Here is a 72,089-nt window from a genome sequence, read left to right as displayed (position 1 = left end):
AGAATTTATGTTTTTTAAAACAGATTTTAAAACCAGATAACAATTCTGAAACATATAAAGCTCTGGACTTCGTTCTGGCCTTATTTGAATTTAACGGAATGGAAAATCAGGAGTTCGAAATGTGAAAATTGCGAACAAAGATACATCTCTTCATTTTAATGCAGGTTGAGATTAAAGGGGGTGAGGAGGATCTTGAGCCACCCTAACCAGGAATAATCACCTCCCACCCACTGGATATAGAAACCACATTATTGAATATACCATACTTATAGAGTTACACTTCAGTTCAGTTCATTCTAATTTTATATTCCCATAGCTGCGCATAATTATCTTTAAACAATTTATGGCAGATGTGTAGACTACCATATCCAATGTCTTTTAGAAGCCATGAATTTGGTATTTACTCAGACATCTGTAGGGCGTTGTATTAAAAAAAGAAGAAAAAAAACTGAGTTGAGATGGTTCCCGATCAACTCGTAAGAAGTCTAACTTTGAAATATTTGTGAAACATTTGACAAAGCATTTATTTGTTATATAATTAGCTGTACCTAATGACACTCTTCAAGCACTGAAAGTACTCTCATTAGTCATTTACATATACAAAACCGAAATCATTCAGATGTCAGAGGAAGCAAGGAAAGACATACGCTCGTTCGTTTCAATCTTTGGTGGACAATATGAAGAACCGCCCAAGGTTTCTTTTGGTATGTAGTAGTATTAAATGCAGATACATGGTGTGTTTTAGGGTGATATGTCAATTTTTCGTTTATGTGAAAAGGTAAACTTTAATGTAAGCAAAAGCATGTGTGCGTCACAGTTAAAGATTTTCGCATCTACAAAGAAAATCCAAAACACATTCCCACCTCGCTGGCCTCCGTGGCGGAGAGGTTAGCGTAGCGCTTTGACCAGTGCTCGATCTACAAGCCGCAAAACCCCGCAGTGGGGGGTGGGTGGGGCGGAGACAAGTAAGCATTTAGGGGGCATTAGCCATTGACATAGTATAGGGTTCGTATATGCGTATGTAAAAAGTATGTAAAAAATAAACTCAGTTACTCAGGGGTACAGAAATGAATACAATATATACAGGTAAAGGTAAAGTTCCCTGTGCTGTGCATCTCCGTAGCACCGTGACATGAAGGCACGGGGTAGGGCTCCACATATTTTCGTCGTCGGCCATCTTGGAGGTGATGTGATCAGCACCACGCTGCAGCCGCGTTTATCCCCCGGGTACCATTTGATTTAAGGCTGGGTGGGCCCTAGAGCCGCTTTATGCTGGGACAGAGCCGGAAAAATTCCGATCTTAAGACACCCACCCGGGTTTCCCGTGTGGCAGTCAGACAGAATCAAATGAGGCTAGAATTTCACTAGCAATGCAGAGGTGAAGGTTTCTTCAAACTATCTTGAATCAGGAACAACTTACGACTGCATGATTGTAACAAATGTATCATTTTCCAGGTCTGAGAAAACAGTGTAAAATACTCGTATATACCACATCACCTCCATTTCCATTTTTTTAAAAAATGAGTTGAATGCAATATGGTGAGCGTCTACTTGGAACACACCAATGTGGTTCCCCCCAAGCCAGTGGTTCTCAACCTTTTTCTGTCTGGGACCCACCTTCAAGGATATTACACTTCATGGGGCCCATAAGCATGGCCTCCGGCAGAATTACTTGAAGGGTTGTGTACCCAGCAGGGGCGGCCGGTCATAAGGACGATACGGACGCCGCACTACCGTGTGTAACCACAAGTGAACAAACATTACATTAACATTTATATATTAGCTTTTACATTGTCTGAATTGCAAATATTCCATTGCTTATAGATCGTTGGTTAGTCGGTTCTGTATTCATTCTTCCGCGACAATTGCGAAGTTTGCACGCCACCGTTCGGGGAAATATGCAACTTCGAGAGAAAGTGGCGGATCGCCGTCCTCCCACTTTACGAGACGCAGAGCATTCTCAGGCGCGGTCGCGAGGGGTAAAAGGCGAGGGAACTGAGGGAATAAGACGCGCGGGATCTGTGGCTGGGAGGACGGAGGGTTTGTCGTCCGAAACTCACCCCGTAGGCGAAACTGACCCTCTCTCCGGAGAACGGTAAACAATGAAGAGTTGCCAGAAGCAATGAAGTTAACACAAGAAAGAAAATTACCAACCGTTGAAAAGAAATCATTCTGTATTCCATAGTCTTATTCACTTATGACATAAGAGTAGAGCAATAAATAACGAAAATTTCCAATGAGGAAAGAAAATATCGGTAACTGAAAATGTACAGACTCTTGCTTGATTTTTGTTATTTACCGCCGCTTTCTGCTACTTTTCGGTAATCACGACGATGAGGATGAGTGATGATATAATGAAATTGATGGAAGAGCACTCACAAAGAACACACATACCCGTGCCGGGATTCGAACCCAGGAGCCCTGGCTTTGTAATGCGGTATGCTAGCTAGCCACGGAAGTCGGCTATAGATTCTTGTTACACGCAAAATTATCATATATATGCGTTGTATTTTTCTCAGTTTAGTGAAAACAATAACCCTATTACGCTACAGTCCAATATTGGGCCAAGGCTTACCTACCGACTGCTGGTGCTGGCCCCCCCTCACACGCGGGCCACTGGGGGTGGGGGCGTGGAGATCTGCAACCAGACTAGGGGACGGGTGGTCGGCCCGACCGACCCCCAGCCGTTGTACGTAGGACTTCGCGACCGGATTACGCTCACTCGAGTTTAGTGAAAAGTACATTTGGATTACAATGTTGTGGAGTTCATCATGTAGATTTAATTACATGTTTTGATTAGCACGTTCGAAAAAATTCCTGATAATGTGACAAGACGGATGTTAAATAAATTAGAAACTCGTCATCTAAACTCACCAAGAGCTGCTACACGAACCTGTGAACTAAAAATTTCTTAAAATTTGGCAAAATTGTCTGGCAACCTCGAAGCAATAAAACGACCGGATGTGAAGACGATAGTATTGACACTTGTTGTTTCTTAGTTTTCCATGGAAAAGTGAAGCTTTTTCGGTATTTGTGTGCTGTGCTGTAGTTGTGCGTTTGTCTCCGTCGCGATGAACAGTGTGGAGAAATTGTTGGTGCGAAGTTTTTCTAGTCTGGATGAAAAAATAAACATAAAAAACCTAGAGTCGCAAATTTCGCGTTGAAGGACAAAAGCATTAATTACAAGCATGTCTGAAGAAGATTTGTGGTAAGTTTGAAGCTTTTACTGTAGAGCTTCTGGTAACGCAGATATCACATATCCAGTGAGATATTTATTTTGGTGCCCTATTTCACATATCAATTCGTCATGTTGGACAGGAAACTTTTTCTGTGTAACTTTTTTACTAGAAATTTTTACGATCAATGCACGTGAATTTTCGTCATTGTGCTTATCAAGTTGTGTAAAAATTAATATACTTTCTTCTGAATTTTTTCCTCTATTAAACGACTAAATCTGTTATAATTCTATTTCTTCTTCCATCTTCTTCGCATTACTGTTAAATAATTATTAATTTATTATAATATGTGCAAACGTGTAAAACATGATATTCGGTAAACACGAACGTATCAATTTCTTATCACGTTGGCTGTTATACGAAATTCATCATTTAAACTCACATTACTAGTAGAGCAAATTTGTGCCGGCCCCCGTGGCGGAGTGGTTAGCACATCGCGCTACGACGCAAGCGGTCCGGGTTCGAATCCCGACCTGGGCATGGATGTTTGTGAGTGTCCATTCATCAATTTCATCATATCACTCATCCCCATCTTCGCAAATTAACCAAAAGGCGAAGCAAAATAAAGCAAATCAATAAAGCAAATTTGTGAGCTATCGCCCCTCCACTTTGGTTCACCACGAGCCGCCACTGGTACCCAGTATATAATCATATTGTTTCCTAACATCGAGTACTTTAAGAAGTCCTCTTTTACGCTTGCTTATACAAATTACATATACTACATTCTAGAAAAGTAAATATGTAATTTAAAAGACTAACTGTGAAAAAATTCCAGTGAATTCTTAAAACCGCCGCAATCCATTTGTTCATAGGCGATTAGCTTTGTAATCTAAGCAATCTCGATAGCACGATAGGGATGTGAAATGACTATAGGTGACACCTCTCGGCAATCGCATATACACCCACACCCACACACACACACATACATACGCTATGTGTGTGTGTGTGTGTATGTGTGTAAAGGTAGGTAGGTAGAGGGGGCTCAAAGACCTTGTGAATCCAATCCAAAATCTACCAATATAACCTGCAGTGAGTTTCATTTATCTCGTGCATTTATCTGACTAATGTAATTTTCTTACAGATTTACTTTAGGGTTTAACTTAAAATGGCGTTGTTTGTGTTGCATTAGATATCAAAATTAGATTTTAAGCAATTAATGTCCAATTATAAGTATACATAATACATAGGTAAAAATAATTCCCCCTCCTCTGATAATATCGCAAATTGCACCGTGTTTAAATGTCTAGGAAAAATTTCATTACACCTAGGAATAATATCGCGATGCGATGAGTCGAGAATTGCCACAGCCTCATCTCGTCTCCGGTGTGGCGAGGTCAGTCTCGTTCTTGTTTGTGTTAATTTTTGTTTCGGTTTCCACTCGGAAGTCATTAAAACTTATTCTAGATTCACTTCATGCTCAGATAGGCTCGTGACTCTATTTTCAAAATCTCTTAATATATAAGTTTAAGTATGGTTTTCCGAACACCCACTTACAAAGTTATGAAAAATATGGGTGAGGTACAGCAGTACAACCCCCAACCAAGTTGGTCTGTAGTGTCTCGTCTCGTTCGTGTAAGTATTTCGTTTTGGAAAATACCATTTTAAATATTCAAAAGGAAATGGGATCAGTCATATACTCTTCTAATGAAGATTTGTATCTTATCTTCGAATCAACGCGACCATTTCTTTAGAAAAGTGTACCCCCACCCCCCTTACGCAAAGGAGCATTCGTCTGCAACGTGATTGTCTGAGAGCAAATCTGATTCCATCCTTCCACACACATTTTAAACAATTTTCATCTCCTTAAAGAGGGTTCCAAGAACTTAGGTCAATGAACTAACTAGTAGCAACCACAATGTAGTAGAAAAAGTTTAGAATGGTTTGAGTTTCACTTTTCTATTCGGCGAACTGAAAATAGGTTCTTTTAACAGTTGCACCTTGCGTTTGCTGTCAAATTACCCCTGTACACCCCCGTTCCTGCGCCACTGCTCCCAATACATGTTTGTGTACAACAAGCAAGAAACAGGGAACTAAAAAATAAATGCCTTGCTTGGGTTCGTGCTACTGAATTTGAAGAAGTGTTTCAAACTGCAAGCAAAATTTACTGAAGAATTATTTTGCAATATTTGTCATCAAAGTAAAATTTCCAGCAAATACAGAACAGTTTCCCCGGGCCACGTCGTCGTTTGCCGGGGCCAGTGACCCCGCGTGCCCCCCTAACGACGTCGCTGTAAAAAAATCCCGGTTCTCCCGCACTGGGATCGAACCCGCGTGTCTCGCATGGTAGTCTAAATTCCGTACCAGCTAACTGTAGACCAGGCGAACGAGAACATGTCGCTGCGCAAGTAGTGACGTGAGACGGCTCCACCAATGAACAGTGAGAGAAACGGGATTGTGTAATGGCCGACGGGAATTTTCCCGATTTCCCCCTTCGCTAAGCAGCGTTGCAAACTTTTGAAAAGGATAATACCGAACGCACAAGGCAAACGGACCGTATTTTTGTCTCCAGGTCCGTACGCTTGCTTTAAGAATTTCTTAGGGAAATATTTGCAACAGCAAATTTTGACAAGCCGTGCATTTAGCGTAAGGACTAAGGTCTGGACCGTGCGTCCGTACATGTACGGGCAGGTGACCGTACGGTTGGCAACTTAGCGCTTTCACCACTCGATTTTCCTACTCCTCCTCTGTAGATGTGCGCGGCCCTGCTCTACATTTAGCTGGGACAGGGTATAGTCAGGCCTCCTAACGACTGAGCTACCGCGGCTCATGGGTGCAGGATTGTGAGAAGCGAAAAGTTGAGTGCATAGTGTGTAGTGCGAGAAGGCACTCGGGAAGTGAATTTCTAGGAGTAGGTGATCACTTTTTATGTTACCATTTATGTAGAACTGTGTGATCCACCAGTTTGTCTGTTGTGGGTGTTGAACATTTTCAGAAGGATGGGCTTTTGCAGGTGTCTAGCAGATGGAATGTGGTTTAGATACATTTGAGGGACACGCCATGGACCAGATCGGAGAACAGTATTAAGTTTTTAGGTGAAACAAAATACTCTATCCAGTTTCGAAATAAAAATGGTCCACTGTACATGTAGAATGTGCTGAGATCCAAGAGATTCTTTATTTCAGTAAAACGGTAGAGCAGACTCATCATAAGCATCGGAAATCGTAGTGACTGTGGAGAATGCTCAGAAATGAGTTTTCCATATACGTGGGTGACACTAAAAGTTTTTAGATGCGGCAACACTGATTGCAGCAATACATTGTCTCTAGGTACAGCGCCTTGAATAACGTAGTCTGGAAAACGACCCAAGAAACTGGTTCCCCGAGACGATGACAAGTAGATGGCAGTGCGATCGACCCAGGTGCTGATTTTGTTATGAAAGTAATGCGGCTTAGTTAGTTTTTGGAATATATTGTGTAGATTTGTTTCTCTAGAAAGGCGGTAAGTGAATTGATGGAAACAGTTATATTTGTGGAGTGATTTGCAGTCACGAAATGGCATTAATTTACACAGAAAAGTAACATAAATACGTTTTATGTGCAACGCAACACGAGCATCAACATATCGCATGTGAGGCTGGACGTCAAACGTTGGATTGTGTACACAAGTTTATTTTTGTTTTTATTTTTCCTCCCCCTTGGCAACCTTACCTCCTTACCATTTATTACGTGAACATAATCTCTGATAATGTATTGTTCATGGAAATGCAATTCACAAACACCAGCTGCGTCATAGAGTTCCTTGTCAGCTCTGGGAATTGCACGATTCCACTCGGCTAATTTATCTTTTTGTTTGGGAACACTAAATATACAAATACCCTTTTCTTTACTTGAACGATATCCACTAGAACAACCAGATACAAAACAGTGGCGACAGTTTCCAGACATGGTGAAAATATAACTCAACCAACGCGTTGTTTACATTTTTCCAGTAAGCGGGAAACGAAAAGTGTCATATTTCAGGCTTGCGAGTTTTTGGGCGGTAAGTTGGACAACACGCGAGTGGATGTAAAACAATCTTTGAAAAATAAACGAGTATTGTCTGTGTGAATTTCCATAAAAATAATATTTGTGACAATGACAATATTAATGAACCTTTCAGGATAATGCATACACAATACTAATTCTCGCAGCAATTGTCATGTTACGTGTTCCAATCCATACCTATGTTTTCTTCCGTATTGTTAATAAAAAACTGAAGGACAGGTCATGATCGACGGTTCATAATATTCTTTAATATTTTCGCGACTACTGTACCAAATATCATGACAATTTTCTGATACAAAGAAATGTCACAAGGAAAAGAATCAGACGTTGCAGCAAAAACCCCATTTACTTCCATTATAAGCAGTCGTACACCAAGCACCGGGGTCAACACCAGCGCCTGTAGCGGATCATTTTCGAGTGGAACCAGCCAGAGAGCGCAGAACCATGCCGTTTTCCACACTACGTTATTCTAGGCGCTGTACTCTAGGATATGTTGAAGTTAGTAGTCTGTGAAGTGTGGTAATGCTGCAGAATTTATAGTTGTTAATTGTTGTGTGCCAGAAATTAGTCAATTATTGTCGTGTGTGTACAGTAAAATGGATTTAACACGGAGGCACTTCAGAGCAATGATTTGTTACGATTTTCGAGCAGGTTTAAAGCAGCAGCAATGTTATGAAAGGCTCCGAAATGCATTTCAGGAGGAAGCCCCATGCCGTGCGACTGTGTTTAATTGGTTTTTAGAGTTTCGACGTGGACGTCAGAAACTCAGTGATGAATTACGTGATGGTCGTCCTGTGACAGCAACTTCTCAAGAAAACGTCGACAGAGTGCGTCGCATGATAGAGGAGGATAACCGGGTGACATATGCAGTTATTAGTGCAACACTGAGTATTGGTATGAGTCAGGTTCAAACGATCCTGCATGACCGCCTTGGTGTCAGGAAGCTCTGTGCCAGATGGATCCCACACCATCTTACTCAGGAGCAAAAGCAGGCACTGGTCACATGGTGCATGCGAATGCTGGACAAATTTAACCAAGGACAATCAAATGCAGTGTATGACATCGTAACAGGTGACGAAACTTGGGTGTACTGTTATGAACCCGAGAGCAAACGACAGTCGACGCAGTGGATCTTCCCGGATGAAGACCCACCAACAAAAGTCAGGAAGGGACGAAGTGTTGGCAAACAAATGGTTGCCACTTTCTTCAGTCGGACGGGCCATATTGCAACAGTGCCGCTACAGGGACGTCGGACCGTTAATGCTGAATGGTACACTACGGTTTGTTTACCGGAGATCGTACGGAAAGTTCGTGAAAAACGCCCACGAAGTCGCATTATTGTGCATCAAGACAATGCGCGCAGCCATACAGCAGTACGAACAATTGAATTCTTCAAAGCCTCCAACATCGAAGAAATGACTCATCCTCCTTTCAGTCCCGACCTTGCCCCTTGTGATTTCTTCCTGTTCCCTAAAATCAAGGATACATTACGAGGTTCTTCATTTCCTACTCCCGAGGAGGCAGTCACCGACTTCGTTCAGTGCATTCAAGAGGTGCCTGCAGATGTGTGGTCCCAGTGCTTTCACACTTGGTTTGAGCGGATGAACAAGTGTATCAACTGTCATGGAGAATACTTTGAAAAATTATAGCATTCATACTTTTGGTCTCCAGTGTTTTACTTGCGCGTGTCTAAAAACTTTTAGTGTGACCTATGTACGTAACGCTCAGATCCTTCTGTGCAGCAACTCTTTGAATAGGCTGCTTGTTGATTAATGATTATGAGGTTTGTTAATTTCCGCTGAACTTACACGAAGATAAGAATTGATTGGGACGAATCGGTTTTATACTGTCTACGAAAATTGATGAATAATAATACATTTCATCGGCTGGAAATAACAAGCCCTTGTGTATCTTTAAAATCTTGCATTTTGCAGTTTAATTTGAGTGTTTTTCTCGTAGAAAAGCTTTTAAAAAACATTTTCAAGGTTTTAACCGAAAATGTGGTGAACACTGTATGCTGTTACACGAAATATCGTGCAAGGGCATCTCCCTAAATATATTTCTGGATACGTTCTTTCCTTGAACCAATATTTACTTCTTTAGTGCTGGAGGAAAAACACATTACCTTGGCTAATGGGGTTTCAGCGTGCTAATGATTTTGTGACTCTTTTAGCCTCGCCATTTCTTCCATAACAAAATCACATTTCCACAATAAGAATCGATTTTCATTTGTCTGACAAATATATCACTATATCTGAGTTACGAAAAATCGAATATACGGGATAATTGCATGTGTTTATGTGTGTGCATTAAAGCAACACATAGTAAAGTACAAGATACATGAGGAATAATGTCTCAACTGCTGTTATTGTCTGTATGCAAAGCAATATAACGGAGCACGAACTAACAGTAGTATAGCGCACTCATATCAGGGGCACGCCCCCGTGGCGGAGTGAGTTAGCACATTCTGCTACGACGCCAGGGGTCCCGGGTTCGAATGTTCGTGAGTGAGTGAGTGTCCATTCATCAATTTCATCATGTCATCACTCATCCCCATCTTCGCAAATTAGCCAAAAGTGGCACAAAAGCGAAGCAAAATAAAATAAAATAGAGCAAATCAATCAATCAATCAATCATATCAGGGGCACTAACAGAAACTAAAGCCACGCACACATTTGACATGCACATCAACCACACAGCTGACACTCCATCTTCTCCTCAATATAGGATGTATATATGGGGCGTGTGATTGTCTTTGACAACAATGCAGACCCTACCCTCTGTAACATGTTGCGTATTGTCCCACACAATTCCTGTTGGAATGCGTAGCTCCTGGACAGTGGTTAGTGAATGGTGATGTAAGGCAAGTCGTCTCCCTAGAGCATCTCAACCATGCTAGATTCGATTTAAATTCGGAGAGCACGCAGGCCAATTTATGCTTGTAATTCCCTCATTTTGCACAAAGTCATGAATCACTTGTGCCCTGTGAGGCCCAGCATTGTCATTCTCGAGGAGGAATCTCGAAACAAACGAAGATAGGGGGTCAAGATCTCGTCCCTGTATCTAACGGCACTTCTTGTCCATTTTCCTAAACAGTTTCGTGGTGAAGTGTTTCCCGGTTAGCATCATGTCTTGTGAAACCAATATACCGACTCCTCCTCCACAGTGGTATCTTTCCAGAATGTTTGAGGGCTAAAAGCATATTTCGTGTATGCTCCAGATGTGAATCCATCCGAAGTCATTGTGGAGACTGAATTGCGACTCGTACGTACATGAACAAAACACTGACCCATTGTTCGCCATTCCACCCGACATGTTGACTGCACCACTCCAGGCGACCCCTTTATGAGCTCGTGTTATTTGTACACATTCTGAAGGTCTTCTGGCATGCACACCTCTTCACCTTATCCTCCGCTACACTGTCGTTCTGGATACCAATACTCCTGTAGATGCCGCCTCCTTCCATAATCCTGACATTCAGCTTCTCTATCTATCTGTCTCTCTCTCTAGAGAAAGTAAGGAAAATAAATCTTTCTCTTTTCTCTCTTTTTCTTCCGAATGAAGGAGGCGAGACGGAGAGAGAGAGAGAGAGAGAGAGAGAGAGAAAGAAGAGAAAGAAAATAATCCCTTTTCCCTCTTCTTTCTCTCTCTCTCTCTATTTTTATTTCTCTATTTTCTCCTCTCTCTCTCTCTCTCTCTCTCTCTCTCTCGTTCTCTAATCTCTCCTCTCTCTCTCGCTTCTCTCCCTGTTCCTTCCTCTATATTTTTCCTTACCTCTCCAACTACTCTCTCTCGGAGAGAGACGGCAATTGTGTGCTATTTTCCAAGCACGAGAGACGAATGTATGTTTGTTGCTTTAGAATTGTGCACTTTACTATTTTGTCTCGGGAATCTGTAGAGCAAACTCGCGCATAACTGTAGAAGAAGGGAAGAAAGTGAGTGGGCGGAGCAAAGCAGTTTGCACTGCTGGTAGCTGCAGCCGCGTTTCCCCTCCATGCATCCACTTCTCTTCTCACGTGTTCATTGGTCGAGCATTTTCCAGTCACTCACTACTTGCGCAGAGGCTTGTTTTCGTTTGCTGGTAAAGGGTCCCGGGTTCGATACCCGGGGGAGGCACATAGTGTTTCGGATTCCACTTTAAACTGTAGGTCCAGTCCCGTTTATTAAATTCAATAGTTCGTTTGCTCGCCCATGAGATTCCCGGGATAGTGTGTATGTGTTGCTTTAATTGTGTGCACCAGTGTACAATATATATAATATTGCAATGGTCAAGAAACAATGTGCATAAACTAACTGCATTTACCAGTTAAACACAAATTAAATCACATCACCCATTGGATCATGTGAATTTGAAAACATCTTGTTGTAGCAACAAGAACATTTCCACTTTTCATCCGAATTTTCTTTTCGTCTATAAGAATTAAAATTGAAATCTCATGAACCTCACCAATTATTATTATTATTATTACTACTATTATTATTGTTATTATTATTAAGTAGTAGTAGTAGTTGAAGAAGAATTATTTCCATTGATTAACAGAAAAACTAATTGACAAAAATATTAGGTTTGATTGAATTGATGAAAATAAGGAAAATAATAACATAATGAAAAGTTAAATTTAAAATTTAAATATTCCGTACAGTAATTATTCTTGGAAGAAGAAGTAAATTAAGCTAATAAGGAAAGTAAAATGTGTTTCACACTCTAATGAGCTGTAATTTAATATGTGGATCTAAATATCTTCGAACTTCATACAATTTTGATATTTTTCATGAATTTTTCACTTAAAATTCTGACCCAATTTCCCTGCGGTGAGGGGAATTTTCCCCTGATCCCCAACAGCACAGGAAAATTACTTTCATAAGGGCCACAATATGTAAAAATGAAATAAATATTTGAAATATGGTAAAAGTGTCAAGAAATAAGCTAACATACATCGACCTAAAAGTTATAACTGAAATTGTATATGTCTTAGTCCCGGGCTTCTTCGTTTATGAATCCTGGCCTGGTTTTGAAACGGTATTAGGGAGCTTCCAGACCGAAGCGACACGTGTAACTTGAAAGCAAAAGCAAACTTTCAGAAATATATGCAACCTTTTGTACTGAAGCGACACGATCAGGTTCACTTGTCACTCGCAATGTGCCATTTTCTCGTGCCGCCTCGTTATCTGTCTGTTGTTCTCACATGCACATCTTATAAGGTTTGGTTTTTAAAAACCTGATTGGTTTGTTTCAAATTGATATGTCAGTAGCTGTTTATTACATTTTAATAACTGGAATGAAGATAGTTGATAATTCAATTGGTGTCCTCGAAGCACTCAAATACAAAGGTGTGTAACATTCATTGAACATTTTGGAAACAATGTACTTCAAACAATCAAATACTTTCCACTGGAAATGTACTTACTAATAACTTACCAGAAAAATTGGAGTAAAATGTAAGACGATTTGTTGTCCATGCCGCATGTGAGTGTACAGTGGAATGTCTGCAAAGACTGGGTGCTAATGGAGTCCAACTGACGTCATTGTACTTCTTTTGGTAATTGCTAATTGAATCCATCTATTTTGAGTGCCACCAAATCCTTTTAATGCTGTTCACTTGGTGTTACAATCAATACCATTAATGTTCGTGCTTGCATAATGGTTGCATTTGCGTGTTTTGTTATGACACGAAGAATATGGGCTTTACGTTTCTTACACGAATTTTCCATCAGAAGAACATTGATACTCGCGACTGACATTTATTGCGGGCAGTTTTTGTTTACGTTGCTTTCTAGCGTAATTGATGTTCATTTAATGTGACTTGACTTACTTGACTTTTCCAGGAACGGAGCGACGAGTGGGAGCGGGTGGACAAGCGCCCACCCAAAAATTCCTTTGCCCATCTGATTACCCAGCCAACCTGTGCTTTGGACTCCGACTGCGGGATGGCATGGGTTCAAGTCCACCTGGGTTCAGTCTGGGTTCTCGGCCTGTGTATAGGGCCGGTAGCAACCCATCACTGTGAGGAAATTGGGGAGCTAAGAGTGCGTAGCGTAAACCGGTCATAAAAAATCTCCTATAACGGCTGGGGGTTTGTCGTGCTGACCCTACGTCACCCCATTACCGGTTGAAGATCTCCACACCTCTAGGTAGGATTGTCGGAGGGAGACTGGCAGTCGGGAGATAGGCCAAGGCCCTTTAAGGGCTGTCGAGCCACGGGTTTATTATAAACCCCATTGCATGAAGGTAAGGTGTGAACAGGAGAAGAATTGCCACATAGCTACAATGATCAAATTATTATTTTTTACCTAACTTTCTAAAAAAAGTGTTTGTTTTCTCAATCTCTAGGTATATTTCTGTTGAACCACATCGAGAATCTCTTTTTCCTCTATCAGTCAGGTCACAATTTACTCCAGCAAGTGACGACATCGATTTTCCGATGTTCATTATTCCTTTATATTTACAATTTTTAGTTTTATTTTGTGTGAAAAGTCACGTTTCTATGCGAGGAAAGTTTAATGCAGAATGGAAAAAAAGTACTTTAAAACTTTTCTAACAGCCACTAATTAAATACAAAGATTAATACAGGGAGCTACACGTATCAATTTGGAACATCCCTGTGAGCCAAGCAAAAGGATCATTCATTAAGCCTGAACGAAGAAGCAGTGCTCTCTTCAGTTAAAAAAATAATTATTAAAATTGTTCAAAATCATTAATTTGAATTATGGACAAATACCAAAAAGTATTTCTTCACTATTGTAGGGGTTTATCATACTTTCTGTCATCATCCTTCAATGTTTAATGTATGGGGCATACAACATTGTATAGCAAAAGAAAATAAGTTATTTAACTTTGGAAAGTACTTCAGTAGTAGCAAATATGGGCGGACGGTTGAAACGTGTACAACTGTGAATGTCGAATTTTGGCATAACTCGCTTTCCGAATCTAAAACGCTAAAATTACATTTCAAATAGATTTGCTGCTAGGTTGCTTCACTCCATGAAGCATTAGGCCTTGTTCCTCTCCAAGTGACGGCGCTAGTCTCGCACGTACAGATACTTCTTGTAGTTTTCGGTGCCTCTTGCGTATGTAAAGAATTTGTTCCATGTTTCTTCATAATTGTCGCATGAATAAAGCAATATACTCATATGCCACTACTCTTTCCCGGCTATCTCTAAAACAAACGAACGAAAACAAGTCCCTGCGCAAGTAGTAACGTGAGACGGCTCGACCAATGAACACGTGAGAAGGAATGGGATTGCGTGGAGGGGGAAGCGACTGCAGTTACCAGCCTTCACAGCAGCGTGCACTGCTTTGCTCTGCCCAATCGACCTCTCCTATTCTCTGCCGTTATTCGCGGCCTTTCTCCAGAAATAGCTGGGATAGAGTATAAATATCGTCCTCCTCCGTAGCCGAGCGGGTTAAGGCGTTCACTCGTCTTGAGATCGTTCGCTGCGGGACGGCGTAGGTTCGAATCCGGCTCTGGTCGGAATTTATTCGGCCTACGTATAGGGCCGGTGGCAACCCACCATCGTGAGGAAATTGGGGAGCTCCGAATGAGTGAGCGGTAACCCGGTCGAGAAGACCTACAACGGCTGGGGGTTCGACGCGCTGACCACCCGTCACCCCAATACTGGTCTAAGATCTCCACGCTATAACAGGTGACGGAGGAACAGTGTGGGAGGGAGACCAGCAGTCGGTAGGTAAGCCAAGGCTCTCACGGGCTGTAGCGCTATGGGTTATTATTATTATTATTATTATAGAGTATAAATATCAATCTTTCTTCCACGTTACACTCTGGACTGTATTTTGCAGACTATAATAAGAGACTGGCGTCTGTACTCACATCCAGTATAATGTTCTGTGGACCTTGTTTTGTGATCTGCCCATGTGTGTTTGTGTCTGTCCTTTCATCTATTTAATCTTATCACAATTCTTCTTCATCTTCGCGATTAGCCAAATGTGGAAGAAAACCGAAGTCAAATAAAACAAATCAATCAAATCAATTAATCTAATATGCTTAGTTCAGCTAATTAAGTAGGAGTCAATGTTAAATACCTTCTTAACTTAAAGGGATAAGAGAAAATATCCACTTATAGAACGAAGTGCACAGTGAACAGTTGAAAGTCATTAGCAGGAAGTCACAATGAAGGGAGGGGACACTTAAATAAGAGAAATAAGGAAGGTTATATTACAATTCAAACAGGGAAGATAGGAATGATAGCCAAGCGGCATTACAACAGGTGACGACATGGAGTCACTTCCTACTCTTTCCTAGATTGGAGAGAATAGAGGGAAATTTAATCAGAAGTTTTGGCTAATGGATTTTCCGTACGCGAGCATGCATATATGTGAAAGCGAGGATTGGGGGTGGGGGGTAATACAAGCAGAGGAAAATGGTAGAGCAATATAAATATGACATACAACAGAAAATAGAAGGCGAAATAAATAAAAGGGAATGGACGACAGAATACGTGTTTGTGAAAATCATAAGTTTTATATCTGCCCACCCAAATTTATCAATATTTGGCTCCTGCCCACCCGGTCAAAATTTTCTGGCGCCGCCCCTGCTTTTCCCCCCATTAATCGCATGGGGTGACGTACGGCCGTGTTCATGTAATATGGCTCTTGGTTACCATCAGCGTACACAAGAAATCTTGTATGTGCAGATTTTATCTCCAATCAATTCAAACACTTGCTGTTTTCATTACTCTCCACAAGTCACAACCTACTTCCACAATCGTACAATGCCCTCACCAACCTCAAAACGAGGATAATATACAGAGGCCCAGAGCCGGCGCTAGGGAGGGGCAATCCGGGCTCTAGCACGAACTCCGTTCTTCAGGGGTCCCTGAACCAAATAAGAATAATTGTTTGCGTGCGCTTTCAATTAAGCAGCTAATCTAATTTCTCCTGACTTCATGCGTTGTTTTGACATATTTTATAATATTCAAAATTACTAAAATCATCAAGTACAAGGTTCGCCCATAAAAAAAAACATAACTTTTTTTTTAGGAAAGAAAACAAGTAATCACCTTCAAAATAATCACCAGAGGAGGCAATACACTTTGACCAGCGTTTGTACAGGTCTTGGAAACACTGTTGATAGTCATTGACAGTAAGTGTTCGCAAAATACGCGTAATGTCCGCCACGTCGTCAAATCTTTGCCCTTTCATAGCCATCTTAAGCTTGGGAAAAAGGAAAAGATCAGCAGGCGATAAGTCCGGAGAATATGGAGGGTGACTGATCACAGTCACTGAATGCTTAGCAAGGTATTGTTGTACAGACAATGCGGTATGAGGCCGAGCATTATCGTGTAACAGAAACCATTGACCAGAATCACAGAGGTCCTTCCTAACCCACTTCATCCTGTTTCTGAGTCGACCAAACACTTCCCTGTAATACTACTGATTGATTGTTTGGTTTTCAGGGACAAATTCATGGTGGATCAGTCCTTGAGAATCAAAAAAATGCGATCAGCAGCACCTTTGTCTTCGATTTCGACATCCGTGCTTTTTTTTACGGGCGAGAACTGTCCTTTCCACTGCGCACTCTGTCTTTTTGTTTCGGGGTCATATTGTAAACACCAGGTTTCATCTCACCATACACTGCCCGTATCATCTGTAACGTTTCGGTAAACGATTTACCCAATTTGTAACAAAACTTTATGCTGTAACGTTGTTCCATCTTGGTGCGCGTATTTTGTACGCCGCCTGCACACGACCTGCAGCTGACGCACGCTAGCCCCGATACCGACTGCCTGTAACAGTTTGAAACATGCATTGACGGGAAATTTAGATATACCTCTTTGCAGTGTTGCCAGAATACGGTACCTTTATATTTGGTTTGGTTTTTTTCTTTTTTTGACAGTTCTGTTTCTTTATGGGCGGACCTTGTATACTACATAAAAATAATGTTCAATTATTCAGTCAAAATAGTTAATATGCACTATTCGTTTAATTAGAGTGAAACCATGAAGTGAAAATATTATTTCGTATGAAACCATGAAAATTCACTACAGCGTCAAAATTCAATGAAAAGTAACCAAAATAGTGTATTTTAGTGTAGCAAATTAATTTCTCCCTTTCACTTTTAAATAAACACATTCGATTGTTGATGGAACATACAGACACAGCCTATAGAGAAGACCCACAGGAAATGAGCCAATATTTTGAGCAGCAGCACGCAAATATTAGGCTCTGCCATTTTTTATACTTGTTACAAATGTGCAGAATTTGTTCATTTGTTGCATTAATAAAGGGATATTACACTCTTAAATGTTTTACGTGTTTCCATTGGAGGAGACTGCGTTGAAGAACACATTGGTCCAAACGATCATATTCCTCCTGACAAGCTTTCCAAAGACCCTCAATTGTGCGGGGCCGTCTGCTTCCCAAGGCTCGTTTCAACAACGGAAACCCGCAAAAATCCATGGAAGAGGCATCGGGGGATTACACAGGGATGTCTGTAAAGGGGATTGCATGAATGCCCGTTTCACGTGCCATCCGATCCATGTATGCCTGCGTGGACTTTGCCGTATGACTGGAAGCCTTGTCCTGGTGGAAGACAACACGAAATGTGTCGCTGCCATAGAGAGAAGGAATATTATGTCTGTAAAGTGGCTCCAAAATATTCGTCTGGTAATAGGCTGCATTTATTTTAGCCTTTTTTTCCACTCTGCGCAGTGGAAGTTTGCCGTTATGGCAGTAACCACCAACAACCATGAACCCGCGTGGAAACTTTCAGCACATTTACGTACTCACTCAGATCGACTTCTTGCATCACGTGGACGATAGTAGATGGCCCTTTTCACATCCCGACAGATACACCCATGCTTCATCCAGGGACACCACATACTTCCAGCTATCCACTGCCAGATGGCGTTCGTAGAGCTTCCGACTGTTGGTCTTCCTCTCCTGGACATGTGAGGCACGCAACTTATGAACTTGAGCCTTGTGCTTCCGCACAAGTTGTAAATCTTGGGCTATGATGCGATTTACAGTTGCAGGGAAACATTGCACTGGCTGTGCAATCACTCTTTGCGTTGCAGGGTTTTCACATCGCACCAAGGATCTCACTTTCCGCACAACATCGGAGGAACGCTTGGGCTTCCGATATGTCCGAGGCCCACTTTGACTGGTTCCAGCAACAGGTACGGTGCAAGCTTTATGGCGATTCAACACTGCATTGATGCCCTTCTTTGACACATGGAATGCTTTCATGTGGCACTGTTTAATTATCTGGCTATAACTATAAACAACGTCGGAAAGGGCACAGATGTACTCCTCCCAAAAGACTGGAATTTTTGGTGCCATATAAACATTCACTCACACACCAACCATCGTCTTTGAAAGTCAACACACAGTACTTTCGTCCTATTGGCTCTGGCTGCTCTGTGCTGTGCCTACGTGCTGCTTCCTGGTGATCGAAATCGTTACCATCAACGTGAAACAACCTTCTGTATTTCAAAATGCCGTAGAGTCCTTTCCCATAATAGCCTCGACAAATATAGAATCGTAGAAGTTAGGTTAAGTTACTCGATACAAAATAAATCATTGCTTGGTACAGAGGCGAAGAAGCATTTTGCACCCACTTCTCGCCAATTCTTGGCAGTTTGCTGCAACCTCTGGTTGTGTCATTCATCTTTGGGCGCTGAACATGTTGCTTTCTATTTTTTCTTTCTTTCGGAAGCCAAATTCCTGGATGCTAGGTTAACCCATCTTGCTTTGAAATCTTACTTCGGAAATCGTATGGTTTGTACGCTACAAGTGAATCCCTTACTGGGGGCAGTTTTTTAACCTTTTGTAAACAATTTCTATTTAAGCGTGTTTACTTCATGAAGAGATTAAGATGTACTGGTACTACGTACTTACTACACACGTCTCAACCTCTCTGAAAAATGGTGGAAGCAGAGGTCAGAAGACAAGAATGACCTAATAACCGCCAGATACGATTTCTAATATTTCCAAATCAAAACCTTAATTAGTTTTCGTTTCTTATCTAGTAGATTTATGTATGTAGGGTTGCACAAGTTTGCTGCATTTTAGCACAGAACTATTTATGATCCACATATATTTTCAACTTTGAGTTAGTGCCTGTATACCATAAGAAGAATAGGTCCTTGGAGTCCACGTGCAGTCACTTATGAGCCACTATGAATGCCTTTCCACCCATTTGGCTGCGAACTGAGTCCATTGTCGAACTTTCTTCTCCATTAGGAAACTTGCTGGTGTGGTAAGCATGCACAGAGATATTGAATTTTCATTTGCCGAGAAATGTATGTAAGATTTAGGCTGACAGAGGGCAAGAAACCACACCTCTTCACTGGTGCAAGTGTGTGTAGAGTAGGCATTATCTATAAAATGACAAAAATGGCGTTTTGAAGCTCACTTATTTAGTGTGGCAGCCTTGAGGTCGTTTTGTAAATAAGATACTTCATGTGAATCTGAGCTGTATACAGTTTGGCCTACAATTCTTATTGGACTTTTAAGGTTTTCATTTGACTCATAAACTATAAGAACTTATAGGGTTCTGCGTTGCAATAGTTATTTGTAGTTTCAAAGGCGATCTACATTTAAAGATCTGAACATTGTGGAATTTCTGGAAATAAGTCAATGGCGGTGGACCGAACAAGGATGATGAAAATTAAAATCCAGTGTCTTCAGCGTGAAGGAGACAAGTACAGGTCCTTGTCTGCCTACCTCAGGGTAACATGGCATAAAGATAACCTAAACAAAGTCAAATCAAATATTGAAACGAAGTTTTGAATTATTCTAAAAGGTATTTTCAAATCAAACATAATAATGAATGAATAAAATTAATAAGCCGTAATTGGTAGGTATTTTATATAAAACAAATTTTTATTTGTGTAAGAGCCATGGAAAAAATTACGAGTGTAATATTTCTTTATTATTGTAACAAAAGTAATACATTTCGCACACTTGTACTATTACTGTACTAATCGTTTGTATCCCTCTTAGTGTTAGTATTTAAGTTGATAAATTGTTTTTCTTTTAAATATTATTTGAGGTCAAGATGCAGCTTATTAATAGGGGGAGATTGGTTACAATGTGTTGGTAAACACTCTTGTCTACATACACGTCACAGAGCTTCTGTCCTTTGTTGTATTTCAGGTATCTTAATATAATTTTAGGGAACAAATTATTATCTAAATCCAGCTTAAGAAAGGTTTTGGAAATCTATACTTGACAGCTATGCCAATATAAGGGAAAATATAAACAATATTAGATTATATGATATTTTGATCAAATTTTCTTAAGCTTTTGTAGTATCCGTATGCTGTATCTAATACAATCTCTGTGTTTTATTTCTGTAGTTCCAAAACCGACGTTTATATTACTTTCTTGGATATTTCATTGCCTCTGTTTCAGTAAAAATCTGGCTAGACTTTCAGTCGCTTTACTCTCAATCGGGCTGAAATAATCTCGAGTGATAGCACAAGAACACTTGATGAAAGTCCAAACACAATGAAGATGAAAATGGGTTGAAAGTGATGCATGGATAATACCACTTTGGTGTCCTTCTCGTTGGTTGCAATGTCTTGAAGTTCTTTGTTCCTGAGGCAGAGGTCGTACACGATATCCGCCGTCCACTTGCCTTGGATGCCAGTCTCTTGCACCCTTGTAATGATGGCATCGAACTTTGGCGTGAAGGGCGAGTTCTTCGTAAGAAAAAGGGCACGACAGTGGACGAGAGCTGGTTGCTCGACCATGTGCACCAAACTGCGGCCATTGTCCGTCAGGTTGCTCTTCGCGAGCATTTTGAGAAGGAAAACTTTGGGCTCGAAAAGAGCAACGTCTCTCTTGAGCGCAATCCTGTCAATAACTTCCAGCACTTCCTCATCAGCTTTGTATCTGCTCAACATATTTATCATGGCTTGATTTGTGGAATTTCTAATAACGTCCTCGTGCAGAGGGTAGCTCCGTATCTCAAGTCCACTTTTATCAACGTCATTCAAGGTTTGCAGCTCGGGATAGTACAAAGGAAACGTTAGGAACTTCGATAAGAAAGCATCGTAAATGGATGTGACGACAAGGCTATAGACAGTGAACACAATGAATATTATTCGCAAGGGTGGATGTGCAGGTTTGTTAATAGAAACCTGAAGAAAGACAGAGACAATGTACATACAAGGATTGTTTTGTGTCAAAACGAGCTCTCTCTTGGGCGAGAGGGTCTGAATGCAGAGAAAAGTGAGACCAACACTAACCATGACAACTGTGATCACCAACCATGCTTTTGGCTCGAACGCACGCAAGATTATTTTCCACAGAGGAACCTTCTGGGCTGATGGCACAACGAACACCAACGGGAAGAAGTCCACTGGGACTGTGAAATCCAACACATCTACCTCCTTAACGTACAACGGTACTGGGTTGATAAATATGTCGGAATCTCTGGTAAAGATGTCGGTCAAACAGGTGAAGTGTATCATTTTATGTTTTATCCATCTCCGTTCTCTGTTGTACACAGTGAAGTTCATGTATTTCATCGCAGTTTGTAGTAAATTAGCCTGCCTCCCCCGTTGTATGTGCCGCTCTGGACTGGATTTGTTCACTCTTGCCCAATCGTACAGGACGTCGGGGAATTTATAGAAACTCCTCGACTTAATCTGGAAACCGTGAAGATCTTTCACTTTATTTGGAAAATTAACACGGTTAACGTTGCATGTTGTGGACCTACACTGCCCACAATGAACTACCTCTCGATATATAGATCCATTGCTATTATTATCTTTCATGAAAGGATTGTAGGTTAGGATATGAAGAATGTCGTTCTCCTCAAGTAACGTTTTGTGAAGAACCAAAAACATGTTTAAGATACCAAGTGACCACGATTTCTTGAATATGGAACGTGTCGACTTCTCCGTGAAGGTCTTATTAACAAATATCACGATGTATTCAGCTTTGGAGTACAGCAAGGTCTTGTTTCCGGTTGTTTGCAACAATAACTCGAAATCTTCTTGGCTCGTAGACAACACGACGAATGTTTGACTACCTTCGAGCGGCAACGAATCCCGCGCTCCTAATTCTCCAGTGTGTTCACTAATGAGGGTGACTGGAAGTCGTAGTTTGTCTTGAATAAGACGAGTGATCATTGTTGTGAGGGATACGTGATTTGCCTCGTCCACCACAGACACGTAAGAACATCTTACGAAATAATACACCATGCCTGACAACAGGCAATTCCCAAAATGGTCGTACGAGCTGTCGTTCTCAACAGAAGATAGTAACACAGAAGGACTGTGATAAGTTGAACATTTCGCTGCAGGATGTAGTGATATGATGGAGAACCACAACAAGGTCGGCTTATTCATATCCTTCTCAGGAATCTGCAAAGAAATTAAAATATATGTTGTGAATATAGTTCAACACTTCTCTAACTGAAAATAAGTACATACTAAAGAATGGAATCTTGTCAAGTTCTTGACGAAACTTTCAACATAATGCAATAATGGAATAACAGTAAGAGTGTGCAGTGCCACATTTAGCAACAACCGTAACTCAAGAAACAGGGCAGAAACAACTGATGGCATGCCTGTAATGTATACAACTAATTATCGGCAACCATAGCCAACATCCATGAGGAACAGCGTACGTATATGTCATATCTAAGCTACGTCCCTATTTATGGGTTATTGTGAACACTGCTTATGTCGGAAATCACCGATGTGCACATTGGCAGGCTTACTTAACAGTATGTTGGACTGTTTTCATGTGCTGTACATCGGACAAAAGAGCACAGCAGGTATGCCCACGTATACTGGCACAAAAATAGCAACTAGGTTGACACGACTTTAATTCTTCAAGGCTTGGTTCTCTAAATTTAAACATTGAAATCATTTTATAGGCAGACAACGGTTGTTGCATTTCAGTTAAGGTTACTTTATATATGCCATAGGTTTTGCACATGTTACGTTACAGGTTACTTTCGGCGAGAGTCTTTCAGGTGACGTCATTGTCATTCAGATTTCGGCGACGTAGGATCTGCAATACAGCCGATTCGTTGACCGAGCGTATTGAGAGGTGGACTTTAGATTTAGTCACGCTTTATCATCTAACATCACTCATCCTCGTCGTCGCGATTAGCTAAAAGTGGCAGAAAAATGAAGTAAGAAAGCACTACAGCAATAACAATTCTGCATAACGATGTATTCCCCTGTAAAATCAAGTGAAGGAGTGTCTAGGATCTACTGAGCATCAGCCATGGTTGTGTGGGTATCTCCGGATCTGGTTAGATTGGACCGAAATCGAGCAGTAGATGACTTGAGCCACGCTCATCTACTTCCGGAATTGGACAAGTATTAGCCTGGGACCCACACTGTCTGAGGTCAGGATCTGCAGAAGAGGTTTCTTCGCTACTTGCTCTTCTAACTCGGGGCTGCGGGGCCTCCCCGATGGCGCAGTGGTAGCGTCGTCGCCTTGTAATCAAGGGGTCCCGGGTTCGATACACGGTGGAGGCGCATAGTGGTTCGGATTCCACTTTAAACTTTATGTCCAGTCCCGATTAGCCTTACTGTGCACAAAGTGGACTTAAAACATCAACTCAAACCAAAACAAACTCATTCGGGGCTGGGTTTTCCCGCTGCTCCTGCTTCGCCTCCCTTCATCCTGGAGATCTTCTGGGATCGGTTTCTCTCCCCCCTCAACTGCTGCTCTGACTAACTGATTTGTGTTGCTGGTGATGTGATGAATTTTCGTTGCCCTGACTTCTATTGGAGTTCTTGATTTCACTGGCGTTCTTCTTGCAGTTTGATTGTCACGTGTGTGCCTGTCGCTTGCAGTCATGGAAGAGAACTTTACCAGGGCCGTAGATTCCTGGCAGTGGTCCCATCGAAGAATCCGGGTGTCGATGTTGCTGACCTTAGGGTTTGTATGTGTCTTGAGACTGTCCAAGAATTTTTGGACTATCTGTACAATGACTGCTTCGATGAGTTCCATCCCCCAGATCTTCCTGGATCTGGCGGGTGGTTGTATATCTGCCATTCCCTCTGATAATAATCCTCGCTGCTTTCGGAAAAAGGGGGACAGTTCTATCCAATCCATTGTCCAACATCAGACCAAGGAATCGGGCGGCAACTGCATATGGTATTGCCTGCCCAGTCCCTGGTGTTGGTTGTGCTGTTAAGCCCTGTCGCCTCTGTTTGACAGGTCGACAAACTCCAAAGCAGTAGAGGAAGGACTTCAAAAGCTATCCTCGCAGGGGGAACAGAGATATCTAGCTATATCTCTGACTGTGAGTGACATATTATTATTAATAATAATAATAAATACCCTTCTTCCCGTCTCTGAACATTTGCATTTCCTTTTCTGTCTTCCCGATGGCGCAGTGGTAACGTCATCGCCTTGTGATCAATGGGTCCCGAGTTCGATATCCGGTGGAGGCACATGGCACTTTAAACTGTAGGTCCAGTCCCGATTAGCCTTTCTGTGTATAAAGTGGACTTAAAACAATAAATAAATAAATTAGTTTTCTGCTGTTTGCTTATCGACACAATGAGGGTGATTCGATGATTGATTGATTTGGTGTTTTAAGTCCATTTTATGCACAGTAAGGCTAATCGGGACTGGACCTACAGTTTAAAGTGGGATCCGAACCACTATGTCCCTCCACCGGATATCGAACCCGTGATCCCTTGATTACAAGTCAATGACGATACCACTTTTTTTTTTTTTGTAAAAAAGAAGGAATACCCCAATTCAGTGGTATCCCCCGTCATTCACACTTTTTCTCAACATTCGTACATATCAGTTTTTTATTTTTATTCTCGGCTTTGTCATTTTACGGACAACACAAATATCCAAGTCCTAGCCGGGATTCGAACCCGGGAACCCTGGCTTCGTAGCGCGCTATAGGGGCTATCCACCGGAAGGAAGTGCCTTCGCGCGGACGCCATACTTGTAGCACAACAACTTCCGGTTCGTAGGCTCACAACATGTCGCTAAAGGGAGCTGAGATTGTGTCATGTATGAAAGGAACGAATGGGTGTGTACAAGGAGGATGTAAACTACGATCAGGGCTAAATAATCTTTCACGGATTGCTCTTCATCCATTTCCTAGAGATCTAGGCGCCAAAATTATTGCATTCAAGCTGTCAGGCGTGAAAATTGGAAGCCCATTAGCAGGAGTAGACTCCTCAGTAATGACAAAGGATGTGCAGGAACCCAAAAGGTCGGGACTGAAAAAAAAAAATCCCGTTCCGATCCAGACTTCGGAAAAAGTGATAGAGTTTAAACAAAAGTAGTATATTCCCTACATATTTTTTTTTTGTACTAAATGTCCGAAATTTATTGAAATTAGCAGTTTTTATTCCAGAAATGCAAAATAAATTATCACCCGAGGGTGAAATTGTGTGTATAATTAACATTTTTTTAGTATCGGGTAATGTTGAAAATTTTCCGTTCCTATATAATCTCCTAATTTAGTGGGGAAATAACATTATTTTCCCGTTTTGAACGTCAGGACTTAAAAAATATCCCGTCCTGTTTCCTTCCCAACCAAAAAATTTGCGTCCCGCACCCCTCGCACTTCATTAAAGGTAGAAGAGAAATCATTCAAATCTCGATTTTCTCTCTGTTTTAGTGATATGAGCAAAAATATTCCTTTTCCTTTCAAAAGATGCTCGGTCATAGTCAGATAGGTTACATGTTATGTTCTTGAAGTACACACGAACTGTATTAAATTGTTGTGGAACCAGAGGAAATAAATTTTTGTGCAACCAGAGGAAATAATGCCGTATTACTTCCTAGTTGCTCATCCAATTGATATGCAAAGGCCTCTACTTTGCCCTGATATCTTTTATTCTCCTCGTCGTCAAGTGCTTTTATATGATCCATTTCATCCGATATACAAAACGAGAAGAAAGGCCGCAAGTACGTGCTTGAATTACCCGGCCACCGTGAACCGGAAGTTGTTGTGCTACAGTTGCACAATCAATTGTGAGGTTCGATATGTTTTTGTTTACTCGTGGATAGCCCCTATACTAACCACTCAGCCAAGGAGGCCGACTCACTGCGCCATCGGGGAGGCCTGATGATTCGATGACAACGATGAAGGATCACTTATAGAACACTCGTGTCCTGGCTGGGACTCGAACAAGAGAACGTCAGAGGCGAGATCAAGAGTCAACCACTCCACTCGCTTTTATTTTTTTTAAGAAGGAAAAGCAGTAGCTTTCCTGTCAGTCTCTTTCTCATATCAGTTTTACTCAATTCTCCACTTTCTCATTCAGGACAAAGACAAACATCTATGTCTTACCTGGGACTCGAACCCGGGACCTATGGTGTCGTAGCGCGCATTGCTTACCAATTGGTCACCGAGATGGCACCACTGAAGAAAATTGATTCCTCTAGTGTACGTTATATCCGTGCACGAACTAAAATCTGACAACTCAAGTTGTCAGAGAATACAGTTTTCTAGAAGGCCGTTGTCTCTTCAACTGCATATTTATTTTCTGGTCCATTTTCGTGTTTGTTATTTGAAGCATATTCAAGGTAACATATTTATTTGGCTATCGCTGCAGCCGATAATAGGTTACTTGAGCTTAACACAACTATTAGCTTTGTGTGCCACAATAGTGACGGATAGACAGTATTGACTTTTCTTGTCGCCTGTAAACTCCCACATTATGGCCATAATCTTCTTCCGTATTACACATTGATGTTTCAATTTTAAATTGGTGGTTTTGTTCTTTTCATGTTGCATAAGTATAGGGGTGTATGCGGTAGCAAGGCCCCCGCGGGATTTTTTTAGGGGGGGGGGGGCAGTGCTTAAAGTGCCAAAAATGAGAAACAATTGAGAGAATACGTATGCCTATATTAAAAAGTACCACAGTAAAGTAAACTATATTTGGGACATTCCATGTGAAAGTGCCACTGATCTTCAATTTTTAAAATTAAATGCAATGCTGTAACTTTATCCTATCTTGTGAGTGAACAATCTAAAATTGTCATTTCGATAAAAATTCAAGTATTAGTTACATAATGAAGTTAGAAAGTATAAGGTATTTTACATATTATTGTTCGTTTATTTTAACTTTTTGATTTACATATGTTTTGTATTGTCCCCCACCGACACCAAAAAACAACTAATTTCTCCTTTAAGTGTTACTTCCCCCTTAACTCCACTAGAATATTCAAAGGTCAACTACCTTCCCTCTTTGTCTTCAATAATTTGTTTTTCATCATTTGACAATTCACAGAAATTATAATAAATTTCATATAAAGTGAATAGTCAGTGTTTAATTAACAGTGTTAAGTTTCATATTTCATTGCTCAGAAACTGTAAGAAAAATATCTGTAGAATAGTTACTTCAATATCAAAAATGTAGTCCACTTCTTCCATCCTTGACAGTGGAATGCTCTATTTCTAGAACAAAAATTTTGTACCTGTTAATCAGCCAATCAAGTATTTTTTGTTAATTAATCCTTTATCTGCCTTCATGATACCCACTAACCTAGTATGTAACTTTCTTCTCTGTCATCTTTTGGTTTTTAGAAATTTTGCATAAATGAAAACACATATTTTAAAGGAGAGAATATTGGATAAGCACTGCTATCCCATCACCTGTTAGATCCCCACGGTTGTTTGTCCCACTATTCGTCTCCATTTTGTAAATTATGGATATTTTTAATATTTTTAAAGGTCAAGGTGTGTCGGAAAAGTTCGACGAATTATATTGTTACTGTTCGAGGTTTGTTTTACGTAAGTCCACTTTATGCACATAGATAGGCTGAACTGTGATCCATAGTTTAAAGTTCATTGGGATCCGAACCGCTGTGCCTCCTCCGGATATCAAAGTCGAGACACCCTGATTACAAGGTCACGACGTTACCATTACGTCATATTGTAACATCGAGTGAAACCCCATTTAGTTGAAAATTAATATTTCTTCTTCACAACGATGCACCATCTCATAACCCGGTAGATTACTGTCTATTCCCAAAGCTAAAAGTATCACTGGGAGGTACAATTTCCATTATTTCAAACCTCCAGGGCAAAGTTGTTGTACAAACCTTGTTACAGATGATTGTCACTCTACATTTCATTGATTGTAGGAATCATCAATTTTTTCTTACACACATTGTACATCCACTGTTCTACAGTCGTGGAAGAAATAATACTACTGGCATTAAGGCTCTGTGGGAAGTATTGTTTTCTATGACTGTAAACAATTACCACCCTATCCACATCGTCGAAGTAAAAAATAGCTCAGTCTGTGAGTATTAAAAATGTTATTTTTATGGTATTTTATAAAATAAAGTTTTCGTAACACGTTTAAACATTGTTGGCGCCTTGAAATTATCTAGATCACACTGCTAATGTGATGGCAATGGCTAATTGAATATAAAAATAATCAACTTTTCCTCTGAAGGCAAAGTTGAAGGTCTGAAAGCTATATTCACGTCCCCAAAGTGTGGTATCTGAATTCTTACTTAACATGTACACAAGTCATGCATAATCTAACGTAACCCAATGATTCGTAAACATGCCCTTACTTGTGGATATGAGTACAACGGCTGCAAAATCGCATAAACAGCTTGTACCTGAACACTTTTAACTTGATTCCTTCCAGCATACGGTCCTCTGCCCAGAACACAATTTTCTTGTATCGGAAGCCTTGGACAAATAACATGCACACTGTAGCAAACTTGGGCTGATACGTCTAATCAAGAATGACAAGTCATACAATGCAAAGACATACAAATACCAGCGGTAGATTGATGTAGGGGGAGTTGAAGGTCAAACCAATATAAGGGGTTTAGATAGATATCTATCCTGGTTCGCCCGAAGCTTAAGACGGATATTTCGAGCAAACGGTTGAAATAGAAGCCGTTGACGTCACATGTTAGTCTCTGCCATCAATATATCGCACTTGATTATCTCCGCCTTTTGTCCTTACGGTAAATCGACAAGTGCCACTTTCGTTTGTTAGATTGATCGATTGATTGAAGTAGGTTATTCTACGCCGCTTTTCTATTACTCTTGGCTAATCGCGATGACGAGGATGAATGATGATATGATGAAATTGATGAAGGAACACTCATGCCGGAATTCGATATGGAGTCATGGAGGTGCCCACTTTCGTTTGCGTTGCTCTGTTTACCGAGGCAGCTTAAATTTTGGTTTCTGGCAATTGTGAAGAAAACGAGAGGTGTATTCAGGGATACCGAGAGAATTTTGGAGGCCTGGGACATAGTTGATTTTGAGACCCTTGCTAAATCAGCTGTACAAAAATAATGAACGGGCGCGTTTCGCTTATTACTTATTGTTATTACTTAACAGTACCAAGCAAGAAAAATGAAGTATTATTTTTAGATTATTTTTCGAAGGTAAATATATTTTTCACTTCTGCACGTATTTAACTTCTTTATTTCTGTGGAGGGGCTAATCGAGTAAAGAAGAAAAACTAGATAAATAAATACTCTTTTAACCCAAATCAGAAAATGCCCCTCCTGTCTTCCTATTCGTTTTTTAGTGTCATCGCCAAACTTCACAACTGCAGAGTGTCAGTGGAATGGATAGCTGAACCAGAGATGTCTAGCCTCCGGAGGCCCATCCTCAGTCTCAGCTTCGGCCTCAAGGAGCCTTGCGACGCTGAGGCCGAGTTGGAGTTCGGAAGCTGAGGCCGTGTGAGGCCGGAGGCCGAGTCAGAGGTCTGAGGCTGAGGCCAAGTTGGAGGTCGGAGGCTGAGGCACTGTGAGGACGGAGGCTGAGTTGGAGGTCGGAGGCTGAGGCCGAGTTGAAGATTGGAAGCTGAGGCCCTGTGAGGCCGGAGGTCGAGATGGAGTTCGTAGGCTGAGGCCATGTGAGGCCCAAGGCCCACCTTCAACTCGGAGGCCGGGCCTCGCGAGGCCGACGTCAAATTGCCATCTCTGAGCTGAACTGAAGTATGATAGTTTTCTTACCGCAACTCTGGGTATGATCCTTTAGGCCGTTGTCGTCAACTTTTGTGCGAAACCTTAAAGCTTCTCGTCCATTATTGCGCTTCGAAAAGCCGTGTGAAACATTTTATATCCTTGTGATTTGGATCTTAGTCAGTGGACCACTGTCATCACTAGTGAACGGATTTTAAGGTGCAGCACCTCTCCAAAAATATAGCTCTTTTCATACCGATAGTATGAGATATGTATTTTGGGACATGAAATCAAGTAAAATGAACACACTTTGTTCAACCTTTTCGTGAGATTAGCACATTTCCCCCCTTTTTACCTCCTCTTTGATGCTTCAGCATCATTTTCTTCCTTTTCTTTCAAGTTTTGTTAAAAAATTGTACAGAAAAATAAACGACTTTCACTTTTCTTGAGCAGCTACATAGTCTCACTTTGTAGAGCAGAACGAGAGCTATAAAATGGTATTCCAGCCCCAACAGTTCCTAATCTAATGTAGCAAAACCCGTGAGAGAAAACACAAACTTCAACAAAACCTATTCGGCAGAACCACAGTTCTCTATGCGGTCCGCGCGCATTATATACAGAAGGTGCAGAAAAAGAGAGCATTGAATAAAGGCATTTTATCAGCACCTCTTTTTGCACCTTAAAATCCTTTCCCTAGTCATCACCCCACCCCTTCTTGACCATGCAATCAGAAAGTTCACGTGTAGTATGAGTGAATAATTATTATTTACCTTATTATATTAGGTTATATAATATTTAATCTCACATACGAGGTGCCACGAAACTCATTTTCTGTAGCGTAAAACGAAAAATTGCAGTGTCTCGAGCCCTCTGGGCAAGTTTCTGCTTCCGCCCTTCAATCGCATCAAGTGCTTTTTTAAAGTGTTTTGTTTAGGTTGGTTTAAATTCTGTCATCTTGAAACGTGAGGTGAGGTGATCGATATTTACTCTGTGTTAATCGACAACAGCACGTTCACTGCCAGTCCATTTTACATTGCATACGCCACAGGCCGTTGCCTTGATGTGTTGCGCACGTCAAAATCCGTTACCTTGATTTTGTTTATATCACAAGTATTTGTTATATTTTGCCAATGTACAATTCATTTTTGTTATTTTGGAGGAGATTTTGGAGGGCGTCACACGGTGTGTGTCACCGGCCTTTCGCATATTTTTTTTTTTTTTTTTGTGAGAGGCCAGTGTCACTTCTAACTGCAAAACGTCTGAAAAAAGGTATCGCTAAAGATAAACAAGAAACTTTATTATTGTTACAACAAATACCATAAATTCAAAACTGATAAATAATGTATCTTCTAAAAAATAAATTTGCTTTCGGAAGCACAAATTCAGACAAAACTATCTATTCTTGCACACATAAGACTGAAGGTTACTTCCAGAACAATGAACATGAAAAACCACTTCAATAAAAATAGTAACGTTATGCACCTACTTACAACTTTCCAAACACAGTCCAGCTTGATCTTCAGAGTCGATGCAGTAATATTGTGTTGTCTTCCGAATGTTGTTTTGGTTGCAAACTCTGCACCTTGTTCTGTGTGTTCTGTCAAGCTTAGATGGAAGATGTTCCATAAGCCTCGGCATTGTTGTAGGAGGTAAGGCTCTTTCTGATAATACCACCATCACTAGAATCGTTTCCAGTATCACCGACACCATCATCATCTTCACCATCTGAGTCATTCGTCATATCAATGCATCATACGTTCTATGCCAAGAGTCTTCCAAATCATAGCCAGGGGCAGGTTTCGGGGTGGCTGAAGCCCCTCCCCCCAGAAATCCTAATATATCAAATTTATATAGTGTATTGTGATAGTTAATTTTACTTCATTAGCAGAATCTTGAAGAGTTGTAATATCCTGAGAAATTCTCATGTTCAATGCTTCCATACTTCTTGTTCTTCGCCTGTAGATGGCAGCTACTGATAAGGGATGAACCCCACCTGCCCCAAAACAAAATCCCTGGCTAGGGGCCTGGAATCAACACATTTTTCACTGGAGATGCCGAATGATGCCTTGGCAATGTTATGTAACTTTGCTTCTTTCAATGTCCTCTTGTTTACCCGGTTAATACATTGTCCTTTTGTCTTCGGCGGCCCTGCAACATATGGTTTCATAGAAACAACACAAAACGCGTAATCACGAAACCAGTCGTATAAATGAATGCAGTAGTATGTCCCTCAGAGGCCGGAACGAATACAACCTTCCAGACCAATAACCGACTCACAACTGGCGAATGCTAACTAACAATGTCAGTGACACACACCGTGTGACGTCGTCTTCTCTTGGTAAAAGCCGATGCCACACGGTGTGTGTCACCGGCACTGAACGTGTTAATTTCACTTTTGGAAGATTTAAGGTTGGGGGTTGCCCCTTCTGCCCCCATTTAATCCACACAGATAATTTTGAAACTTAACTGTTGCGTATGTACATTATTGGCAATTACAAGAAACAATGCACATTATTCTCTTGGCAACGATGTGCCTAAGACGCTACAGAAGCAAAGCAAAGTAAGTTATTTTACGTAGATTATAAATGGAAAAACAAATCATTTTTCTGGTTTTCTATTTGTCCTTATTCATAGCTTTCAAACCTATCCTACATTAAGATGTTGTTGTTGTGTAATATTTTAGAGCTCGGCTAATTTCACTTCGTAATTTGTACTTTGAAACCTATTGGCAGTACTGACAAGCCACCAGTGTGCGCATTGAATGATCTTCTTACACACGGAAGGGTCCTGTGTCGCTTCTCACTTCTGTGTCGTGTGTCACTTTTCGCCTGCCGCTTGTCACTTCAGCCTTCTATTTTCTCCTTCTTCCTTTTTAAGTGTTAGAATCTTTTTTGCTGATTTCCACTTTGATAGTTCTTTTAATATTTTCGCTCTTCCTTTTGTCTCATTGCCTTCTTTACTTTCTCTCTCTCGGTTACATTTCTATTCCTTTCTCTTCTTCACTCCCTCTCTCTTTCCCTCAATTTTCTTATTCTTATTGTCTTATTTCTCCCTCTTTCTTCAAACATTTTCATGTTTGACCCATAGACATGACGTCACATTATTTTCTCCAACGCACAATTTTCGTAACAGCATTTATTGTCACTGAACCGCTCATAAAAAGCACTTCTAAGATTTGCACTATAGGAACAAAACACACGGCTGTGATTCTAATTCTGATTGATTCTAACAACATGATCTGCAGTCAAAAATTCTTAACATAAGAACTGAAACAAAAAATGGTTTTGCAAACTAAAAGTCGATTTTATGAAATGCCACTATTTCAATGGGATGTTGCCGACCTCCATGGTGGAGTGGTTAGTACAGCATGCTAGAATGCTAGGGGTTCCAGGTTCGAATCCTGGGCTGGGCATTGAAATTCCTTGCGGGTGCCCTTTCATAAATTTAATCATGAAACGCGAAGTAAAATAAATCAATCCATTCATTCATTCATAATTTCATGATATCAGCACTCATCCTCATCCTTGTGATTAGCCAAAAGTGGCAGAAAAGTGAAGAAAAATAAACCAAATCAATCAATGTGATGCTTTTGGCACACACACACACTTATGAACATAATATTCGACTCGATAATCAATTATTTCAATGGAAAGAGCCTCCCGATTGTTTGATGCTAACGCAGTTAGCCTCCAATCAGGGGGGGTTCCAAATGGAGGCACAGAGGCTGAGATTCCATTTTAAACTGTAGCCAATCTGAGCATAACGTGGACTTAAACATCAATTTCCGGAGCAAGGCGAGATCTATGTTTAGTGATATAACTATGTTTGTCCTTAACCATATTTCCACATGAAATAACATAAAACTCACCGTAGCTATAGCTATTCACGAAAAGATTTTGAATTGATAAAATCAGTGAAAGTAAGTGTCTGTATCACATTAAGTCAGGGCAATTTTGCTGTGTAAAATTCACGTGTCCTAATAATCCTAGGCTTTAATCTGGGCTGGTAGTATTTATGGAACATGGCCAGGATGTTACACTCGCCTAATGGGCACGATATCCCCAGTACCTGCACGGTGCAACATCCTCCGCTTAGGATGGCCTCCACTCCACCGTCGTCGACGTAGACACGCACCAGCACGGCAAACAACGGAGAACGACAACATTTCGTAATGTGCATAAATTTACCCATAATGCTAACTGTCTCTTCAGCGGAGAGATGAGACTCCATAGTTCTCAGGGATCGGGTGTTAGAAGAGCTTCTCCAAAGATTTCAGATCAAATGGGACCAATAGCTTTTACCTCAACAGAATAACAGGTGATGAAAATTTATATTCCAGTTTATTTCCTTAACAAAATAATAATATATATACACGTTTTAAAAACAAAACTACCCAGGGTTAACAATAATAAGTACCTTGAAAAGCTTACTCATTAATCTTACTAAAATTATCCTATACATACGACAAGTAGGTAAACGGAGAAACACATTTCTTACTTCAACCGGTTTCTCACAAAGCAACCGAGATACTATCCCATTATTAGGTGAGACTAAGCCGAAACTAAATATTATAAGGGCCTTTTATCTCTTTCAAGAGAATGTGGAGTTTAACTTCTCTATGGTGCTTGGACTCTCGCCTTAGGGGAGAGCACCTTCTCTCGCCCGAAGACGGAGCAGAACTTCTCCTCGGTGCTCGGACTCTCGAATAAGCGGAGGGCACCTTCTCTCCTTTAGGCGTTTGGTTTCTCGCAGTAGCGGAGCACACCTTCTCTCGCCCGAGGGCGGAGTAGAACTAACTTGCCAGCCAGGTCTTCGCCTTTATATATGGTCTGCGAAGCTAGCGTAAGCGAGAGGGAAAATCTTGAACTACTAATATTAACATTAAACAGTTACAAAAGTTGATTATACATTTATCATAGAAGCTAATAAACTTAGAGGTGAATCCGTGTTTACTTATGACGATCCGGGTTCGTTACAAGGGAAAATCTTGAATTACCAATATTAACATTAAACAGTTACAAACGTTGATTATGCATTTATCATAGAAGCTAATAAACTTAGAGGTGGATCCGTCTTTACTTGTGACGATCCGGGTTCGTTACAATAACCCTTCCTCTAGGGAAAAAGAAAAAAGAAATTTTTTGAGTTTAAATAGGTTACATGTTTTGCCAAAAGATTTGTTTTTTTCTTTAAAGAACTCTGATACTAAAACAAATTACTCGTACATGAGAACATACTCTTCAAAGAATAACATTAACCCTTCAAATTAAAAGTCCATTACGTTTTAGGAACTTCACAAACGAAAATCTCCTGGGCACTTGGATATGAAGTCTTCGAAGCGTAGTCACCCAAAATAGCCGTAAATTGAGGAACCAATAAAGAATCCTCAATGTTCCAGTCCAAAATTCTCACTACTGTTCTTACAGCCAGCTTCCAAACGAACTACTGGGTTATGTAGGGGAGAAAAAAAACTATCACGTTTGTTGAAATCTTGGAGCAGCTGATGGAAGTTTGGTCTTCGCCGAAAACAGTTTTCACTTATGGGGTTTCCATTACATCCCAGGCATTGGCCTCATTGTTCATTTCCTGGATGGTAGTCTCTAGTTTGCGGTTTTCAGCTTCTTCTTCTGATTTCTCAAGTGCCTTTTTAGCTTCTTCTGCTTTTTCAAGATGCCACTACTTGTCTTAGCTCCATTATTTCTTTCTTTCTAGCGCTCTCTAATTGAGCCATATCTTTCTTTCTTTCTCTGCTTCTCTTCTTCTATTCTTTCCTTTCGTCTATGTTCTTCATCAATTAATTTACGCTCTTCCTCCTCTTTCTTATCTCTAGTTCTCCTTTCGGCTTCTTCCGCTTTCTTTTTCTTCCTCTCCTTTTCATCTCTCATCACCCATTCCAATAGCCAATGGTCTGATGAAGTCGTACTAGGAGCACTTGGTTCTTGCCCGGAAGCCATCAAGGGTACTGATGAGCAAGTCTTGCATCTGGACTCTGCAGTGGACACTGAGGTCTCTTCTTGCCCCTTACATCTCCAATGGAACTTCTGGAGACATTGACAACACTGGAAGGACTTTATCTCTCCTCCGGTATCCTCACAGCATCCGAACCCAGTCTCTTCATCTACGGTTTTCCTCCTTCTGCTTCTTAAGTTCATACTTGACACGTCCCTTTCCATTTTGGAACACCGTCTATGGTTTCTCCCACTCCACAACACTATATCTTCATCTTCGTGAATTCTTTGGACGAACACTAACACCGACACTTATGAGCCCCTTCTAGTCCTTGTAGCTATTAGGCCCCACTGGCTTACTAGTTACAGTCTTCACAATTCGGGACCCACGTTATGAGCGCCAAAAACTTTTGCATAGGTGCTCACACTACTTTCAATAGTCGAATGACCTCCTGTTTTGCACAATTCTGGCCCCACGTTTGGCGCCAAAAACTCTTGCGTTGGTGCTCACACTACTTTCAACAGTCGAATGACCTCTCTGTTTTGCACAATCGAGCCCCACGTTGGGCGCCAAAAACTTTTGCAACGTTCCTCGGGTGCCTCCTACACACAATTACCACACTCTAAACACTTCAATTAGGAGGACGGCAAAAGTCTACCCATATGTGCTAACTTCTTACCTGTACCACGCACGTGGTCTTGCCTGTATCACCTTAGGTTTCGAAGAGATAAGGGGGGCAGGGAACATCCAACTTATTCGTCGCAGAGAGGCGCCAGGGGGAGTATAGGGATCTAATTTTATTAGGGATTTGATCGCTGCCGACGTTACGGGCTTCCCTGTAAGAAAAAGTAGAAGGCACGCGGTACTCCCAACCACAGCCGGGAACTGGCCGTAGCCAATCGGTACCCCCGACGAGCGGGACGCTTGGGTGGTAGGATCAAAGGATGCAGCGACACCCCCGGCGTTAGCTGGGAATTGGCAAATATACCCATGTCTCCTATGCAGTGACGGCAGGTTAGGAAGGAACGGTCCTGGTACTCCCAGTCAAGCCGGGCAGGTAGAACCTGAGTACCTGAGTATAATAGCATTATACCTCATACACCTGGTACCTGTAAACGTAAATGACAACTCATACGATCAGTACATATATGTATATTGGAATCAAAAGAAACATAATTGCACTTACAAGTCCCCACTGACTCATACGTGCACTCACTCACTCATTCATTCTCTTGGGGTATTTCCACATGAAAAATACACTTACAAGGTTCTTATTCGCCAACGTGCTCTTTCTTTTGTTAAGATGAAATTGAATTAGGTCGTTAGACCATGCTCCTGTGCTCAGTACAATCAAAATGCTCCAGTCTTCGAAAAACAATTATCTGAATGATAGGTCGGCGTGGTTGAACCTTTTGTTCACATTAACATACGCATCAGTACCGCAAGTATGACATTTTTACCAATTTCTCGGACGGGGGTATTACAGCAAGCCTCTCTCGTCCTTTGAAAATAATTACCTCTCTACAGGGTGATGCAATACTTAATTAGTCTCCAGCTGCCGGAACACTTTCTTTAACATCGGCGCGAGCAAAAATTACATTATCACTATACAATAGAGAATACCACACTTGCACGACCCTGGGCAATTTAACATACATATTCAACAATTAAAAGACCATTGTGAAGTTAATTGAAACGACTGGGTGGTTAGTTACACTACCATGGAGCACACTTTAAAACAAGTTACATGAAAATTAACGTAATAAAAGGAGATTTATCTTTAAATGCAGGTTATCAAAGACTAAGATTAAACATGAAACGACAATTTTTTTACTAATTACTCAAATGTAAGACACGAAAGTTAGGTTAGAGATCCTGAGTCACGTTGCGGATGACAAATCAATACGATTTTGGCTTTAGTGGTAGGGTGTCGACAGAGAACTAAACATTCGCACGTGGATGTCAACAAAAAGAATCCTATACCAGACTCGGCTACGTTGTCGAATGTTGCATCTTACTTGGTATGGTTAATCGCACTTGGTTTCATTGTGGCGAAAAATGTTCCTTCGGTCAGTAACCGCGGCAATGGACACTCTTCGGTCATCCTTGACACTTTCATTCCTCGGCTAGCGTTCTTGAGTCATCGCTTTCACACGTCGTGCGTCTCTGTGGTTGTTCTCGGGCGTCTCTTGCTCCGGCCTATTGTTTCCACTGGCGGCGGGCATCTCTCGAGCGTCGGTCTGGAATCCTCTCTCTCTCTCGGGCTTTGGGCATCTCTCAAGCGTCGGTACAATCGGGCGCTGTATGTTCGGGCAGTAGCGTCGTGGTGGATGGAGTTCGGCGTCGGTGTTGGCTGGCTTCTATGGCGTGGAACGTCGATGGTTTGGACGTCGGCTGGTAGTAGGACGTCGTCGTGGACTTGGGAGCCCGACGTCCCTCCTTCTCTTATTCGTCTAGCCGGCCATAGTTTTGGATAGTCCTCTTTTCACAAAACGAAGTAACTGCGTATGATCTCACCGAACCACCGTCTCACTTCGGCGTCCTCTAGTGAGCGATGTAGATGCACGTATCGCGTCTTACTGATAACCACACGTTGACGGTCCTCTTAAACACTAAGTCCACTGTAGAAGGAACTCCAGCACGGAGGTGCTCTCGCAACGAGATTCGCTGTAATCTGTGTTGAAAATCCTGAATCTTGCCGTTTTATACAAGATTCGAAAATTTCAGTTGGAAGGGACGCTAGGATGAGCTTGGCTTCGGTTCCAGCGGAGTACAATAAACTCGGACCTATTGTTCCAAAATGCGGCCGATACGCGTCTTCAGGTAGGAGCAGCGGATTAAGAGCTCGCCTCGCTGTCGCCTTATTTTGAGAATCAGGATTTCGCCTTGAATCGTCCAAAAAAACCAATTCGCTCTTACGTCGTGGATACTCGGTTAATCTTCTTGAAATAAAAGCCAGTTATCATTTTTAACGTGCCCCTTCTGTTGTCCAAGTTTCATGTAGATCCGCCAATGGGAAGCTGAGGTCGATGGTAAGGTCGATATTCGTACAGGTGCGACGTAAGGAATAAACCTTATTGCCGTGACCCAGAAACGGTCCCTAACTTTCGTTGTCTCGCTTGAATTTCATTTCCACAACAAATACTTATGAACATTTGATATGATCCTCCCGAATCATATTAAAGATTCGGTCATATTTAATATTATTCTTAATTATTTTGCTTTTTATATTCACTATAAAACGCTATGAAAGATAAGATATTTAATAGTTGACCTAATAACATAATTTTGTCATTCGAGAAGTTCCGTGTTTGTTATTTGCAAGCTTCTTGAAAGCAAAATCTTTCATTGTTGACAATTAGTCAAAAATATGTGTTCTCAGTTTTTGAATCAAACTATTATGAAAGCCATAAGAGCTAAATTTCAGTTGGAGTTATTAGTAATATAAGCCTTATGGACATTGGAAAGAAGTTTCTTTAAGAATGTGACAACTTTGTAGTAGAGAATATTACAGAAACTTCAAGGATCATAATTGTTGTTTTAGACAGAAAAATGAACCTTATGGAACATACTGTTTAATCTTTAGAATATTGCCATTATACACAAATAAATACAGCTTCGGAACCTAATTCTGGGGCATTTTCATCACCGACTCCGATGGATTAACATCTTAAATACTCAGCTCCCTTTATGGAAGTGTTCAAGAACTCAGTCTTCGTTCTCAAATTAACTTAGAAACATAGTTATTCTGTCGTATGGTTAGGTTCGCCCTGTGGACATGCTAACATGTCACCATACGAAAGAATAAGTTCATTTGAACTTTATTTTGAAGTTTTCTGAAATTTTAAATAAAATCTTCGCAAAATAATGTTAAATTTCGACTCAGAACTTACTGTTATTCTGACGCATGGGTAGGTTCGCCCTGTGGACATGCTAACATGTCACCATGCGTGAGAATAAGTTAATTTACGATTGCTTACAACTTTGTGATAATTCAGTTTGATTTCTTCGAAACTTATACGCAATATACATAATATATTTTCAACTTTGCATAAAGCACAGGACTTAATGTTATTCTGCCGTATGAGTAGGTTCACCCTGTGGGCATGCTAACATGCCATCATACGGAAGAATAAGTTCAGATTATTTCGTCTCCATGATTATTATTTATTGATCAGGTTATTCATTATTGATATCTGGCATGGTTAGTTTTCGCCCTGTGAACATGCTGACATGTTGCCATACCCGATATCAAGTTGATGTCTCTTAATATTTTACGAATTATAACAGTTTGTATTTCTGCACATATCTTGAAGCCAGACCATAATGTCCAATTTATATTAAATCGGAGTCAATTCTCAAAACATTCGCCAGTCATGTCAAAATTGTACTTCATTATGTCAGGGAGCGTTCATAAAGTTCCAAGCAAGCGCCTGGTCGTCTTTATTTAACGGATATGACAGCTTGATCCATGTTCAATAAATGTAATGTAAATTGCAAGAGTTGCGTCGATTTGATTATAAGAAGGAAATCTGTTCAGTCCTATGTTTATTGAAATCTGTAACTAAGATGTAAATTTATAAAAGTATCTTAAAAATAAACCATCTTAAGGAAAAGAATTGCCCATAAAGAAGCCTACTGGAGACGCAGATTTTCTTCAGAAACAGATGTTGTTCATTTATCTAATCTCCTTTTCCGTAGCCTATGCCAACATAAATTAAAAGAGTCGAAGCCTCATACCCCATGCACGTCTATTACCATTCCCGTACCTGAGAGTGGTCAGAGTATCCCATTAGCCCACTGAGGTTTAGCTGAGGTGAAGAAACAAATGAAATTGGATATTGAAAGGTGATTCAAGGAAATGAAAGATGAGGATGGATGTTTTGTCTTCATGATTTTTTTGTTATAGCTGCGCTTTTATGATTTTTTTTTCGAGGGCGATTGGTGCTCGAGGACGTTGACAACAGAGGGTGGCCTAAAGGTTCGATAGAGGAACGCCACGAAGCCTAGTTCAGCAACAGAGCAGCCAAAAGTGTCGCTATAGATGTTTCCGCTCACTTTTCTTCGTCTCCTTCGAAGTTCAGAGCTGGCGAGCGATCGAGCGCAGGTCTCTCCCAGTTATGCAGCTAAGCTCTGATTTTAAAAGGGTGATATTTGGTTTTATTTTATTTTGAGCGTTTTCCCTCAACATTAACCCTGCAAGTTTTGTTAAGTATCCTTCCTAATTTTGCGTAACGCTATGCGTCGCTCTTCCTAGTTATTCACCTGTTGACATATGCTGATAGGAATGTTAGCAACCCTGAAAGGCCTCCCCTGGAATTGGAGGAAATGAAATGAAGGGAGAGAGGAACCTTTCACATTCACATGACAAAACCAAATCTCAAACCAAAGTCATATTATGATTAATTATACATAATGAAAAATATTGAAATGTGATTTACATGTCACTGGATACCGTGACAAGGGTACATTAGATGTTTGACACTTGATCTTGCCTGCAAAGATTCTGGATTCATAAATTCCCGAAGTACATTTGGAATTCCTTTGTATTCTTTCATTTGTCTAGGCTAATCACCATTCATCAGATGCATTGCAATTAACCAAAATAGAATGTAAAACAACATTAAATAATGAAAAATAAACAATTAATTGTGCAACTCTCCAATCTGACAAATTTTCTCTCATTTCAGACGGCTTATTCCCCTCTGGCAATGAGAAATTTACGAGTTTACGGGATGCATTAATTATAGGTAAGACTTGCAAAAATAGAATGGAATTCAGTAATTGTTAAGGACGTGTATACTAGAGAACTCTATCCCTAGATCCTGAGTAGAATCTACTCAGCATTGTGAGTAAATTGCATCTCACATATCCTATACTTCTGTTCTGAATAAATTGTCCTGAATAAAAGTATATACTTGTTTGGCTTATTTTGGAAGTTTAAAGAAAATTGATAAGGCCTTTCTTGACTAAATAGAGTTAATACATGCAAATAACCATATTAGCGAAATAATACTATTTGCATAAAATTCATTTTCAACTGCTCCTCTTTGTCATAAATTAACAATCTGTAACATGTTTCATGTTCATTTTTACAATGTATACTCTTTACGAAACGATTGTTCATTTTTATATCTCTCTTGTAATCAAGGGATCCCGGGTTTGATACCCGGTGGAGGAAAATTGTGGTTTATAGCCCACTTTAAACTGTAGGTCTAATCCCAATTAGCCTATCTGTGCAAAAAATAACAAATCTCAAACAAAGAAACAAACACTATTATATCTCAAATTAAGATTATGAAAAAATCATGAATATATTGTTTACCTTTCATAATACAGTAAATAATTGAGAAAATCTATCACAACAGTAATTTTATATATTCATAATAGTTTTACTAGATATGATAAATTTAATTAATGCTTAATATACACAGCCCAATTGGAAACTAAAAATATTTACTGAAAGAACAATCTTATTAAACACTTTCTCCAATGTCATGGTTTTGGCAGGATATACAGTGCTTGGTTAAGTGAGGTCTGTGAGACACGTAATGTTTATTTATTTGAAATGTGCAAAAATCACATATTAACTTCTTGAAAATGTCAGTTCACATTTTCGGGCTTTAATTGATTGAATCAAAGTAGTGACATAAATATTTTTGGAGGTCATATTATTTAGTACGATATTTATTATTTAAAATTTTACCTCCAACAAAAATTTAAAAGTAAAATATATTTGCTACTGTGCTTTTTACTGCCTAAAACATAAAGAAAATACAACTTGGGAATTTATTTTCATCTTTTTTCAGGAAAGACGATGAATCCTACACTCAATGCAATACATAACAATTTAACTCAACTCAGAATTTGGATACAGCATGTAGCAGATTATCTAAGAGGCCAAACAGGACACAACTTGGATTATCTTTTCAATCAGGTTGTAGCTGCAGGGAATTCCATTAAATTTCTCACCCAAAGTTTGGAACTCTTGAGTGCAAATAGGATGAATTGGCCTTTTCGAACAACTCTGAAACATAACTGCTCCGTAATTGATTGCAGTTTACGGCAAGCACAATATGTTGTGTATCACACTTATGGACTTCTTATCAAAATTATTCCATCAAATTACACTGAAAAGTGGAAATCACAGCTGGTTGAAACGACAGCGATCCTTTACAACTTACATGTGCTTATGTTCGGCATACTGTTATGTATGATTTAAAACCTGTTATTCTTCAACAATTCTAGTGTGTCCAAAATACTGGTAGCAGCAAATAAAAGGCATGTTCTTTGATGTTTCCATGAATAAAGTAATATTTTTTTGCAAATATGAGTGTATTCTATTACTATTACAGCAATAAATATGTTTTGATATGTCAGTGATATTGTTCCTGAATAAAACTCAGATAGTCTAGGGCAGGATGGGCAATCCATATTTATATGACTAGCTTATGTACCTATTTTATTTTACAAAATAGAATGAACATAGCAAGATTTTCATTACATAAAATATATTGAATAGGACGTCATAAAGATACACATAAATAGTGAAAATTATGCTTTTCTACAAGTGTTATAGAAACAGACACTAAAATAAATACACTTCTTCACATTGTCATATCTCTCATATAGTGTATGAGTAATATATGTATATGCATTCACAAACAATTTTACACATTCTTCACTAAGATTAGTCATTTAACTATTCTTGAACACACTGCACAGCAATTTCCTTAATCCATTCATAAATGCTTTCAGTCAAAATCATTATCAGATTCTACAAATTAATCTGCCTTATCTTTTCTCTTTGGTGTCACCTTACTCACTTGAGTACGTACGACATTAGAAGCTGAACCTATAACTCCTGAACCCACCGAACATGTAGTAGAAGCAGCCCACTTAACGGTGCCTACTCCCAAGCCAACAGCACCAGCGCCTGTGGGAACAGAAACTGACAATAAGTTAAAAACATTCATAAATTCACTTATCGTATTCAGTTCAATGTAATTGTGCTTATGGTAGCAAGTGATTCTTTTTCAAATCATAAATTTTCTTTTTCTTTTCCTCTTCATATTCATTCAGCATTTTTATTTTTTAGAGAAAATGGTTGTCGCACCTGAACTCTGATCTTCCTTCAATTTGAGTTTTCAGAGGTAAGAACTCATTCTATTTTTTTTTTAATCTGAAAATTTACTCAAGTAAATTGACACAGGATTTCAGAAACCACAATCTATCTAACTTTAGAACTGACATAAAGACATTGCAAATGGAAATTTGTTCTACAATGCAGATTATTTAACCTACATGTCTCATTACTTGTATGTGGGTCCGTAAAATCATATTTTTATTTCATTCTTTCATTGAAAATACGGTGATTATTATTATATGCATAGGTTTTCTAAGATCATCTTTGTAACTTTCTTTCCTCTATTATCAATATTTTTAAAACTTTCTATTTCATTAATTCTTACTATCCGCTGCAAAGCTTACTTACCAACACTGTAAATTCCTGAAGCAGTTTTCCACAGCAAGCCTGAAGTCTTCTCAGGTTCTGAAAGACAGGAGTATAGAAGATAGCAATGAAGGCATAAAATTAGTTTGTAAAATTAAAATCAGTGCTCGAAGTGAGGGGGGATGCGGAGGTTGGTATACCCCAGGTAGAAAAATTTTCTCAAAGCATCCCTCCAGCTGTACACTATTAAAGTCCACCAATATTTATAATTTCTACAATGTGATGCGGCAAATCACGAATGAGCTGGAGTGTTAGACTCTTAAACACTGATAACCTTATGAATACATGCCATCACATGGCGCAGTGGTAGCGTCTTCGCCTTATAATCAAGGGGTCCCGGGTTCGATACCCAATGGAAGCATATAGTGGTTCGGATCCCACTTTAAACTGTAGGTCCAGTCTCAATTAGCCTTACTGTACATAAAGTGGAATTAAAACACAAACTCAATCAATCAATCATCACAGTACCTGTACAGGGTTCTGGGTTCCTTTCTGATAGGGTCATATTGTGGCACTGGTTTGTTGCCAGCATCTATCACGGGGCTCGGCCCAAGCCTTTACACAAACCACATTTATGTAGCATTCGACCAAGACAACTCCCCACTTTGCACACTCAGATATGACTCCTTTTCTTTGTGACTTTTCTTGCTATCCTCACCACTGGAAGCTGCTGGTTGCCGCTTGCTACTAACACTTTATACCAGCTTATGACAGATGAGTGTGGCAATAAGGAGAGTTATAAACTTTCCTGAGTAGCCAGTACTAGATCTTCATCTATTTGTCACATGTGTAATTACTACTTTCTTATTTAGGAATTCTGGTACAAAAAGGGGTAGGAGATATAATGCCTATCAATCATCCTTGCAAACACTGCAAATGAACTGTGACCTCCCCGATGGTGTATTGATAACGTCTTCGCCTTGTAATTAAGGGATCCCTGTTCGATACCCAGTGGAGTCACATAATGGTTCGGATCCCACTTTAAACTATAGGTTCCGTCCCGATTAGCCTATGTGTGCATAGAATGGACTTAAAACAAAACTCAATCAAGCTACCGATGGACTGAGAGTAAAGCATCCAAGCCTTAGCCAGAGACTGATCCCAGGACCTCTCATTTTCAATATTACTGCAGTGGCGGCGATTAGGAGTCGCGTGGCGGAGGGGGGGGGGGGGTTGCCCCCAGGTTTTGTTACTTTTACCCCCGCACTATGCTAAACTTTATCTACCAAACTGTCTTTGCCCCCAGTTTTGGAACCCAATCGCCTCCACTGTATTAATTGGCAACTATAGTACAATCATTATGTTGACAACTTTGACTATATACACAAATGTTTTCCATTTCAAGCTTAATATTTATACAAGTTATTGCAGTTATATTGTATCAATTAAAATTATTACATACCTTGAGGAGTTGTTGGTGGTGAGGAGTAACCCCCATTTTGTGAATCTGCTTTCTCCTCTGCTAAATGTGTTTCCTGAAAAAGAAACATAGAAAAAATATATTCGACTATAGTATTTAATTATTTTTAAAAAATGTGACGTGCAGGGCTCGAAATGGAAAATTTCACGAAACGGAACGCCTTATTTCGTTAACGTGGTGTTGTCTTTTTTGTTTTTGATTACTATACAGCGACAAGATTAAGGACTAGTGATATGACGCGATGTATTACAATTAATAGTTAATATTAAAATATTATATAAATATCAAACAATATAAAATACATTGGGCACGAGTTTTCTGAAATTCTCTTCCCTTTTTTAAAATTTAAACAGACAGTAATCTCCCAACTGGAAAAACATGTTTGAATTAAATGTATATCCTCAATACTTTATCTTAATAATACGTGCAAGTAAAATCACTTTCCATATCGTAATTTTGCGTATGATCAATGATTGAATTTATAGTTTGACTGACTTGAATTTTACTGCTACGAAAAGCACTGAAAAAGGGACGTTCACACACAAAAAAGAAATACTGCTGCTCGTTGCAGTTTCAGTTCTTCGTATTTGTTCCAAACTTATTAGTGAACAGATTACAGAGTAATCGAATTCACAAGTCACGACAAATAAGACAAATGATAAAAATAAATAATTAAAAGTAAAGACAAGAACCACAAAACGTCGAAAGCAACATAGACGCTACCATCGTTACCCCCACACCCCCTATACGCCTTCATGGCGTGGTGCTATGCACAGGGGAGCACTTTACCTTTTTATACTCTGCTAAACTTCATTCCGGCAACAACGTTATCGACGTACAGGGAACACTTACACGAATGCTATAATATGTACTATAAATAATAATTTAATTCACACTGAAAAGGAGAACGTAGTGATATATCTAAACAATTAAACGAACCGGAAAGATACGTTGCCATTTCTAACGAGACGGAACGGGTGGATATTCACGAACCGGAACGTTATTCCGGTCCATTTCGAGCCCTGGTGATATGTATGCAAAAATAAAATCAACCCTCAGTGACAAAAAGGACAGTGACAATGCGAGGAGGGGTTTGATGAGGGTTATAACCCCCTCCCCTTTAGCCTGACTTACCTAGAAAATTATAATGTCAGATATTTGAAGAGAGATGACACAAAATAAAACACTTGACACCAAAACGAAAAGCGAAATAAAAAGCAAATTCCCCTCGTATTGCAACACTGATTTAGTCTTTTAACACAACCTTAAAATCACGCTAACCCCATGGACAAGTGATGATTTGCTCAGTGCAAAAATACTCGCGTCTAAATTTTAAACATGACTTACCGACGGGAAGGTAGCGATTGCCACTAGAACAGCGTGAGCCTTCATCCTTCTGGGAAACCGACGGACGGACGGACTTCCACCATACGACACCTTCGAGACCGGGCGAAGTGAGAGGAATGTTTACGGAAGCACCTTCACTTCAAGAGGATGGGTGAAAGCAAAGGTGTCTGACCGATCCAACCGGTTTCTGCAATCTTCTTCGTCCGCTCAAGGTGCAAATACTCATGCACGCGCCAGGCTTATAAATAGAAGCTCTGTTTGCACAAGGGGAGTTCCACAATGAAGAAATAAGAAGGAACTGTGTTCTCTTTCCAGAATAAGTGGTCGAGGATAGACCGTTGGAACTGCTTGCTTTGCAAAGGAGAGGGATTAATAGCAATGTATTCGTGTATCATAGAATGTGCCGATGATGTTGAAAAGAGTAGGTAAATCTCCCTCCTGCGTATTGAAGTTTGTTTTAAGTCCATGACGTTACAGTTTAAAGTGGGATCCGAACCACCGTGCCACCACCACAGGGGATCGACCCCTTGATTACAATGCGGCAACATAATCACTACGCCATCCGGGATGTCCCCTTGTGCAATGCACCATGCTATGAAGACACGTAGGGGTGGGGTTGGTTCCACACATTCTCGACCCAAGGCATAGTGACGGTGATGTGATCAGTAGGCACGTATCTAGAACTATATTTCTAGAGGGGTCCGAACGAAGTGTCTCGCATATAATAATAATAACGATAAAGTTTATAATTAATAGCGTAATAAAATAATACGTACTAGATGAAAAATGCCTATTTATAATGTCTCGTATGTCTACTAATAATAATACAATTATTAAAGTAGGTAATTTATTAATAATAATAATTATTATTATTATAAAATGAACAGGTAAAAAGATGATAGAGAGCTCGTATACATTATCTAGCTTATGTCCAATTGAGAAAACTGAAATTAGTATAACAGCTGTCCTACTAAATAAATTAATGCCCAAATAATTACATGGATTGTTAGACCCAACTGATGAAATATGAAGTCCCTGATCAATATTTTTATCCTGATCATTATTATTAGTGGTACGCATACATTTTCACAGGTACTGTCGTAGTCCACACGTGCATACAAAAATGCTTTTTCACAATTACAGTGTGCCGACCAGACCTGAGGTATAAAAACAACAATAATTAAAACGACGGTATGTATTCTTCAGCTTCTTCCACTCTGTGGTGAAAGTTTGTTTGGAGAGATGGAAGATTCGACTATTTAATGAATCGTAGAGAGCTTGAAGCATGTTGAGAAGTGGCCTTTGTTCTGGAGAAAGTCTTGGAGATTTTGTGCAAAAGAAGTTGTGACGTTTGCGGTTGGTACATGAGATTCGGATATGAAAAAGTAGCTGGAGTTCATTAGTGAATAGTTGACCATTCATGATTCTGAAAAGAAATCGGAAATTGAAAACTTGACGGAGAAGAGAAATATTGGGTATTTAAAGATTAGGTAGAATTTTTAATTTAGACAGATTTGCAAGGGCCGGGCATCTATTCGAGTATTTAATGAATCGTAGAGAGCTTGAAGCATGTTGAGAAGTGGCCTTTGTTCTGGAGAAAGTCTTGGAGATTTTGTGCAAAAGAAGTTGTGACGTTTGCGGTTGGTACATGAGATTCGGATATGAAAAAGTAGCTGGAGTTCATTCGTGAATAGTTGACCATTCATGATTCTGAAAAGAAATCGGAAATTGGAAACTTGACGGAGAAGAGAAATATTGGGTATTTAAAGATTAGGTAGAATTTTTAATTTAGACAGATTTGCAAGGGCCGGGCATCTATGTTTAAATATTAGGATGAAGAAATTTACATCTTTGTCTTTTCTCTTTATATTTCTTTCACAAACTACGGTCCGCCGGCTCGGTGGCCGAGCGCTTTAAATGGTCGACTTTTAGACTCTCAGTCAAAGTTCTCGGGTTCGAGTCCCGGACCTAAAATGGGTGTTACTTGTGAGTCACCTCAAGAATTTCATCTAATTATCACTCGTTCTCATCGTCGCGATTATCTAAAAGTGTAATTTAACAAGCAGGATATTAAATTGTAATGGTAGAATATCGTAACAGCGTGGCTACAATAATAACAGATAATTTATTGTAATGACGATCGCAGCAAGTCGTGAGCTTAAATATAACTACATTAATTTATTGTATACCTCACCTATCATGTCATGCGGCACTACAGTCCTCTGCAATACTCCTCTTTTTACTTTCTGTTTTTAATTTTCACCTGACCACCTATGATTCTCATCTCTTCAGACACTTCCTCAATTTACTTAACCGTCTCAGTTGGGGACTTCCACTTCCCCTAACCGAATACATGTTTCCATCTAACATACTCATGGATAAACTTCCTTTCTCCATCCTTTCCACGTGCCCCATCCAACTTATTTTCTGACTGATTGATTTGATGTTTTAAGTCCACTTTATGTACAGTAAGGCTAATCGGGATCGGACCTACAGTTTAAAGAGGGATCCGAACTACTTGTGCCTCCACCGGGTATCGAACCCAGGACCCCTTGATTACAAGCCGATGACGTTACCACTGCGCCATCAGGGAGGCCAACTTATTTTCTGATAAATACATATTATGCGTATCTGTATTTGTCTCTTCATTCTTTCTTATCCTTCACTAGTATCAGCATATGCGAGTCCATTCCCTAGTTGAAAGAAAATGTAAGAAGAAGACATTTCGGGGAGCACAAGTCCAATAGTCGGTCCTTAAATACGCCACTGTGCCAATCCGAACCAAGTAAAGTTGTAATTGAAGTCATTGTGTAATATGATATGTGGCAACATTGAAACGTTCGATATAATGACTTGTTTATTTCCAACAATTTACTTCTTCTGATCGATACTATGCACCGAGGCTACGAACGCGTTGATACTGCCGCACATTCGCTATTTGCAAGTACTTACACAGAATTATGGGGAGCGCTGTTCTGAAACGGTTGATAATGTTTAACACATTCGCTTAACCGCTTGTAAAAACTTATACGCTTCACTCATGGGCATTTCTTGAATGTCAGGCTGTGTGAGTGTCGAGGGTTTCAAGATTACGTTATTGTAACACAATATATTTTCTCAGATCAAGGGCGTGCAGAGAGGGTTTTCTTTTGGGGGGAGGGGAGGATTCAAACTCTCTCGAAATATTTTTGAAATATTAGTTCTAAAGACTAAGCGCGAAAAATTCTCCACTTCTTGCCTAACCGATGGATGAGAATTGTGTAAACGGTTGGCTGTTCTGTTTAAACTTAGTAATAAGTATATATATATATATATATATATCAAAACGTCCATTGAGTTGGTGTTTTAAGTCCACTTTATGCACAGTAAGGCTAATCGGGACTGTACCTACAGTTTAAAGTGGGATCCGAAGCACTATGTACCTCCACCGGGTCACAAGCTTCCATGCGAAATATGTGGAAACTAATTAGATTGTGCTTCGTACGTGACGGAGAAAAAGTGTCATTTTACAGTCACTACGCGAACCTAAAGTTGGACAATTATCATTCCGTATTTTACATATTTGAGGACTAAAAGTGGTAAACGTTGTAAATGCCAAAAGCGAAAGTGTTGGGAAATCGCATCGTTCCGCACATCAGCCCGTAAGAACGTGCACGCTAGTGACCTCTTTACACGCCCTTTGAAGTACTTAGAGGGCTACCAGCCACATTTCACGTTTATCACATTACAAAGCATGGCACATTTCACAGTTTAGCGTGGAAAACGGTGTTTGAATTATTGTGGCACTTACAGCGTTTACCAATTTTAGTCTTCATTTCTTTAACACCTCAGATTTCAAAGAGCAGCGGTGGTCCAGTCGGTAGGGTGTCTGACTGCCACGCGGGAGACCTGGCAGTGTGAGTGATTTTAGGTGGGAATTTTTCCAGGAATGTCCCTGCATTGAGAGCATGTGGAGTTAATTCAGCCTCTAATAAACGGGTACCTTTGGGATAAATGCAGCCGGAGTGTGGTGCTGATCACATCACCATCACAATTGGCCGAGATCTTGAACTTGTAGGTCCCTACCTCCACAGCCCCCATATACCATCCTGGCCATTTTCCTGCCCTTGGGCATAGATCTCACCATATAGCCATAAATTTGAAAATCGAGGGCCACCTACTCAGTGTTACAGCGCAGTGCAATTTGCTACCTGGAATCAGTTCAGTGGATTGTTCTGATTGATTGTTTCTTTGATTTGCTTTATTTTACTTCGTTTTTTGTGCCACTTTTTGGCTAATTTGCGAAGATGGGGACGAGTGATGATATGATGAAATTGATGAATGGACACTCACAAATATCCATGCCCAGGTCGGGATTCGAACACAGGACCCCTGGCGTCGTACCGCGATGTGATAACCACTCTGCCACGGGGCCGGTTGTGGATTGTTCTGATTTCTGGTAATTGAGAGAAATGAAAATTAAGCTAGATTAGAAATGAAGAGCTTATTTCATATTTTTGTGAGGTGATAAATATTTTAACCAATTTTTATATCATAGGTACTAGCAAGTGTGTGTCGTACTGCAGCACTTTAAATATGTAGATGGTAACACTGTCAAGTCATCTCCGAGAACTTGTGTACAAGCTGTACGTGTGAATTCACATCTCTCAAGCTTGTTTTCAGAGCTACCTAGTGTTTCCACATCAAAGGAAACTTTCCTTTATACAGAAAAAATTGGGTAGAATTTTAGGTGAAAAGGAGAAAGAAAAATTTAATGAAAAATATCAAAATTTGAGGAAAATTAGAATATATCTGTATGAGATTAAATTTAAACTTATCAGAGTGTAAAATACATTTTGCTCATTCCGTTATGTAAGTTTTCCTCTTCCCCCGAAAAAAAACCAACCAAGAATAAAAATAAAATTTTCTTTGAAGCTTTTAATATCTTCCAATTATCATCTAACTTTTAAAATTATTGTAAAAAGGTAATTAGTGTAAACCTAATGTTTATGATTTTCCATACTTCTATGTAAAATTTACTATCAATAATCTTCATGAACCTTATTTGTTACTCTCTTCTTACTCTTACCTATTCTAGGGCCTCCCCGATGGCGCAATGGTAGCGTCGTCGCCTTGTAATCAAGGGGTCCAGGGTTCGATACCCGATTGAGGCACATAGTGGTTCGGATCCCACTTTAAACTGTAGGTCCAGTCCCGATTAGCCTTATTGTGCATAAAGTGGACTTAAAACACCAAATCAATCAATCTTATCTATTCTAATATTTCTGTGTATCAATGTTTTCTATGAGTCTATACAAATAGTACTAAATCTACCATTAAATTGTAAACTATTACTAATAATAGTTTACTATTTAATGGTTCTAAGATGAAGGGAATTTAGGATGGAAGGGGAAATTTTCCACCGTTAAAAGTGGAATTGTGTTTTATGGTTGTGGCAACACTGGAGCTACTTGTCAAACCGGAACAGTTATCACCATATTGGCTATCACGTTATGACTTTTCCTAATGACGATCTTGAAACAATTTCTAATGCTGCGATGTCTATAAAAGTTTCACATCAATCAAAGGTAAATATTCTTACTTGAGACTTCTCTAGAATGTTCTGTGTAACCTTTTGCCTTGGTGGATATCAGTGCCTTAAGAAAACGATAAACAACACACATATTGAAAGGGTCGTAAATGAGGCACACAGAAACCTAGGATACGCAATTAGAATGAGTAAAGAGTTTATGAACAAAGAAATAATGAAAATAATATTTAACGCCTTAGTCGAAGCAACGTAGAATATGCAACAGAAATATAGGCTGCTCAGGACAAAAAGTACACACATAAAATAGAAATGCTACAGTCTAAATTCGTAAGGTACGCCACTTAACAAAGAAACAGACATATACTATCCCCGATAAGAATCATACACTTCCTTATGTAAATACCACAACCTGCCTTAACAAAAGAAGGAAGATACTCTGTTTCTTGTACAAAATCATGAAGAATAATATAATAAACATACGTGTTCCTATCTCCAAGACACGATCCAAATGGGGCCTCTTTTACTGTAGTAACAGAAGATGGAACATAATAAGTAAACCACACATAAAACATTACCTAAATTCTGTATAACCAATGACAATAATAAATTAAGAGAAACTGAAAGAGAGACATGCCATTTTTGTACAACTTTTCTATTCGTACATTTAATAATATAAAAGAAAAAAGTATATTCAGAGCAAATTGACTGACAGTTCTAATACTATGATGCGTATCCTTTGGCTTTAATTACTGCTTGACACCTGTACTTCATAGAATTATCCAGTTTCCGACATGTTTCAGAGCTTGTTTTATTCCACTCGGCTTCCACAACAGTTTTCAACTCTTGGTTTGGACTTGACGCCTGCTTTATGGACTCGCCTCTTCAAAATTGCCCATAAATGCTCAATGGGATTTAAGTCTGGACTTTGAGCTGGTGTTTGTAGTAGTTTGGACACATTCCATATTAGCCAATTCATGTTAACTTGCGCCTTATGCTTACTGTCATTGTCTTGGAATCTGTAGATAGGCGGCATGCCCATTTTTTGGGCACTCTGCTTTACATTGTTCTTCAATATGTCCAAATAAACATATGCATCCATTATACCATCAATAAACTGGATGGTACCAACACCTTTGGACGATATACAACCCCAAATCATTAATGACCCACCACCGTGTTTAACTGTTGGAACTGTGTTAATGTGATCATTGTCTTTATTTGATTTTCTCCAGACTCTATTTATCCCATCTGACCCGTATATATTAATCTTGGACTCGTCTGACCATACGACACTATCCCAAAATTCATGGTCCTTGTGGATGTGCTCTTTCGCGAATGAAAGTCTATTCCTGCGATTCACCTTATTTACATACGGCCTCTTCCATGGTATTCTGCCATGATATCCATGCTTTCACAAGGCACGTCGGACAGTTTGATCGGACATCATCTTGCCAGCAACATTTTCTACTAACGGTCGTAACTGAGGAACACTTAGTCGGGGGTTTTCTCGCACTCGTTTTAAAATAAAGCGTTCATCACGTTTATTCAACCGTCTCTCTTTTGGTTTTCTCGGCGCATTCTGTGTTGAACCTTCCTCTCTAAATTTGTTTACTATGTATTGAACTGTATAGTGTGATTTATTGACTGTTTGTCCAATTTTTCTTAACGAATAACCTCTAAGGGCCAAACTTATAACAACATCCTTCAGATCGGAACTAAGTTCCTTCACCTTGCCCATTTTGAACATGCTGATAGATAGACGACAGGCCTACAACAATACCTACGCCAGCATACCGCTTGACGGGGAGCGCCTGCATGTTCAAACTTGTTACGAAGTTGCAAACTGTACGAAATCGCCCGAATAGCAGTGGCGCTGTATGCGAGGAAGATTAAAACTCTTGCCTGTACGAATAACAACGTTGCATGAAACAACGTGTTTTTCTCTTTTCACACAAATTATATACTCTGTTTATACACTTTGAACATACATTTTTATTGACATTTGTTGGTGAAACATTCATTAACATTAATTTCCAGGTATATATCAAAATGATTATATTTACTAGTAGATATGACATTTTCTCCTCGGAAATTCTATGTGTACGAATAACAATATTACATACTGTATATTTCACATGCCTATTGATACCTTCAAGAAAGCTATTCAAAGTAGGGAAGAATAAATGTGAACAATGTAGACATGAACGCAATTTTTGTAAATCTATATTTCTTTTGTAGTTTATACTCAATTATGTAGAACATTGTAATTGGGTATTCGCCTGTTGTGTTCAATAAATAAATAAACGGCTCTCCAAATTAGGCCACTTCCCCCCTCTAACGAAACCCAGCAGTTTCTTGCATATTATTGATTGATTGATTGATTTAGTTTATTTTACATCGCGTTTTGTGCATCTTGGCTAATTTGCGAAGATGGGGATGAGTGATGAAATGATGAAATTGATGAATGGACATTCACAAACAACCAAGCCCGACCGGGATTCGAACCCGGGACCCTTGGCGTCGCAGCGCAAAGTGCTAACCACTTTTTTTTTTTTTTTAAAGGTAATACCCCCTACACGGAGGTATTCCCCACCATTCACTCTTTTTCTCACATTTACACTTTTCAATTCTTACATTTTTCTTTGTTTCTTATCAACTGGACGAACACAAATACCCATGCCTTACCCGGGACTCGAACCCAGAACCCCTGGTGTTGTAGCGCGCTCTGTTACCCACTTCGCCACGGAGGTCGACAAACTCGGCCACAGGGTCGGGCTTCTTGCATATTACTTGGCAACTTGACAAAGGAATCAGATACACTCAGGGACAGAATTCTAGTCAACGAAAGGCTCTGTTTTTATCAATGAGTCCAACACAGTGTTTACAAGTGACGGCAAGTTGTGTAGCAAGTTGTGTATCACCGGTTTTTATCAGTCAGTTGGCCCAGAATGTCAAACAAGAAAGCAAAGGCTATTCTGTTTAGAACAGAGCTCTGGAACAATAGCATTTCTTTGTTAGAACGATTTTTTTTAATATAACGAAGTTAAGAACAAGGGTGTTAAGAACAAGGGTGTTAAGAACAAGGGTGTTATTTGACAGTTTCCTTTGTGTTTTATCATTTCAAAGAAATTAGGCAATGGGATATCGCCTTGCAAAATTTATATTTGACACTATTCCGATTGGAAGATCGGAGAATTACATAATATTCAAGCAGTTCTTTTGAGTAATGGCGTTTGTTTTGTTTTCAGCAGTGATGCGCCCATATATTTTGTAAGGTGGGTAGGGCAGTAAAGAGAGAAGGACCATTTTCCTTCTTTGCAATCAGTTCTATATATTACCAGTGCTCGAAAAATTTTCTTCAAAGCTAGGCGCTAACTCTGAAAATCAGGCGCCAGGAAACCACCTACTAGCAATTGTGCATACTACTGATTGTTTCAAAAGTCACACAACCCAAGCTTTGAAAATGTATATCATGAAAACGTAAGAGATATTTAAACTGCACTAAACTGATCATCTAGGCTATCACTGGGTTAATAAATTTATTTTAGCATTTATCCAAATAAAAGCAATTACATTATTTAAAGAAACATTGTTAATTTGAAGAGAACATCTGAGAATTGATTTTCAACAATAAATACCAACTCTTGACAATTTGTGGGATCATTTGTTGGTGTTTGACTTGTCGTAACACAGTTGCTTTGTGAGGTACGGCAGAAGCAGGGGATTTTTCTTTGAAAACTTCTTGCACATGAATGTAAGAATCAGTAGTAAAATACTCTTCAGCAAAGCACACACGCTGCTCCAATGTATACGCCATGCTGAATCAATTTTAAAAAAACAGACACAGTAGCGGCGAAAGAGAGCGAAGAGAATTCAGGATAACCAGGGTAAGTCTACAATTCTCTCAAGAGTTCAATTTCGACACAAAATCTTGATTTATGATTTTTCATGTATAATGTATGGCCAATACTTAGGCACATGTTTCATGCGTCTGTTGACAATATTTCGACCTGCTTGTGTTTCCATCTACGGAGATATGTCCCAAAAAATGTAACTTTTTCACTCAAACCATAAAATCGTCCGTCAAAAATACATCAAATATTGCACATAACCAATATTGGTCGTAAATGATAGATTGACATGGTGTCAGTCATCAGACATCTAATTAATGATCCTTCTATAATTTCTTAGATATTTTTCTCACTCAAAAGTTCATTTCTGGAAAAATTTTAACCCTGCCTTCCGCCAGTTATTAATTTATTTAATTTTTTGTATGGCGTAAACTGATAATTTTATGCAACGAAAAATATCTCAATGGATGAGGCTTTATAATGTAGAAAACCCGGTGTAAATATCTCTTACGGTTTTCATGATATACATTTTCAAAATTTGGGTTGTGCGACTTTTGAAACATTCTGTATAAGAAGCTGAGCATCGCTAAATCATTTGAGAAAGCAGGAAATGGGGGACAATGAGTAAGAAATTGTTACTGAATCTATGGAATGTTCACAACGTTGATAAAAGAAATTGCTAACTTACGCTGTACTGCAATTTTAACTTAGAATCATCAAAATTTCGTACATATTGCAGCATAAGATCACAGTCGCCAGGCTGAAATTTTTAGTCGCCATGGCAACCTGGCGACCGAGATTTTTCGAGCCCTGTATATTACCATCGTTTTCTGCACTCTATATATTTTTTAGAAAATCTAGGCCAATAAGGAAGTTGCGATATGTGCAAATACTTCCTTCTTTTCTGGACACGAGTTTTGAAGCAGCCTAAATGAATTAAGAAAAAATATATATACGTGGAGCAATTCGCATACATGTAATGCTCTCAAAATTTTTGGTTAATATTTAACCTATTTATAAAAATCTGTCTCAGGCGGTCTCATACCTTTTGTGATAAGTTGATGCATCTATCCTCGTTCTTTTCTTATCGATTTACTCATTAGAAGTTTCTCAAGTTGCACATCAAATGAAGTTGTTAATGATCCAGAACGAGGCATGTTTGTTTAGAGATAGATAGTGATTATAAATTGCAGTTCGGTGCACCATAAATGTACAGGGCTAGCATAAATGATTCATTCGTTTTGAAAAGGCTATATTTTCAAAAGCATTACACATGAAAGATATATGAAAAGAACCACAAACTCACCAAGTTTGCATTGTGTATTTCAGATGGCAACACGAGATCATTATCTTGCCAAAGCTGAATGTTTTCTGTGCAGTGTCACAAACAAAGATGTATGGGCCGTTTTTCTTCGCTGAGCAAACTGTGATCGGTAAATGTTACCTCAGTGCTGACTTCAGGGATTTTGTCTTCCAACAAGACCCCCCCCCCTCTCATTGGAACATCCCAGTTCGTGACTACCTAAACGATGAACTTCCGCATCGCTGGATTGGGCGTATTTGTGAGGATGACCTATCTTTGTTCCCCTGGCCTCCCAGATCTCCTGATTTAACGCCCTGAGACTTCTTCCTGTGGGGGTACGTTAAGGACCGCAATCCTTAGTCGAGCTCAAAGAACGCATCAGTGCTGCAGTGCAGACCATTGAAAGGACTATGCTACAAAATGTATGGAATGAGCTCGAGTATCGTCTGGACGTGTGTCGTGTAACCAAAGGGGCACATATCGAACATTTGTAGAGGGTGTATAAACTTGGTGAGTTTGTGGTTCTTTTCATATATCTTTCATGTGTGTACGTGTAATACTTTTGAAAATATAGCCTTTTCAAAACGAATGAATCATTTATGCTAGCCCTGTATTTTTAAAAACTTAACCATTAACAGTGAAATAACTGTTAATACTATATAAACAGACACGGTATTTTTTTTTCTGTGATTTGCCTACGGATAACTTTGCGAGCGTTATTGCCACTGCGCCATCAGGACTCTGATCTTATCATCATCCCACAACGGTTAATCTAAACGCAAAGTGGTAGTACTTGTAGTGGGGCGGAGGGTAACCTCCTCTCTCTGGTTGAATATCTTCTTGTTATTTCAATATTTAATTTAAATTGAAAATTTGTTCTTGTATATGTTTGATATTCGAAGCGGTTACCAACTTCCTCTTCCACCACGTGAATCCATTTGTGATCACGGGGAAAACCGGCTGCGTCTCATTTTAGTAAATTATAATTATAAGGAAAATGTTACATTTTAACGGTAGTATATTGTTATTGGTACTGCTAACGCATAGTCCATCCGTTTCCTCACCCACAATTATACATCAAGAATAACACACGTAGAGGGATAAAAACTGAGAAGAATAACTTAGAATGAAGAGAATGAAAAGGAGAAAAAGAGATAAAAACTGAAGAAGGAAGAAGGTGAGAACGAAAGAAATATAGAGAAACGTAGGAATATAGAAAGATGAGAGGAAAGAGAGAAGGAAAAGAATAGAAGGAAGATATTAGAAACAGAGAAACAAAGAGAAAAATAGAGAAACAGTGAAAGAAAGGAAGAAAAAGAAACAGAGAAACAGTGAAAGAAAGAACAAAGAAATAGAGATACAGTAAAAGAAAGAAAGAGGAAGATATACGAATAGTGTAAGAAAGAATGAAAAAGAAAAGGAAGAACAGTAAATGAATGAAATAGAGAGAAACAGAGGGAAAAGAAAAATATATGTAAAAAGAAATAAATAAATAAAAGAACTAACGAAGAGAGAGAGAGAGAGAGAGAGAGAAATTATCTGCTCTCCACCTTCATTATAGCCTCCGTATTACACAGAAAGACACGCTTCTGTTCCCATGCAATGTTTGAAGCGGAAGCAATTGAGGTTATTGCTTAGGGGGAAGTAAACTCACGCAGCACAGATTGCGTTGTCATACATCCGGAAATAACTTTTTACGGGCATTTTTATAACGTATAACGTATGAAAACAAAAGAAAGAAAAAATGCAAGGGTCACTCGCCTCAAGACTTGAGGCGAGTGACCCTTGCATTTTTTCTTTCTTTTGTTTTCATACGTTATACGTTATAAAAATGCCCGTAAAAAGTTATTTCCGGATGTATGACAACGCAATCTGTGCTGCGTGAGACTTATAATTAGACCTCGGATTTTAAATTTTTAACCTATTTTTTCATTTGCAGGCAAATAAGAAATAACACAACAACTGATGAAGTTTTATAGTGCCTAATATAACCTATTTTACTTTTTAGAACTTAGCCTATTTTAGGTTTATGCGTCTAAATCAAACCTTTTTTAAAGTTTTTATACCTTTTAAAGATTATTCAGGATCTTTATATCATACAGAAGTATTTACTCTGTTTGGTGACGAAAAATTCAATGTCTAACGTGTTTGAAACACACTTTCTGTCGATTTCTCTCCCTCCAATTCCATAATGTTTTTTCAAAGCTCTAAACAAAGCAAAATGTCGGGCGCCACTTTTACTTGCATGGTTCAAAGTGCAAACTTCTGATCCGTGTGGTCTTGCTTACTTTCGCGTCAGTTCGGTGCTTTGTGGCATTCACGCCTTGCGAAGTAACGTTTCGGTATTCAAATTTGCACCACTGACAATGCTTCTGTTGAATGACCATTTTCATAATATAAGGTGACCCGCACAGACAAAAGGCAGAGTTTTACTGTGGATAACATGAAAAATATTGTTATGTAGTCATGATGGCTAAAAACGTAAGTACTGGAAAAAAAAAGAAGAAAAAAAAAAGGTCTGAGCATACAGGTAGTAGTTTATTTCCAATTCGGCCTCTTCATAGAGGGTGTCAGATAAGGGAGTGATGCTGACATAATATACATTGGAGGAAGGGCAGAAATGACAAATTATATTTTATAATAATCTGCACTTAGAAGAACAATACCAAAGATTTATGTTTGCACACTACTACTTATGATAATAAACATAAAATATTAATCAGGAACTTTACTTTCCGCCAACTTGATCTAACATCCATTTTCGTTATTCAATATATATATTCAATTATTCATTTATTTAACATTAATTTCTTTGCCGGGGCATTTGTTTTTATACAAATTATGCCGATCTTACAAGTAAGCTAGATAGTGAATAATTCTTATCCGGTCTTTCTACCTATTCATGTAAAAATAACAAAATAATATTATTTAATTTATATATATCAATTAGTATTAATTTAATATAATTATAATATAGTTGTTTTAATTTATTATTATAATTTTTATTCCTGAAACACTTGGGGTCCGGACCCTCCTCCCCCGGAAATATATTTCTAGATACGTGCCTGATCAACATCACTATTTAATGCTGTCGCTGTTTTATCTCGCACGTGTGAATGTCGTACTGAAAATCTGCTTCAGTGTGTACATTGTGTTCTTTGCATTTCGGCTTTGGAGAACATGTGCTACGCCATTTGGGAGTGGTATTGATGAGAGAATCGAAGCGGCTGCAGAAGAGCTTCGACGCAAGCTCGCACTCTAAGAGGCTATGTGTGCACCTCAAGGTGACACCGACTACTACGTCACATGATTTACTTGATACGATGTCGTTACGATACCTCACACGTGTAGTGACGGAGATACGGGGCCCTATATGCACGCAGAACGCAAAATGTCAATTGCCACAAATATGACACTTTTTTTTTTTTGGTCTAGTACCACAATCTGCCACTTATGAACTTTTGATGTATCGAAATGCATTAGAAGGTGCTGATATCACCTGCTGCTCAGCTTGATGTACTAAAAATGCAACAATTGGCGCGATCAGACGTGATCATTTGAAAGAAACCAAAATTACACGTTTAACTCTGTGAATTGATACACCAAAAAAATGTATGAATCTTGAATTCATATATTTTGAGTTCTGTATGCAAAGTTACTGGGGTGTAAAAGGTGACGTGTCCAGGCACCCAAATGTGAACCTCACTTGCACGTGACACACCCTGAACTGTATGCTTGCAGTCTAACGGGGCTTTGGGGCCTAGATTTGAATTTGAATTGTTGTTTTTAAGTCCACTTTATGCACAAAAGGCTAATCGGGACCGAACCTCGAGTTTAAAGTGGGAACCGAACCACAAACATGCCACTACCATGGATCGAACCCGGGACCCCTTGATTACAAGGCGGCGACGTTACCACTACGTCTTCGGGGAGGCCCTAGAGCCTAGATCCACAGTCAGTGTAATCATCAAAAGGCGAAAATGTGTGGGGTAGAAGCCCTGAAGATGAATTTCTCAGTATATTACAAATTATTATACAAGATGTTTGATCCTGCTAAGGAAGTAAATATACTATTTCCAACGAAATATTTGAAGGATTTGGTGTGTGGGAGGTTTCACTGGATTGCATGTAAGCAAGTTGCATATGAACTCTGCATGAAAATTCTGGAGAGACTCATTTAGTTTTACTTACACAGATTACAAAATCAGCAGTCATATGGAAATATCCCTTTTGTTTAAAAGTAAGCCACTTATCGTGATGGTGTGTACGTTTGACCTCTAAGGTTATCTCAAGACAGTTCCGGTACATTGGAACTTGTATGTCCTTTATCGGTGCGGTGTTCATGTACTGAGGAGGACTGCAGTTGTAAAATGAAGCAGACATTTGGATGGAGAATAAAACGTCCAAGTCTTGCATTTTCAGCAATAGAATATGATTAAGACAAAAATGACTCTTCATTTTATTTATTTGTAATATTCAAATTTTTATCTTCCAACATAAATGGACCATATAAGTGGTGATTTCACGAGCTGACAAGTGACCAAGATTGAGTCTCGAAACAAACCTGTCATGTGGTGTTTCCATATCCGATAGTATTTTCCTTCGCAAGGGGCAAGAAAAAGAAATATCTCAGTGACTAAATTCTTGACACTTAATCAAAAGCACAAAAGCGATTAATTTTTATTCAGTTTTGACGAAATCGTCTTAACAGCGAAACAACGAGGCTACTTAGAAATCTGCTACACACAACAGAAACGTAAAACCATTGTTAGACATATTCAAGGAGCCATACCTTAATTGTTGGCTAATCTAGCAATTGTGTTCGGGAGGAAGAGAAAGAAAAGAAAAGGCGAAAATAGCAAAATTTCGGTTAGCACTGAACTAATGCACATAGAAATTACAATTCTTGTAACTTTTCTAAATAAATTTTTATACACTTACAAAGTTGTGCAAGTCCTTTTTTGGAGCATCCTGTATGCAAAATATACTATGTTTTACTTATCAACATGCAATTTTTGTCTTCTAGTTCTCCATATTGAGATAAACCGATATTCACGGAAGGCAAATTGGAGATAATCTAAGTTGCAACATGGCCCGTGCTCCTGTGTAAAGAATTCGATCTTTCTAACTATTGTATGCCCAGGGTTAGATAGCAACAGTTGACGCTGGCATAAAACGTAACGTTTCATGAAGATACTGTTTGCTGATCATTGTTCTAGTAGAAACACGCACTGCTCTAAGAAACACACGGTGTATAATTATATCCACATGTGACCATACGTCTCGTTTTGACCGGGGCAGTCCCGTTTCAGAGACGTGTCCCGGTCGTCCCGTCGATATTATTAAAAGAGCCACTACTTGTCCCGTTTGATAAAAGTAGGCGTTACCTTGAAAACGAAGTCTAAATTTGAGACACATTTCATGCTAAAAAAAAGATGTATTGTTTTGTGTGTGTTCCGTTATTTGTAGAGAAGTGAATGAGCATAGGCCAAGAAGCGTACATGTACAATACGGAATTGCAACAAGAATTTAGGGTTTCTGCGTCTTGACACAAACTCAAAAGACAAATCTCGCGGTGTGTGTCAAGATACCTGGGGTAAGGTTTTCAGGAAAATTTATGAACGGTTGGTGAAATATAAAGTTGATCTCAAGAAGATTGGTTCTTCTGATAAATACTTCTGGCACTCCTAAACTTTACCGTAGGACTAACATCAAAGGTTGATCAGAAGGTACCAGACAGAAACACTATGCAAGTCATACCCAGATTATAATAATTAACTACCTTTTGACAACGGGAATTCATATTTCAATTTTGGTTTATGGATCCATCCTTTAATAAATAATAATAGTAGTAATAACAATAATAATTTTGTAATTAGGTTTAAAAGAATTTTCAGGATCTCCTTGGGATGTCCCATTTTGGAGTTAAAATATTGTGGTCACTCTAGCACATAGTAATATGGTTGAGGCCCTGGCCTAATTGTATCGTGATGCTCGTCCTACATACAATTTCAGTTATATCTTTTAGACGAAGTTTCGTCAGATGGTTATATTTCTTGACATTTTTACCACATTTCAAATCACATTTTCATCTCTAAATCTGGGTCTAATATCTAGGTATTTTACAATTTTTTCACATATTATTATTTGCCCCTTAGGAAAGTTAAGACAAAAAGGGGAGGGGCATAATCACTCATCAACCGTTCACTGGACACGCCACTAATTTGTACAAACTACAAACACAATATTTAGAAAATTACTTACTTTGGGATCAAATCCACGAAAACCTTTGATGTTATTCTCCATCCTGGTATATTACGAAACATCTACAAAACAGATATCCCACTCTCCTTCGACTAGGCTACGGTGTGAACGTCAGTCTGATTTTCATATTGCCAGAACTCTGGAATGTGGCTATTCTTGACAACACATTGTGTAAATATTTGAGACCCGTGCTGCGACGAACTCTTAACGTCTGCCACACAGCCTGGGAATCGTCCGCCGTGAACACAAATGTGGTAGGGAACCACGCAATCGAGAGTAATGGCAAAAGCACTACGATAACCAGACAGCGCAGTGTTGCCAATGCAGGACGTTAAAAAACACCAATTCAGGGCTTTCTTGCAGATGCAGTGTAAATTTCTGGCATGCACGGTCATGTTCGAAAGATATGTAGGGGAGAATTGTAGGTCACTGTTTTCTTTCACTTTTGTTTCGTACCCCAAGTGTTTGGTAGTGGTGATGTTAGAAACGGTAGCCTCTTCTTTCTCCAGTGGCGTAGTGATAACGTCGTTGCCTTGTAAAATCAAGGGATCCCGGGTTCGATCGGAGGCTGTGAATTCAGACACGAGTGTCTCGTTTGCAAAATGCAATCTGAGGTGTATACTGCGTGGAAGAGAAGTTGGCTTGCAATTCTCGGTGGAAATTTGGGTTCATTTAGCGAGAATGAAATAGAGCACAAGATTCAGAACGAAGCAGATGTCCCGGGTGTTTCATAAATAATTGAGGGACTACAAACATTTATTGCAAGTAAACGATTGACTTTACGTTAATGAAACCAGTCCAGAACGTTCGAGGAACGCAAACAGTTTGAGCGTGTATGTTGCGTTAAGCTGAGAGTTCATATCCCTGCCGCTAGGCGACACTCAAATCACTCACAGTGTTCTGTGCAATGTTTTGGTCCCCAAGATCACCGGACTTTACACCGTGCGACTTCTTTTTGTGGGGTTTCATCAAAGACAAGGCGGGCCTTCGTGGCGGAGTGGTTAGCACATCGCCCTACGACGTCAGTGGTCCCGGGTTCGAATCCTGGCCTGGGTATGGATATTTATTTGTAAGTGTCCATTCATTAATTTCATCATATCATCACTCATCCTCATCTTCGCAAATTATCCAAAAGTGGTACAAATGGTGAAGTCAAATAAAGCAAATCCATCAAAGACAGGGTGGGTATTCGTCTCACCGACGCCGCGTGATATTGCAGCCCTAAGGGAGCGTATCATCGCAGCGATAGACCCTATCGACAGGCCCATGTTGATGAGAGTGTGGCAAGAAGTAGACTATCGTGTCGATGTGTGCCGTGTCACCCGTTGTGCATACATTGAACATTTGTAGGTGTAAGAAAAAAACTGTTTGAGTTTCTCGTTCGTTCTGGACTGGTTTCATTAACGTACGTTCAATACTTTACTTGCAATACATTTTTGTAACCCTTCAATTATTTCTGAAACACCCGAGACAAAGATAGAAAGAGACACCAAGAGCAGAGCTGTAAGCAGGGATTTCTACACCCGGGGTGAGAACAAATTTTTGACACGCCGTGCTCCAAATTCAGCCTCCCCCTCCCCCTCCCTCGGGAGGCACCTATGACAAAAATCTTCTTTTCTTAAATACAGGCAAACTCACTAAGACAATGGATTCGGAGTAGGCTATTTCATTTGACACTGTTTATTTCTCTGTCATAGCAGGCCATGTGGCTTCAAGAAAGAAGAGTCTACAGGATTCTTGTTGGGCAACCTGATGGTAAGAGACTTGTAGGAAGGCCAAGATGAAGATGGAGGGATAACGTTGAGATGGACCTTAAGGAAATCGGTAAGGATGGAAAAGATTGGATAGATCTTGCCCAGTATAGGGACAGGTGGAAGGCTTGTTGCTGCAGCCATAAACCTTCGGGTTTATGAATGCTGGAGAGTTACTTAGATTGGGTAATTTAGAATGCGTAATTGAGCATAATTATTACAGCATACACAGAATCGTTAATACAATAGTATTTTTAATATAACAACATATCCCGTCCGCTGAGAAGGTCAAAAACCTCCAACCCCAGAACGGACCGCGGCGGCTGTGGCGAAAAGCCTCCTGGAAGGAAATTCGCCGAGCACTAGATGCCTGACTACCCCTGGTTTCTGCTGGAACAGGAAGAGATCAACGACGCCGTGGATATGTTTGTGGAAGTTCGGAATGCTGCAATAAATGACTTTGTTCCCACCAAGAAAGCGCGCTCTGCGAAATACCCGGTTTGGTTTGATAGTGAACTAATTCTTATTTTGAAAAACAAGAAACAGGCTTGGAGCTTGTGGAAACAATACCCCAATGAACACACTTATAAAACATTCTGTGATATTCGGAGGCACTCAAAAAACCTACTCAAAAATAAGTATTTTGATTATGTAAATAACTTAACATCAGAGTGTATGACTGATCCAAAGAAGTTATTTTCGTTAGTTAATTCAACAAAGCAGAATCTACGAGTGCCGATGGAAATTGTGCAAATTGTACCACCGCTGTAGGAGGTAAGAGAGCGCAACTTTTTAATTTGTTTTTTCATGAAAATTTCTTCTCAGAGACAATTTCTGAACCTTTTCCTATAGTCAAGTCTGTCAGTTAACACACTCTATTGGATTAAAACCTCCCCTGAAGAAGTAAAATATATCCTCTCCTCTTTGCAGTTGCGTCGGTCCTTAGCCCCAGATGAAATCCCGACAATTTTTCTTCGTAAAACTGCTGACTCCTTGGCTCACCCTCTTACTTAATAAGTGTATTTCTACAGGTGTGTTTCCCGACTTGTTCAAACGTGTCAATATTGTACCTATCTACAAATCTGGAGACAAAAATTCCACAAATTCGTATAGACCGGTCTATCTTTTGTCACCTCTCTCCATTGTCTGTGAGAATATAATTAAAGACAGGTTGCTAAAGTTTACATCTCCCCTTATGAATACTGCTCAGCATGGTTTACTTCCAGGCAGCTCTTGCTTGACCAATCTATCGGTATTACTGTAGTTCTTCGAATCGAAGACGCCATCGAATCTAAGGCGCACCTGAATTTTTGCCTCATTAAAAAAAAAAATCAAATTAAAGACGCGCGTCCGTCAACGAAACCTGACTACCGATATGTACTGGGAAACTTAAAGATTCTATCTACCGCGCTTTCTCGATTACGAAACTGATAACAATTGAATGACTATTTGTTGTAAAATGTTCATTGTTGTTCTAACACAGCAAATTTAAAGGGGAAAAATTTCGTTGAGCATTTTCTTATCAGGAAAACGAATTGATGTATTGCAGCTACCGGTAATTTTAAGGAAAGTTAAGAGTAACTAGCGGTATTAGAGATTGCAGTAGATTCTATGTTGTACAGGGTGGCCCGTAAGTCCCTACCCATTCACATATTTCATGTGCCCAGTGTATCTGTGTGCTGTCCTTCAATCTCGCTGCATAATATTATGCGACGCCATGTTCTGTGAGACATTTTTCGCAACATAGCAGGGGTTATTGTTCCAAATGCCGCTGTATCAGCTGCCCTCAACTCATCATTGGAATTACGTACGTATAACGTTGTTTCGACACAATGTCCTTTATCTATCCTTAAAGAGAGTTATCACACGTTGTCAAGTCCGGACTTCTTGCGGCCATTTCATAGGCGCCGGGGATATTTCAGAAAAGTGTCATTGAGATATTCGCGTACACAGAGGGCATAATGAGCCGGAGCCCCATCTTGTTGAAATAAAACATCTCTGACTCCAATTTCATCGAGTTTCGGTATAAACCATTGTTGTAACATATCGAGATATAAGATATGGTTTACTGGTCAGAAGTATGGTCCAATAACATGACGCGCATTAAGTGCTGCTAGATACATAGACTAGATACATAAGATATATGAATGGGTAGGGACTTACGGGCCACCCTGTACGTGCATGAAATACGTATATTGTAGTATATACATCGAATCTAAGACGCCATCGAATTTAAGGCGCACATGAATTTTGGTCGTCTAAAATCTGACAAAAACCTGCGCCTTAGATTCGAAGAACTACGGTACTTTTACATGCTACTCAGTCTATCTCAAATAATTCCCAGCTTGACGTTATATACTTGGACATTTCAAAAGCCTTCGATAAAATAAATCATAATCTCATTCTTCATAAATTGCAATCCAGATTTAACATCCATGGGAAATTTCTATTCTTACTACAAGACTATCTGAGTGCACGTGAGCAGCGTGTTATCCTTCCTGGCGCTTCTTCCAGCTTTCTTGCTATTTTGGAGTTCCCCAAGGGAGCGTCTTAGGCCCTCTTTTGTTTCATCTTTACATGGATGATCTCCCCGACAGACTGTCCTCTCTCCTTATAAAGATCATTTTGTTTGCCGATGACTGTAAACTCCTCACAGAAATCTCATCAGCACACAATGCTTTAATCTTACGGCAAGCTCTTACAGAACTACTTGTGTGGTGTCGCCAGTGGAAACTTCAATTGAATCCTAAGAAATGCTCCGGCCTCACCATTTCCCTAAAAGGGAACAAACTCGATTCTGCTTATTATCTTGAAAACAATCCCATCAAAAAAGTTTTCTCTTAAAAAGATCTCGGAGTTATCATCGACGAAAAACTAAACTTTAATGAGAACATTAAGAACACTACTAGAAGAGCAATGCGTCTTCTCGGTCTTCTGTACAGATTCACTGATATCCAAAACCAATCATCCATCAGCAAATCCCAGTGGCGTGCGGTGACCATTTAGATAGCCGAAGCACTGAATATATAATTTTTAAGTAAACTATAGCAAATCAAGGGGAAAAGATTGCCTTGATAAAAATCACAGCTGGTAATAGTTCATTTCATTTTTAAGCTGGTCATCAAGCGCAGTTTCTATTCTGTTTTCCCCAAAAGCAGCTATATCTACAGACGATCGTAGATGGTTAACAGACAGTCCGTGCTCGGCTATTGACTTCACTAAATTTCCCAAATGCATGTACCCAGTTTTGGTCCAAGAAGTATTTCTATCCTTTCCAAACAACAGACAATACCAGCAAAACACCGTACTTAGCTCAGCGCTACCGGTTAACCAGTCACATTTGGTATACATATTACACTGAAAATGTCTAGTGAATTTACTGGTCTTTTGAACCAAGTTCGGTAGTTCTGGTTTAGGCTGTCCATTTTTAATAATCTCATTTTTTCTGAGAAAGAACGGGCAGAAAACGGCTTGGACAAAAGCTCATTTATAGTACACATTGTTCTATATTACTAGATACTAACTGGTACCTTAACATATTTTCATATACATTCGGCAAACCAAACCCGTAAACTGAGGAAAACCGAAAACAATACGAGTTGAAACACTCCGATACACCCTCGAACTCCCGGAAATCTCTCGAGCAAGGCCGCGCATTACGGCAGAGAAGGGGAGAAATCAAGTGGGAGGAGCGAAGCAATATACGCTGCTGCAAAGGTTGATAACTTCATTTGCTTCCCCCCCTCCACGCAATCCCGTTCCCTCACGTGTGCATTGGTCGAGGCGACTCGCGAGTCACTACTTGTGTAGAGACTTGCCTTCGTTCGTTCGCTCTACAGATTCCCGGGACAGATTATATATACTATTCACGAGAATTCCGTGCATTCTAATCTTGCACAAAAATATAGTTTATCTAGTAATATATGATTTTTAAGTACCGGTAATAACGACACAATTTTGTTTTTTCAAATGAACTTCACATAATGGTCGCACTCCACTTTTTTTGCAAAAAGAAATTGGCTTAAAAGCTGCGACGATTTTGTGGTGAAATACAGTATTATATTTCCTTCTCTGTTCTCTTTAAGACCTTACTTCCTTTCCCATTCTCTCTCACGTTGTTTATGGTATCCTTCTTTCTTTATTATTTACTTACTCTCCTTACTCTTTCTTCTCTCTCTCTCTCTCTCTCTCTCTCTCTCTCTCTCTCTCTCTCTCTCTGTCTGCAATTATTTTCTTAACTTTACACCTCTGTATCTTATTTTATCTTTCTTTTTCTGCAGCTCCTGTACTCTCTTTCTGCTCTGTCTTTCCATTTTTCTCTCCCGTACTCTCCTTTACTTTCTTCTTTCCCTGTCTTTCCATTTCTCTTCTACCGTTCTCTCTCCCTCTCTCCTTTTTCGTTACCACTTGTGTATATGTCTCTTTTTCACTTTTATTTCCGTCTCTTTAACCCTGCGTTGGTCGTAAATGGTTCTTACGTCCAGGTGTGGGGTTTTAAGGCGGCGTCATGTATCAATGAATGTCTTGTCAAAAACCCTGCCTCTGTCTAGCTGACATTTCTGACTTTACTCTTTTACACCACGCACACACTAACGGCGTACCTAGCTTTTACGAGTACTGAAAACCCATTTTTCTCTTTTCGTGCGTGACTAACCAAGAGTATCTTTTTTATTTATTTGTGTGTTTGTGATTTATTTTGAACCGTGATATTTGTGCAATAACTGAACAGTTGGTGTAATCAGATGGACAGAAGGGAAGAAGAGCGAATAAGACATATATTCCTGTTCAGTTTGATTCAGATAGCCGTTGAGACCAATCAGCGTAACATTTGTAAGTGTGCTGTGAAAAATGAAAAAGATTTTCAATCACCAGTTATTTTATTTGCCAAAAAAAAAAAAAAAAAAACATTCTTCCAATTGCCTCTCCGATGTCGCAGTGGTAACGTCATTTTGCATTGTAATAAAAGGATCACGGGTTCGATACCCTGTGGAGAGACATAGTGGATCTACTCACTTTAAACTGTAGGTCCAGTCCTGATTAACTTTTCTGTGTATAAAGTGAACTTAAAAAGAAAAAAAATGAGGATCTAAAACGCCAGACCCACAGTTAACCATGCGCGACCATCGACGTAATTTTTCTCGCGCAACTCACGAAAGTTCACTCACTTTTTCTTTCTTTCCCCTCTTTCCATTTCTCTACTCAACTTAATTTTATGACGTGTTGCTCTGTGAAAAACAGATTTTCAGTTTCAAAAGACTGTTTTTGCAGTAAACACTGTTCTTTATCGATCCTGAAAATATATCAGCCTGTCAGTGTATAAAGATGAGTTAACACAAACCTGGGGACATAATTTTTTCCCATCCCTAAAATCGAAATTTCTAGTCTCTTGGAGCATATACAATCAACATAGTCTAGGGCACCATAACAAGTTTTTCCAAGCCTACAGTAACGTTCATTGATATTGCTTTCTTAGTTACGTAATTTTCACAGTTACCAATACCAAATTCAACGCCACTACAAGTATTCACAAAAATAGCATGAATTGAAAACAGAATAAGCGAAAGAAAATGTTCGAATCGTAGTAATCATTCCTCCGCCCCTACCACGAGTCTACTGATTTTAGTCCTAAATGTGGCTCTGCACAGTATGTTTCAGGTTAAAATTTTTACTACGTGCATTGCATGAAACAGTAACGTTAAAGTAAAGTAACTTATAACACATTATCCTTTCTGGATAACTCCCCAACACTGCTTATTCATTCTTTCCCTTTCAGCCAGAATCTCATGCAATGAAGCACACCCAAAATCTAATATCAACCGCATAAGGACAGTCTTACTGTTATTACGAACGCACACTTTGAACACAATCTTATTTGTGGTTGATCATCTTTTTTGTATATCCATGAAAGTGTAAGATGTTTATTTTCTATCGTTTGGCTACACTGTTCTTGTGTTGAAGTAGTTCCGTAGTCGTCCTACAGAGCGCGGTAGCTAACGTCGATAAAATCAAACAGAACATAAGCATGTGATGGTGTAAATGACATCGCAATCCTTATTACGTCTTTCCAGACGTACACGTTTGT

The 72,089-nt window shown here is 39.6% G+C and overlaps 1 protein-coding gene and 1 long non-coding RNA gene across 3 annotated transcripts; one reads left to right on the top strand and one right to left on the bottom strand.

Moving 5' to 3' along the window:
* The first annotated feature begins 32,575 nt into the window (after nt 1–32,575).
* Nucleotides 32,576–43,337, top strand: LOC145985912 (uncharacterized). The gene is made up of 3 exons (XR_014441466.1): nt 32,576–32,640; nt 41,720–41,779; nt 42,839–43,337. It is a non-coding gene; the product is annotated as an uncharacterized LOC145985912 (long non-coding RNA).
* On the bottom strand, nt 43,324–64,540 carry LOC145985911 (uncharacterized). 2 transcript variants are annotated; one of them, XM_083120049.1, is made up of 4 exons: nt 64,257–64,540; nt 45,944–46,016; nt 44,524–44,580; nt 43,324–43,965 (listed from the first exon to the last, which is right to left on the bottom strand). In XM_083120049.1, exons 1-4 carry the CDS (start codon nt 64,296–64,298, stop codon nt 43,814–43,816), a joined length of 324 nt encoding a protein of 107 aa, XP_082976175.1. In that variant the 5' UTR covers nt 64,299–64,540; the 3' UTR covers nt 43,324–43,813. The 2 variants fall into 2 exon arrangements, with proteins under 2 accessions (XP_082976175.1, XP_082976174.1); XM_083120048.1 differs by lacking the exon at nt 64,257–64,540 and adding an exon at nt 47,309–47,482.
* Nucleotides 64,541–72,089: the final 7,549 nt, after the last annotated feature.

This window comes from Lepisma saccharinum, chromosome 3 (genome assembly GCF_977018435.1).
Source record: "Lepisma saccharinum chromosome 3, izLepSacc3.1, whole genome shotgun sequence".
Classification (NCBI taxonomy): domain Eukaryota; kingdom Metazoa; phylum Arthropoda; class Insecta; order Zygentoma; family Lepismatidae; genus Lepisma; species Lepisma saccharinum.
The sequence above is the reverse complement of the archived record's forward strand: the minus strand, read 5'-3'. Positions and strand labels throughout refer to the sequence as shown.

What these genes read in the sequence shown, in the direction of transcription:
- LOC145985911 (XM_083120048.1), bottom strand. Translation starts at nt 47,353, where the DNA reads ATGAAGGCTCACGCTGTTCTAGTGGCAATCGCTACCTTCCCGTCG. An exon ending in ACCACCAACAACTCCTCAAG is followed by an intron (nt 44,581 to 45,943) that starts GTATGTAATAAT and finishes CCTGTCTTTCAG; the next exon opens with AACCTGAGAAGACTTCAGGC. An exon ending in TTCAGGAATTTACAGTGTTG is followed by an intron (nt 43,966 to 44,523) that starts GTAAGTAAGCTT and finishes CTGTTCCCACAG; the next exon opens with GCGCTGGTGCTGTTGGCTTG.